General features: G+C 42.1%; 2 protein-coding genes, 1 long non-coding RNA gene and 2 pseudogenes across 3 annotated transcripts; 1 reads left to right on the top strand and 4 right to left on the bottom strand.

Moving 5' to 3' along the window:
* Positions 1 to 7,019: 7,019 nt before the first annotated feature.
* On the bottom strand, positions 7,020 to 18,839 carry LOC127633526 (interferon-induced protein with tetratricopeptide repeats 5-like). Its single transcript, XM_052112696.1, has 2 exons — positions 18,748 to 18,839; positions 7,020 to 13,437 (listed from the first exon to the last, which is right to left on the bottom strand). Exons 1-2 carry the CDS (start codon positions 18,750 to 18,752, stop codon positions 12,063 to 12,065), a joined length of 1,380 nt encoding a protein of 459 aa, XP_051968656.1. The 5' UTR covers positions 18,753 to 18,839; the 3' UTR covers positions 7,020 to 12,062.
* A 3,104-nt stretch (positions 18,840 to 21,943) lies between these two features.
* Positions 21,944 to 23,225, bottom strand: LOC127633536 (uncharacterized). Its single transcript, XR_007969220.1, has 3 exons — positions 23,057 to 23,225; positions 22,825 to 22,888; positions 21,944 to 22,514 (listed from the first exon to the last, which is right to left on the bottom strand). It is a non-coding gene; the product is annotated as an uncharacterized LOC127633536 (long non-coding RNA).
* Positions 23,226 to 24,906: 1,681 nt separating this feature from the next.
* On the bottom strand, positions 24,907 to 26,000 carry LOC127633533 (interferon-induced protein with tetratricopeptide repeats 5-like; annotated as a pseudogene).
* Positions 26,001 to 26,924: 924 nt separating this feature from the next.
* On the bottom strand, positions 26,925 to 27,885 carry LOC127633187 (interferon-induced protein with tetratricopeptide repeats 5-like; annotated as a pseudogene).
* Positions 27,886 to 47,927: 20,042 nt separating this feature from the next.
* ch25h (cholesterol 25-hydroxylase) lies at positions 47,928 to 49,041 on the top strand. Its single transcript, XM_052112706.1, has one exon. It carries the CDS (start codon positions 47,961 to 47,963, stop codon positions 48,717 to 48,719), a length of 759 nt encoding a protein of 252 aa, XP_051968666.1. The 5' UTR covers positions 47,928 to 47,960; the 3' UTR covers positions 48,720 to 49,041.
* The last annotated feature ends 11,907 nt before the right edge of the window (positions 49,042 to 60,948 follow it).

The following is a 60,948-nucleotide window of genomic DNA, read 5'->3' as shown; positions in this document are numbered from 1 at the left end:
AAAATTTGTTCAAAACTTTTTTTTTTAAATCAGTCCAAACACATTTACATTTTTATTCAGGAGTTATGTATATACAAAACTATAACTTTTTATGACAGTAGTTTAGTGATAAAAGAAATGTGCCCAAAAGAATTTTTTTTCCAGTTTTTTTTCCCTTCCATCGTAGCCTACTCGCCCTATTTACACCTAGTGCAAATAGTCACTGTCAGGGGCAGATTGGCAAGAGAAACCGGCCCAAAACTCCCGATTCTCACTATGTCCGCCCCAGTTTATTGTTGCTATTCAACTTTTTGTGGCAAAACATTCTCATAAATTGAATGGATAATATTATTATGTTGGCTGGAATAAAGAATGACATTGTGTAGCATATTATCTGATGTTTTTTGTCAAATAAATTGTTAAATTACACAGTAATTTGATTGAAAATTGTGGAGACTGTGAATCAGGATTGAGGCAAACGATAAACACAGTCCCATAAACGGAGAAAAGGACCATTTGATAACAATTACAAAATAACATTAATGTGAAAAGAAGTGCTTATAACGTCTCATAACACACTCTCTTTGATGCTGGGAACTCTTTATAAACTATCATCTTTACTAAGTCAATATGTAAATTAATTAATATTTGGTGGTTAGCTTTAATTTACCTAGGAACATATATAGATGTCCTTGCTGATATTATAGATGTTCATTTAGCAATGAGGGCAGACATAGATAAATCCAGCAAGCACTGTGTGTCTCCTCTCTGGGCACTGTACCTCATGTCACTACAATTAACCCAGCAACAATGTTTTTAAAAAATGTTTGATCATTACGATAAAATCAAACACACATTATTGCTGTAGCCTCTCATTGTAAAACAGCAAACACTTGTCAGCTAAATAACTAGTGATGGGAAGTAGACTCCAAAAGAGTCTATTCCTCGATTCTGACTCATCCTAGAATTGGAGTCGACTCTAATGCAGGAATTGACTCTTTTTTTAGACACCGTAACTTTACTTGGGACTTTGTGAATGCCTCAAATCAATGAATTGGCGTTCTGAATAACCAATCACATCTTCTACAAATACACTACCTGTTGGTTGGTGGGACGTTCATTCATCATGTGCATTTGAGTTGGAGATAATGTGCATGTTTGCAAAAGAGAGAGAGGATGTGACAGATTTTAAAACTTACGGAGGTTTGTTTAGTATTAAATCAATGCATGTGGCAGTGGTTGAAAAAGTGAATTCTTCTCATTTGTCAAGTTTCTATTTGATAATGAAATTATTTCCGACCCACCCTGCTTCTTGTTATTTTCTCTCTTAGAATTGGATATGAGCAGCAACTAATGACAATGTTACCGGTCATTTTGAAGTATAATACACGTTTTAAAATGCTTCAGAGAAAATACTTAAACTAGTCTATTGAAAGCATGGGCCTAGTTGGCTTATGCCTAGAAACGGCCCTGACCACACAAACTATATTAGTTAAACCTACTGCTATTTTATTGAGGTTGAGGTCGAGACTGTCGAGTTTAAAACGCTGATGTTTTAACATTTTCACCATACACTAAATAAATTATACGTAGCATACCATTTAAAAACAATGGTCCAAATTAATAATTTTCTTATTTTATTGCATCTCCATACTATGCCTACTGATAAATATTGAAGTGAATTGGGCAAAAATATATGCGTGATTTGTTTTTCCATCAGCATAGAAGCCATCTGGACTAAAGTAAACTTCTCCTGTCCCACCAACAGTTAGGGTTTGTATACAGTTAAGAGAAACTGACCAGTAGTTACAGAAAAACTTCAACTTTATCATGGAGCAGCAATCGGATGCAGTAAGCAGTGGACTGAGTGAGCTATATACAAGTGAATATTGACAATTCATTTTATATTTCCTTTGATTTTCCACTCATGCCTGACAAGCAATTTTGAAAATATGTCACTTGGGAAGGCACTGCCCAATGGTTTCAATGTGGGTCTCCCACTTCAGGTCCTGTGAGATTGTAGTGCCCAAGAACCTGAATGACTCCACTGCTGCCACAGTGCTGTTTAGAATGGTGTCAGAATTGGGTCAGTGTTGGGGTGTTCCTCCTAAAGTCCACAATCATCTCCACCGTTTTGAGCATGTTCAGCTCAAGGTTGTTTTGACTGCACCAGACAGTCAGCTGTTTAACCTCCCTTTTGTATACAGACTCATCGTTATCTTGGATGAGGCCGATGACAGTGGTGTAATCTGAAAACTTCAGGAGCTTAACAGAGGGGTCCTTGCTATGCAGTCATTGGTGTAGAGGGAGCTGTGTAGTGGGGAGAGCACACATACAGGTGCTGGAAGGAAATTTGCGCTGTCTCACAAGCTGCTGTCTGTCCGTCAAAAAGCTGGTAATCCACTGATAGATAGACATGGGAAAAGAGAGCTGGTGTAGTTTAGGCTGGAGTATAGCTGGGATGATGGTGTTGAAAGCCGATCTGAAGTCCACAAAAAGGATCCTTGCATACAGTATATCCCTGGTTTGTCCAGATTTTGCAGGATATGATGCTGTAAAAATAGGAACAAAGGCAAAGGTCACACTCATAAACCTATCGGTCCGGAGTGGAACCCTTTAATAGAATAGATTGCCCTTTGAATGTCTCTGCATTGTTCTGTCAGTTATTCTCTAGTTATTAATTTGCATTTTACAAATTAAATCCCTTGTTAATTTTATCTGACTCCAATTTTATATGAATCTGACTCCAATTTTAAATTGACCTCTAATTTAAATTAAGGCTCTAATTACATTCTGGACATTCTTTTAATATAACCTTTTTAGGTTATTGATTACTCTAAATCCTCTTCTATTTATAGTCCTTTTGATCTGTAATTCAGACAGAGTCTTTAAATTACTTTTCCCCTACTTGGCTCTCCTAGGTGGCTGTCCTACCTGGTTCTCCTGAGTGGTTTAATCTATTTAAAGCTCCAATATTCTAACTGAAATTCTTTAAATATCTTCATCCTATATTAAAGCTCCAGTATAGTTCTGTTCTAATGAAATTCAAACTGAAATTCTTTAAATGGCTTAATCCTATATTAAAGATCCAGTAATTATATAAATGATTGGGAGGAATACAGAATAACTCAAAAAGTTCAAATGTATTTGCCAGGTAGGATTTAAAATATAAGTTCCATAAATTTAAATCAAAGCCAATTTCACAAATGATCAGAATAAACAAACATTCCTAAAAATAAGAATCAAGAGACATACCTGACAAAAATACATGCAGTGGCATAGCATGGGAGATCTGGCTTACAGATTCCCTATATTAAAACTACACTCATCCATGTATGGGATCGTCTGACTACAAAGAACCATGAACAATGTGTCACATTGTCTCCCAATGGCAGGCTAGCACCTTACATAGCAGCTCTGCCGCCATTGGTATATGAATGTGCATGTGAATGGGTGAATGAGACGCAGTGTAAAGCGCTTTGAATACCGTTAAGGCTTAAAAAGGCGCTATATAAGTGCAGACCATTTACCATAGGGACAGACCTCCAGAATTATACAGCACTTGGCAAAGACCTTAATACTTTGTTACCATTAGTTTTATCAACATGGGAAAGAGACCATTATACCAGTAGCACTGAGACATTTTAAATAATACCAAATATGCACTCTTACATTATTTGTTTTCATGGTTTTCTTTGTTACATTTTCATATATACATTTTGTGTGTCTGTGTGTTTGCCTTGTGGGGGAGACAAGGGGGGGAGAGAGAGAGAGAGAACAGATGAGTGAGTTTTTGGAGAATAGGCCTAAATTGGCCTGAGGTGAGTACAGGTCAGATGTGAGATTAGTTTTTAGTAGGATGCATTGACTCAGTTAGAGATGCTCATCTGTGTAGGAGATTTATGACGTTGGTTCTCGAAGAGTTCTTTGTCTTTCCCGGAAGTGATGCAGACAGTTTGGAGCCAGTTTTACAATGCAATCCCATGTTGACTGCATCCTCCACAGACCTGTTTGCTTGATTAGCAAATTGAAGGGGATCTAGAAAGGGTCCAGTGATGTCCTTCAGGTGAGCCAACTCAATGAATATGAATAATTGTATGCACAGGAAAAGATTATTTTAAATTACTTTGATAAACAGTAATCCTGACCGATTCAAGCACTCAAATAAATATTTCACATCATACATTAATTTCATCTCTACAACTGCCACTATCAGTCTTGGGATTTTTGTTATTCAGTAGATGAACACCTAGATAAGCACTTTAATTAAGAACATGACTGACTGGTCTGGTGGTGACTTTTTGCATCTAGATTTTAGAGGTTCCAGGATCTAATTCGCCCTAGAGGTTGCAATAGACTAGTTTACTACAACTGACCTAGTCGATGCTGTCAGCCTGTAGTTGACTAGTCACTCACAAATTATTTATAAAAGGTGTAGAAAATACAGCAGGTGTAAAGACCGGTGGCTCTGTACTGAAAAGGTGCAGTGGCTCAAATTTAAGATGTGATGTTCTGATGACTCACATTAAAAGACCCACACACAGAATGCACTTCAGAACCGATGTTTGTTTAATGTGTCACTCTGCTCAACTACGTAACATATCAACAACAATCTTAATGTCACGAACCCCGCTCCCTCGCTCCGCCCCCTTGAGCTCGTACGCTCTTTTTCCTCCCTCGGGCTTCCACGCCCATTTTGCTCGTTCGAGCTTGCACGCTCGTTTTTGCTCCTACGAGCTCACATGCTCGTAGACCATCTCCCCGCCCTCGGGCACACATGCACTCCGCGAGCGCACTCGCTTGCTTCCCGCTCTCATCCAGAACATTATGACCACCTGCACTCGCGTCATCTGCACTCCTGTTCATTGTATTCACCTGTACTCATCTTATCACCACGTCATTGTTAACACCTGCACTCACCACTATATATAGCACACGCATTCGTTTCTCTAGGGTTGGTTATTGTGTTTAGTTTACCGTATCTTTGCCCCCCGCTAGTCTCGTCTAGTTCTGCCCTCCTCTTGTTTACCCCTTAGCTTGCCAGCTCCCCTTGTTCCCCTGTCATTGATCCCGCTAGTCCCGTCTTGTTCTACGCCATAGTTGTTAACTGTTTTCCCGGCTTCGACCTCCCGCTCTCGTTGACCACTCTCTCCCGGATTTGCCCCTTCCTTCCTCTTGATTCCCCGGCTCCGACATCACGCTCCCCTTTGACGCCTCTTCACTGGATTTGCCCCTGTTTGTACTTTTGCCTGCACCGCTTTTATTTAATAAAGCAGTTTTTCCCCGACATTGTGACTGTCTCAACTTGTGTTCGCCACAGAATAACCAACCCCACCGAAGACAGTCACAATGTATCCCGCGGATGTACGCAGCTCACTAGAGCGGATTTTTTCTGCACGCTCTGCTGAAGGATCTACTGTTGGGAGACATCACCGAGCACTCACGGCGCAGGGGCCACAGGTACGTGCGATTTCTGACTTATTTTACCCTGTTTCACCTGTGTCTGCCCCTGAGCCCGTTGATGCTCCCAACGCATCCCTGAGCGCCGTAAGCCTTCAATCCCCAGAGAGGTTTGACGGCTCTTCGGGCGCTTGCCAAGGGTTGTTTATGCAGGGCAGCGGTTGTGGAACTCATAACCTTGCCCTTAACATTGTGGAGCCAGCGGCCCGACTCTTGGCTTTGCGCCAGGGAAGCCAAACCTTATGTTGTGGATTTTTGTGCCCTGGCTAACCAGGTGAATTTTGATGAGGTGGCTCTAAAAGACATTTTTCAACATGGACTGAATGAGCCAGCCTCATCATTCATGCCTGGTGGTCGCTGCTCCCTTAACCTGGCTCAGTTTATTGACCTCGCCCTACTGTACGCTGGTTCCTCGTTTACTGTGGGGGAGGCAGAAACTGAACCAGCGTTCCATACCACGGCCCCCGTCTTGAAGCCTACCACGGCCCCCGTCTTGAAGCCTACCACGGTCCCCGTCTGGAAGCCTACCACGGCCCCCGTCTTGAAGCGTACCACGGCCCCCGTCTTGAAGCCTACCATGGCCCCCGTCTTGAAGCCTGTCACGGCCCCCGCCTTGAAGCCTGTCATGGCCCCCGTCTTGAAGCCTGTCACGGCCCCCGTCTCGAAGCCTGTCACGGCCAGCGAGTCAACGCCCATGCCCGCCACGGCCAGAGAGCCAGCGCCCATGCCCGCCCTGGCCAGAGAGCCAGTGCCCATGCCCGCCACGGCCAGAGAGCCAGCGCCCATGCCCACCACGGCCCGATGCGAAGACCCCCAGAGAAGCGCAGTTGGCTCAGTGCTTTCATTTCTGCAGGAGAGTTTGGAGGGACGGCTGTCCCCCTCAACTTGAAGGTGTACATAGCTTCTAAGGCGGCACACCACAACACAGTGGACGGTAAGTCCTTAGGGAAGCACAACCTGATCATCAGGTTCCTGAGAGGTGCCAAGAGGTTAAATCCCTCCAGACCTCGTTCCCTCATGGGACCTCTCTGTAGTCCTGCAAGGCCTATGAGTCAGCAGAGTTTAATTCACTCTCTTTGAAGACTGCCCTCCTGACGGCACTCACTTCCATCAAGAGGCTAGGGGACTTGCAAGCATTCTCTGTCAGCGAAACGTGCCTGGAGTTTGGTCCAGACTACTCTCACATGATCCTGAGACCCCGACCAGGCTATGTGCTCAAGGTTCCCACAACCCCGTTTAGGGATCAGGTGGTGAACCTGCAAGCGCTGCCCCAGGAGGAGGCAGACCCAGCATTAGCGTTGCTGTGTCCGGTGCGCACTTTACGCATCTATTTGGATCACATGCAGAGCTTTAGGGTCTCTGAGCAGCTCTTTGTCTGTTTTGGCAGACAGTGGAAGGGAAGTGCTGCCTCCAAACAAAGGATCGCCCACTGGATCATTGAGGCTCCTCTGCCCCAGTCACCATGCTCGTAGATCTTCCTCCCCCATTGGTTAGGACCTACCATGGGACTTCTCCACATGACATTCTTCCGATTAGACTCTGCAAGACCATGTGATATATCTCCACTTGAAATACCCCCGCTCTGGCCGGGGTGTAGTCTCCGCAGTGTCTTCCCCTTGGGAGGGACACCCCTCGGCGTAGACGCTGGTGTCCTGGTCATTTAACGATTTCTCTCTTTTCTGGGGAGAAAAAGAAAAAAGAAAGAAGAGGCATGACTAGGATAGCCTGCCCCTATCCTTTGGGTAGTCGACTCGTCCCCAAAGGGCTGTTCTGTTCACTCATACTAGCATCAGGAGAGGCTACGTGCTGGCTATGTGCATAGCGCTGGCTATGCGGCACACAGTAGTCTGACCATCTCGCACCGCTGTAGCGAATCAGCTCTATATTCTTCCACCATTAGGTAGCGAATCAGCTCTATGAAATATTAATAATCAATCATAACTTGTTATAATCAATTATGAATATTTGGATCAGTTAATCGGGTTAACTTGATGTAGCTACATTAACATTACAACCAAATACTCGGTTCATCCCGTGAACACTCAATTTTGGTTATTAATTAATTAATTAATAGAAATGTACATTTCCGGGCAAGGGAAATGTCTTTCTTACTAAGTATTAAGAGCAAGTAGTCAAAATCTATGATTAGTGACTTTAGATATGAGCTTGAGACACAGACAACTTTACATGTGACATGAACAAGACTTTATTAACTAGACTAAACATTTAAACTACTCTAACATACATATACATACATTCATACAGTTTACCAAGGGAAAGAGGGCTGAAGCAGAATACAGGAAGGCAAGAAGTTATAGCATTGTTTGAAGTTCAGCAGATCAACAGCCTGAGCAAACCATCATATTAGTTCTGACACGCCCTTTTTAGAAAGGGGTTAAGGATACTTAATGTATCAAATAATGAGACTAAGTTTGATACTTGCATGTCCCATTTGAATTAAACTGTCCTGATGCAAATTGTTGAGGCTCCAGTTGATCTTTGATGTTGTCTTGATGAGAGAGAGAACCAGTGAGAATCAGAGACAAGGCCGTACGTAGCCTGGCACACGCTTGGGAGTCCTTGGGGCCTTCTAGTTTGGCATGATTCAGCGAGAGAGTGAGAGAGCACAAGGCTCAGAGGACCAGAAAGGCAGGAAGCAAGAGAGGCTAAGAGTGAGCGAGGAAGAGCTAAGAAGAGAAAGTAAGGAAGTGGGCGCAGCAATTTTATACCCTCAGGGAACAGGTCCCACCTCTCATTGGCTCGACCAATAAGAAGGGTTTGAGTTCTAGGCGGGAATTTGGTTTATTGCTCTTTGTTGTAAAATTGCCCATTGCATGTGCAAGAAAGAAAATAGGAAATCTACTTGTAATACTAATATGTTGTTGTTATCGACATATCATGTACACAGTCATTTCAATCTTCAAAATACCAAGTTATAGAGACCAAATATGCCACACATATGATTTTGGTTAACCATAGTATGCAAAGTCTGAAACATTAACCCATTAGTTTGCAAGAAAACATAGATCAAGCACATTTAAGGGAAAATGTGAGATGGCACATTAGATACATGTCAATATTTATCACATGGATATATAGAATATATATATATAGGATTAACAGGGTTCATTTCTCTTTCTCAGTAAGAGAATGAAGTGAGGGTCAGCACTTCTCTGAACATTCCTTTGGAGGTCGTAAAATTCTCCTTCCTTTGGGCAGGAGAATGATTCCTTTGTTCCGTCACGGCTCATTTGCATGTTTCTGGCTGGGTTTATGACGGTAAGAGATTTTGGGCTGAATGACTCAAAAGATGGCAAAACATAACGTAATATCATTCTACGAAGATCTTATATTCGAATTCAGCTCGGACAAATCGTAAGGTTTAATTTGATACCAAGAAACATGTGTTTAGTGCACTTAAAAAGGGAATATACACTGAGGCTATTAAATATGAGGCCTCAGAGTTTAAAACACACAACGAAACAGTTCTAACTGAGTTTGATATACCTCAGAAATACACAACATACAGGGATTACACGTATTTCATTAGCAATATGCAGTTCTGTGTTTAACTGAAAACACACACACACACACACACACATTTTTACGTTCAAAGTTTCCCCCTTCCTGTCCACACGATAAGCATGTGGTGAGCATGCGGATGTCACATGCGGTTCTCTGTCAATAGTTCATTGTCTCTTTGTCAATACATTTATTGTGCTTGTGGAGGCTGGTTGGCGCTATTTCAGTAATTAGGGGGGTTTTTAACAGTAAGTTCTTGTTTGTTCGGGAATCTGTTAAGGCACTGATCCTCCGCCATACCTTACACCGCCGATCCACGTAACACAGTTCAGCTAGTTGTGCCGTTTTTGTAGGGGACCCCTCACTACATCGACACAATTTTGAGTGAGTGACAGATAGGGAACTTCCTGGTTACTTCCGTAACCTCTGTTCCCTGATGGAGGGAACGAGACATTGTGTCCCTCCTGCCACATTGCTGAACTACCCGCTGAAATGGCCAGGACATTTTTCTCGGCTCATTAGCACAAAACCTGAATGAGCGGTATGCATGTCCCCTCCTTTATAACTGTATGTTTGGGGCCAATTCCCTTTGGCATTTTATCAAAGATCAGAGGTGTCTCGGGCTCTCAAGAGCTACCACTAGTGTCACTACATCTACACAACATCTCGTTCCCTCCATCAGGAAACGGATGTTATGGAAGTAACCTGGACATTCACTGTAATTATCCTCGCATGGGGACAAGAATCTCAGGTAATGTCAAAACATACACTGTAACATGCTCAGTGAAATATCTATTGAAATATATTTGTTTTAATCACAAGAGGGCAGTGCTGATTCATAGAATTCTAAGCCCAAGATGGCATATGATGGAACAATTACATTACATGATGGAACTACTAGAGTAAGCTCAATTTGTCCTTGGCCTAAACCACAAAATCAAACCACAGCCACAAAAACAATTGCAGCATATGTCTAATAGCCTCATATTCGTTTAGTACCTCTTAAAAAATACACATATTGTAATAATTATGTGAAGATTCCAGAACATGCTCACAGCCCTCTGCTGTGGAATGTTTTCCACCTGTTATCTGCTCAATCATTTTTACTATACTTAAAGCTTCTGGATTGTTTGTGTTACTCTATAAATGCCTGTTAGAAATCTTCCTCTGCCTCTCAATGCTTTTTTTCCCGTATCAGGTGCCAAACTCAAACATTTCTTTCAATATTTGATGGCCACTGGCCAACATCTTTTCCCGTACACCTGGAATTCCCCATAATACAGTAAAGTGCTTATAGTTCCTTAGTTGTCTCCTTAGCAGTGGACAAGGCTGTTTGAAACACTTTAAAAGCCTGATCGATTTGTCCATTCTCGGCATATGTCCCAGTTGTGCCATTGCAATAATGAAGCCACTCTTCAGAGTGATAGACTCCTTGAGATAGGAGATGCTTAAATGAAGAAATTATGTGTGTAGTGTGGTTTGTTCTATAAGATGCATGTTGCCATACAGCTGGAGTTTTGCTTACTGCCCCGTGGAGATTACACATTATTGTTTAAATAATGAATCACACTGAATTAATGCTTTAAATCAACAGCCTTAACTTTTACCTGTCTGAATGTCCTGGAATAAAAGAAGGAGGTATATAAAGAATTGTGCTTCACCACTTTCATCAGCCATGTTTAATTTATGTTGTCAAACATAAAAAACATTAATGACATATAAGGAGGACAGTCATATAGAATTTTGAGAAAGGTCAAAGGTGATCAGCCATGGTGGATCAGATGTAGCTAATATCAAACCCTGAATGGTTAAAGGATCCACAGATGTGAATATCTTGCACCAGAGGGTTAAATGTAAAGCTTAATGTACACAATGTACAATAAAATCAGAGGCGTCATGCCCATTTAGTGTCTCCTCAAATTTATGAGCCAAGAGGATTTTGAATGGATTATTTGAACGTCCAAAAATCATATTTGTATATTTGATAATTTGAACTAAATGATTATTGCATGTACACCAAATGCCTGCGGTCTAAATCATTATTTACGTGTCTAAATTTTGTAAATCCAATTCTAATTGTGTCACAAATGTTCCACTATACACAACGTCCCGTGACAGCTTCAGAAGTCACGTTCATGGGGAAGGTCGAGCTCCAAGGGAAAGTGTGGTGTGATAATAAAAACAAATTAATTGCATCAACTTCAGTGCAGTTACATTTGGCAACTATGTCTGATCTCTGTGGAACAGTCAATCAGTGTTTTTTATATCATCTACAGTCATATAGATTAGGTTAAGCCTGATCAGTCGCTGTTCATTTACTTTGGTGCTGAAATGCATTTGACAGGTTTTGCGGCTTCTTTACATTCTCTTAATGTTTAAAGAAAGCAGCTGTTTGTTATTTCAGTGTGAATCCTCTCTTTTTCAACAATTATTAAAACTTTAAGTAACAAAAGGCTTCTTTTTTTTGTTTTGTAGTTCTACATATTTGCTGTGTTCGAATTTTCAATGGTAGAAAGGCATCACGGGTGAACATTACAGAGTGCTAACTTTGAGACCTGGAATTCATTGTAAGAAAACCCAATGTAATTTAGCTGTATTTTGATGGGGGAGAAAATCTGAGGAAATTTACATTTACATTTACATTTATTCATTTGGCAGACGCTTTTATCCAAAGCAACTTACAAAAGAGGAAAACATAAGCGAATCATCTTAAGGAGACAGTGGTATGAAAAGTGCCATAGTACAAAGTTTCACTATCATCAGAATAGTATACAAAACAGATTTAAGTGCAACAAGAAATGTAAGTTTTTTTATTTATTTATTTTATTTTATTATTTTTTTAATTCCACAGTACATAGCCTTATAATTTAAGGCTATGTACTGTGGAATTCATTCAATAAAATCTCAAGTCCAAAGAGGGTAGTGCTGATTCATTGTGCTCAATTCTACAGAGGCCTTAAGGAAAGATTAATGTAGTGAGCTCCATTTGCCATCTACCGACACTTAGACAATCAACCCACAAACATAATAACAACTGCAATACAGTATATGTTCAATAAAATAATTATGTAAATTATGTAAAAAAAAATACAGATTTTGTACTATTCCTCATTACATGTAGATTCCAGAACATACTCACTGCCCTCTGCAGTGGAGTGTTTCTCACCCTTCACCAGCTCAATAAAGTCTAGTATTCCTAAAGCTTCTGCATTGCTTGTGTTCTTCAATAAGCATCTGTCAGCAATCTTTCTTAAATTCTTAGCACTTTTATTTCCATCTCGTGTATCAGGTGCCATCTTCAAACATTTCTTGTAGTAGTCAATGGCCAATGGCAGACATCTTGCTCTGTACTGCTGGAACTCCCCATAATATAAATAAAGTGTTTGTAGTCCCTCATTTTTCTCTTCAGCAATGGGAAAGGCTGTTTGAAACACATCATCAGCCCGTTTGATTTGTCCATCCTCACCATAAAGAAGTGCCAGTTGTGCCATTGCAAAAATGAAGCCACTCTTCAGTGTGATAGCCTTCTCAAAATGTGAGATGCTCAACTGACGAAATCTCTGACTCTCATGCAGCTCCTTGAATTGTACATTTTTCATTTTGTAGCAGAGACCTAACTGATGGTGTATGAAAGCTGAATTCGGTGCAACCTCCAATGCTCTTTTCAACAGGGCAGTGGACCTATCTAAAGACCCATATACCCGCATATATTTCCCCACATATCTAATCACATGTGGACTCTCTGGGGACATCTCGACAGCTCTCTCCACCAAGTCCTCAGCCTCATCAAATAGCTCAAATGCAGCAAGTTTCAGAGCTAAAAGAAGCTTGAGCTCGTCATTATCTGGGTTTGTGTCTATTGCCCGTCTGAGTTGTTGAATTGCTGATGAATCCTTTGGACTCTTACAATTACTTTCTGTTCGGTAAAGTACAATGGCATAACCAGCATTCCACTCACACTCCTCAGGCTCCAGCTCTAATGCTTTCCTGAAACACTCCTTTGCTCTGCCATAATACTTGCGTGAAAACTTGAACAGGGCCCAGGCCTTCTCACCAAGCACTTCATGATGAGGGAAAGAATTGGAGTCAGGTGGATTTTTTTCTTTGATATCCCTCAATTTTTCCAGGTAACTTTTGCAGTCAGCATTCTGTTTCATGTGATAGTGTAACCAGGCAAAATTTCCATAAGTGACAATGAGCTTCTTGTCGCAGTCATTCCTATAACATTCTTTAATGAGCTCCACAGATCTCTGCAAGTTTGTAAATGCTTCTTCATAAGAACCCAAAAGATACCTGACGTATGCCAAAGAGTTGTGTGTGCATGCAGTCCCTGCTTTGCCCCCGAGATTTATGTCACGGTTGTACTCCAGTCTAGTCAAAAGATCAGTGACGTTTATGTCTGCTTTTCTCAAATCCCATGTGAAATGGCATTCTAGTGTGTCCAGTTCAGTCTTCAGAGGTTTCTCCTCTGTACAGCTGCATTGAATGAGAAAATATAATTAAATTGTATCTTAAATCATTTAATAGAGTCAGACGTTTCACTTTGGGCACATATTAAGTGATCTAGAAAATGATATTTAACAGTGCAGGGGGTTGGAACACGTATAATCAGATAAATTTTCCCTGTAATGAAGTAACATATAAGGACTTTGAGCCTTGCGCCATGTCTCCCTGTTTTTCGAGCAGAAGTGCCATATTTTTTAGACACTGTGTCCAGTTATACATTCATTTTTATACATTCATAGGAGTTCACACCATCTGTCTCCAGGCAGTAAAGCCCGGTACACACATGCAGTGACTTTCAGCGACAAAGCATCTAGTTCTCATTCATTTTCAATAAGAGCTTCGACTTCCAGTGACACAAGCGACAGCAACTTCTGGTGACTAGAGGTGGCCGTGGCGAGCGACAGGACAAACTTGAGAAAAATTTAACTTTATGCAAATACGTTTACGTTTATGATTACGTTTTCTGCGATCACATTTTCAAAATACATGGCCAGACGTGCAGTCCACCAATACCGTTAGTGCAACAGCAGTAGAAATTCCCACTAGTGACTTCACAGTACAGAGACTGGTGACATCAAAAGATAAAGTGTATGTGTGTATGGTGATTGAGATACTGGAGTTGAGTAAAGGCATGTGAAGGCAAGATAGAGAAGGTAAAAGTTTCTGTGAGTGATTTCACTGTTTTATATAATTGTTTGTAACCACATTAATATGGGCTAATAAAATGATGTATGGAAACCCATGTTGGCATTCTGAGTGAGTTTGATTAATATTGATAAATTGTTTGTCGTGTTCAATGATATGTTGCATTGAGCACAGCTGCAGTTTATGTAAAACAAACTCTTCTGCAAAATATTTATTTTTAGAAGCAATATAACTGATTCCTTGTCAAATTAGACTGACATCTAGCATAGTCTGTAATCCGAATTTCCAAAACTGCTGCTGACACCAGTTCTGACAATCTGTGCTACCTGCTCAGGATGTGCTACCAGCAGTAAAAACACTGATATGAAAAGTTAAAACATTGGTAGCACATGTCGGGAGGCACGGGAGAAACTGACAGTATGTACTACAACAGCATGAAATGTGTTCAAATCTAGGTAGCATATCTTGTCAGGCAGATAATACCTATCAGGATGTGCAACCAGCATAACTATCAGATAGTATGATATTGTGTGAGGCTGTACTAAGCCCTATCCCAAACCCTAACTCCAACCCTAAAACTAGGCGAATATAGCCCTGGTAGCACATTCTGATAGCTAGCATAAAGCAGTGTTTCTCAACTGGTGGGTCGTGACCCAAAAGTTGGTCACAGGTTTATTGGGACTGGGTTATCGATGGCAGGAAGAGAACAATGCCAATAATCGCCCATTGAAAACTTCTTGGCAGCCAGCCAATTTAAATTTAGGGCTACCAATGTAAATTTGATGATATCCCCTTGATATTGCGGCACGCAAACCTCAAAACTGATGTGATCCATTAGAATTCTATGGAGAATTAGTTCAAATCGCTATGAAGTAAAACCTCTCAAACAGTAGGGCTGTTCGATTCCAGAAATTTGGGAATTGACTCAGATTTTATGAAATCAAAAACAAAAATGTTAAATACACATTTAATATATATATATATATATATATATATATATATATATATATATATATATATATATATATATATATTCATGATTAATCCTATTCATGATTAAAGCTAGCCAGAAAGCTACAGAACAACAACTTTAATGCCTTTTGGCAAGAGGTAAAAGTAATGAATTCCAATAAAACATCTTTACCAGCGGATATTGAAGGTATCAGTGGCCCCGAAAAAATAGCTGAGCTTTGGCGGAGCACTACCGGACCTGTTTAATTGTGTTAAAAGTAACCCAGGTAGAATTGATAATGAACATATTGATTTTTCAACAGATATGATAATTAGAGCAGTAGATATTCATGGTGCCATTAATATGTTGGAGAACAACAAAGCCTGTGGTATGGATGGTATTACTGCAGAACATCTAAAATATGCCAGCCATAGGCTCTGTCCTTTACTTTCCATGTGTTTTAATGGTTGTCTGGTCCATGGTGTCCTGCCAAATGCTATTATGTCTGTAATGTTATTGCCGGTGCTTAAAGATAAGGCTGGTAAGCTCAACAGTATTGACAATTATCGACCTATTGCAATAGCAAGTATCTTGTCTAAAGTACTGGAGAGGATACTGTTAACCAAGCTAGAAATTTATGTCCTTACTTCCGACAATCAGTTTGGGTTCAAAAGAAAACATGGAACTGACCTGTGTATCTATGCTCTTAAAGAGATTGTGTCCAGGTACAAAAGCTTGAATACATCTATGTTCCTATGTTTTATTGATGCGTCACAGGCATTTGATAGGATTAATCATGAACGATTGTTTGTAAAATTGTTAGACAGAGGTGCCCCTAAATTTTTAGTGAGAATTTTAGTGTTTTGGTATGCCCACCAAACGTTTCTGGTTAAATGGGACAATGTTGTATCCACTCCTTTTCATGTTAGTAATGGTGTGCGCCAAGGAGGTATTATGTCTCCTTTTTTATTTAACTTTTATATGGATGAATTATCAAACCAGTTAAATAGGTTGAAAACTGGCTGTCTTGTGGGCAACACTATTGTTAATCATCTTATGTATGCTGACGATCTGGTCCTGCTTTGTCCATTTAGTGTTGGGCTGCAGGATATGTTGAATGTGTGCTCTCAGTATGGCCTTGATCATGACATAAAATATAATGCTAAGAAAAGCCACATAATGATAGTTAGAAGCGATGAGGACAGGAAATCAATTTTCCCAACATTTTATTTGGCAGATAGTCCTCTTCCTGTGTGTGAGGAAACTAAATATTTAGGTCATGTCATATCCAGTGACTGGACAGATGACAAAGACCTATATCGTCAGCGATGTAAAATCTACTCTCAAGCTAACATGCTTATAAGGAGGTTTTCTTTGTGTTCTGACTTTGTGAAGTGCTCTCTGTTTAGAACCTACATCACACCGCTATACACTGCTCAATTGTGGTCTAACTATAAAAAAAAGAGTATGCAGAGACTCAAGGTTGCATACAATGATGCAATGAGGTTGTTGCTTCGTGTCCCTAGGTGGCATAGTGCCAGTCATTTGTTTGTGTCTACTAGAGTGCCATCTTGTGAGGCACTTTTAAGACAACTTATGTTTAGTTTTATGTGTCGCCTGGACAGGTCAGTGAACCATATAATTGAAGCCCTAGTCAGTCCGCTGAAAAGCTGTTATAGATACACCTCTAGGTTAAGACGACACTGGTGTAATAGCCTGTATATCCTATAGGCTAATATGGAAATTTGTATGTGTTTATGTATGTATGTATGTGTTATATGGACCTGTGTCTGCAATAAAGCTTTAATAATATATATATATATTTGTACACACACAGCTCTGGAAAAAATTAAGAGACTACTGCAAAATTATCAGTTTCTCTGGATTTACTATTTATAAGTATGAGTTTGAGTACAGTGAAAATTTTTGTTTTATTCTATGAAGTACTGACAACATTTCTACCAAATTCCAAATAAAATATTGCCATTTAGAGCATTTATTTGCAGAAATGGAAACTGGTAAAATAACAAAATAACAACAAAGATGCAGTGTTTGAATAATGCAAAGAAAACCTCTCCAGGTCTCGGTGAAGATGTCATGCTCTGCCCTGTCATGGCCAGCCCAGTCTCCAGACCTGAACCCATCAAGAGGAAGATGGTCACAAGCCATCAAACAAAGCTGAGCTGCTTGAATTCTTGTGCCAGGAGTGGAATAAAGTCACCCAACAGCAATGTGAAAGACTGGTAGAGAGCATGCCAAGACGCATGAAAGCTGTGATTGAAAATCAGGAATATTCCACCAAATATTGATTTCTGGACTCTTCCTAAGTTAAAACATTGATATTGTGTTGTTTAAAAATGAATATGAACTTGTTTTCTTTGCATTATTCAAGGTCTGAAAACACTTTTCTGCAAATAAATACCCTAAATGACAATATTTTTATTTTGCATTTGGGAGAAATGTTGTCAGTACTTTATAGAATAAAACAATAATGTTTTAAAAATAACATATTACTCAAACACATACATATAAACAGTAAATCCAGAGAAACTGATCATTTTGCTGTGGCCTCTTATTTTTTTCCTGAACTGTATACAGTATATTAATTGTGTATTTAAAATGTTTGTTTTTGGATTTGATTTCATAAAAAAATATGTAAAATTGTGTTAAACGTAGGCTAATTAATATATAGGCCTATTAAAAAGCTTTTAAAACACTGTAAAAATGTCGAGAACGAGTAGAGAAGCATTAGATTCTCGCTTTTATAAGTGCAGAACATTGATCATTTAAGTCAGATTCATTGTGGGAAGCTGACTCAACTCTGCCATCTCCTTGTTGCAGACTTGTGTTGTAACATATCTGCTTGCCTTTTAAATTACTATTGTATGCCAATTTACTGTCACATATTTGGCATGTTACTTGAAATACTGGAAGACTATACAGGTCTGGAAAGGCAAGCAGATATGTTGAAGGGCTTGTGTGATTGCTTCACACATGAACAAACAGGGCGGTACAGGCGATGGACTACAAAAGAGCAACAGCAAAACCAGTTGAGAACCACTGGCATAAATCATTTATTTTCAGGACACATGCAGCGACACCAAGTGTCGACATGTCATTTGCGGCGTGAACATGGTTTAAATCATAGGCCTGGTTTTAAAAACGCGAATGAAACACAAGCGTTCTGCTTTTTATTACGAGATGGGAAAAAGGTGCCATCCATTGTTCCTGGCAGACAACTATGCCTTGCAGGCTACATTTGGTTTGGATTAGGGTGGGGCATCTTCTTCCTGCCAGGAACAACCCGTGACACTTTTGTACAATATGCTTTTTATTAGCGCAAGTAAGAGTTGGTCTCAAAAGCCCCTAAATGTAATAATGCGCATCATCGGGCATAATATTGATTTCACCCCAGCGGCTAAACTTTTATTAGTTTAACTGGTGGTGTTTCAACTCACCCCATTTTACTGTCAAATATCCATGGTCTCCCCTTAATTCATAAAGAATAAAAATGTATAAAGTATGTTATCCAACAATGCTGTTTGTGCTCGTCTTATATGCATTTGCTTATATGCTCAACAGACAGGATGGTTCCTGCTTGCCTTGTCTAAAACGCATGCATTGAAAATTTTACTTTTTCAGATGATAATAAAGATACGGCAACAATAAAGACGAAAACTTACCTCATTTTCAGCGTGGCACAGTGACACTTTTTAGCGATAAGGAGCGTAACAGTAGCCTACTATCGTTCTCCTGCGCAACAGAATCTAAACCGAAAGCACTTGGCTTCAAGTAGGACCTATCATAAACAAATCATCCGCCTTCTCAACAGACGTCATCTTGGAAAAGGTGATAAAAGCTCGAGTACCAATTATTATTATTATTATTATTATTATTATTATTAGTGGTGCTATCAGGAACACATTAACGGGGAAATTGTATGGTTATGCCATCGTGGTGACAAATTTTGCCACAGGTGGCACACCACTCACATTTTCTTCAGGAACATTTTTTTTTTCTTCTTATTATTCTTCCGTACAAAATTCGGCACCTAACTCGTCCCGCACCGTTTGGTGTAGACCCACGAATGAGGTGTCAAATCGACCGGCCTATTGAGGACACCTGTGCTATGACTTTTCTAAGGGGTGGTTGGTACGTTGCACCCCTGGGAGCGGGGACGGACTGGGACACAATTTCAGGCCGGTAAATCCTACACCCATCCAGGCCATCCTATGCACCCAAATAAAATTTAGAAACACGGACAACCTTGTTCCCCCCTAAATTACATTTATTTCACAGTATGACCATAACATAAAAACAAGTAAAGCAGTCCTAATATCAAATGGGTCTGCACGTAACGTACATACAAGCATTTACTCTAGAAGTCCAAAGCTGTGTGCCTTATTAAATGTATGCATCATCTTTCATGTCAAATTCTTACATTTGATCAATAAATTCAGTTATAATAATAAGACACTATAGGGCTATTACTCATCAAATAAAAAAATGTGCACTGCAATTATAACTGCAATAAATAATGTTATGAGATTGATGTTTTCAATAAATGTTTGAATATAAAAACAAATGCAATATTAAACATTAAACTAAACCGCCAATAGGTTGCGGCAAGTGACCGTCTTAATTAGTGAGTCATTCATACAAAAGATTCGTTCAAAACGCTGAATCATTCAGTAACAAATCACCGCGCTGCTGTAGCTTTCCTTTGGAACTATTTTAGTCTGTGAAATAGAACAAAAACTGTTAATATGGTTTGTGTCTAAAATGTAAGTAACTTCATAATAAATATTAACTACGCTACTTGTTTATTGAACAATAAATTCAATTTATTTGAAAACACATTTTCAATCGTGATAATATTCAGCAAAACAGCTCCCTTAGTTGTGTTATGTTAAACTAAATCATATGTTATAAATAAAAAAAACATCAATTCGAATTTTTACCTCAGTACATTTCTTCTGTGAGTTTTCTGTGTGCACTCATTTGTTTTGATTTCTCCACGAATGTAACGTTAGACGGGCGCTGCCGCTTACATTTGCTAGCAGTTCAATACTAAGTTAAGGAAGAAAAAAGTATTTACAGATGAAACTGACCTGCACTTGAAGCCCTGAACAGGTCAGTAATTTTGCAACATTTTGCTGCTTCTTCTTCTTGGAGTGCTTTCTTTTTTTTTTTTGTCCTTTCCCTCTCTGCTCCACCGGGCCGTTTTCTCTCCATCATCAGTGCTGCTCGCATTTTCTGTTTAATCGTTTGTCTGAGGCGTAAAGTCGAATTGTAGCGTTGCCAGTCAAGTCTTCATGATTTAATTTTTTTTATTGTTATTAATATTAATAATAATTTTATTGAATGACGAATTCAAAAATGATCACAGGTAGTAATATAAAATAATAATAATAAAAAAAAATAAAATAAATAAAAAAAAACCGCTGGCTGGCAGCAGGCCAACTTCGTCGCCAGGCCAGCGGGAATTGTCCCGGTGCTCCCGATGGCCAGTCCGGGCCTGCCTGGGAGGCAAAAACACCCCAAAATGTCCCATTGACATTGCATTGCGACGAACTTTGAAGGATCATATCTCCGGAACAGAATTTCGTAGAGACATGTGGGTGGACCACTGATCTATATATATAACTGGACTGCTCATAGAATTCTAAACTGCCAGCAGTAGGTGAAGCTACCGGAAGTGCTCTGGCGGCCATCTTACTATTCCTTACCGACAGAGGGCATCGCGGCATGTGCAGCGTTTAACCGCGAAACAACACTCACTTAAGGATGCGGCTAAAGTGCCCACAGGTTGTAATTTATGACTATGTACATATTAAGCACACATTAGTCGTTATCCCCATGTAGAGTGTTCATAACGATCATAATCTTTAATAATCAACAGTAAAAATACAACACCAAAGTGTATTAATACCCCTTTTTAAAGCAAAGTTATCCATCTGCAGATTGTTACAGGATGCAATGTTTCTCTGCCTTCATAGTTTAAATCTGTTGATGCTCATTGTTCATAATGTTGACAAATTATACATCTGCATAATTTGCCAACATTATTAACCATTTTTGACTAGATTATATAGTAAATGTGAACTAATTTGGGGGGTGCATGCACGTCAACAAATTTTAAAGTTAATAAAAACGACTAGCTTTGTGTTGATATTGTAACTAGACAGTACCTCTTAGAATAAATCCAGAACCAAAAATGTAGCATAGTATACACACACAAGTTCATATGTAGTATGTGTGTGTGTGTATATATATATATATATATATTCACACACACACACACACACACATTAATTTACCTTTACTTAATGGAATTATCCATTTGCATTCATTTCTGGAACATGTACATACCAGCTTGTGAGCATTTAATTATTTCAACAATCCCCTGATATTTTAAATCATAATCAGAAATAGGTTTATTGACATATGCACACTCAAGGAAATCATACATATTTATTTGTTCAATAACAAAAGCTTCCAAGTACATAAAAAAATTGACTTAAACAACAGGTGGAGCAACCAAATTAAGCACCAACTTAGTTGCAAACTAACTAGTAGTTACGAAGCCTTGAACTTTATACCCCAACTTAAGACCTTACGCACAGCTATTTACTCAACCTCATGTCCTTCCAAACCTGTATGACTTTTTCTGTGGAACACAAAAGATGACATTTAAAAAAATGTTTTTGTCCATATAATGAAAGCCACTGGTGACCAAAGCAAGCTATTTTGCTCACCATTTACTTTCATTATATGGAATACAAAATACATTTTTGGGGGTTCTGCAAAAGAGTCACATGGATTTGGAAGGACATGAGGTTGAGTATATGATGACAGAATTTACATATTTAGGTCAACTTTTCTATTAATATTAAATGTTATAACTATCTGAAACACAGTAATTTTATGAGACTTATACTGCATGTTGCAAAAGTATCTTCATTGCAAATAAAAACAGACAGTATAATATTTTTTACTCTGTTAAAACAGCTCTTCAGTGAAGCCAGGCTGACTCCTCATACAGCTTTTCCTCCTGTTGCAAACCAATTCCAGCTTTATCTAACATTCAGTGCGATGTTTATTGAAATCCAAACGGCAAATTTACCTTGTTTAACTTCAACAATATCCATGTGCACCTTTTCAGGGCTGGACTGGAAAGAGAAATCGGCCCGGGATTTGACATAACTGTCAAAAAGTTGTTGGGGGGTAGTGTTCGCTAACGCGGCGGCTCGTTTTAGATTATCGCGGCCGACACAGCGACCCGCTCGGTTCTCCCGATGGCCAGTCCACCCTGATCGGCCCCAAAGTTTGTCGGTCCACCGGAAAAATGTCCGGTAGTCCAGATTACCAGTCCTGCCCTGCTCCTCGTCTATTCCAATTGATCACTTTATAAATGATGCCCGTGAGCTGGACCGTATTCAGGCCTGCACTGCAAAAAGTACAAATCACACAGAGAATTAATGAAAACCCACATTATATTTATCATATGTAACCGGTGTTGATCTGCAATTAGATATTCAACTTGACCAAAAAAGCTGACTTAGGAAAATAACCACAAAGAATAACAGTATAACTCACTAAGTTAACGTTAGCTGCATAGCTAATATTCATTTATCCTAAGAAAATAACCACAATGCACGCTCAACGTAAACAAAAGCTACAAAACATAATTATGTATTCAGAATAAAAACTTTAAAGCCTGCAAAAAATATGTTTGAAAATGTCTACTGATATCTTACCTCAGTTTCTTAAACTTGTTTCTATTGAAACACGTGCGCACGTGCGCCGCTGAACGTAATGCTGCTGCAATAAAGAGTAACATAACACGCTCACATTTAGAATAAGCAGGGGGGGGAAATTAAAGTCAAAATAAATAATGAATTACATATTTAGGAAGATTGCATTGTGATACAGTGTATGCAGACATAAGAAATGTGTTTTAATGTGACTGGATGGGTACAAATTACTCACCAAAACAGACGATTTCCCATTGAGACACATAGGAGTACAGAATGTTAGGGAATACCAAGATGGCGGCGCAGTAGCTTCACTGTTGTGACGTCATGAGCTATCCAGTTATATATATAGATCAGTGGGGTGGACTCATTTGATGCGGCCTAGCAAGCAGTTTTGGAGCATGACATGAGTTTAGGGGTAAGATTTACCCCTGGGGGGTAAAACGGGCCCAAATATGCCCTATAGACATACTATGGCAAGGGTCTCGCCCTTGAAAGCAGTTGTTTTTCCCTACTATGACAAGACACTTTATTTGTGGGATCATATCTCTCAATCAAAATGTCATAGAGACATGGGGGTGGGCTCATTTCACTCAGGCTTCCAATCAGTCTTTAACTATAACCTTGGAGATGAAGTAGCCACGCCCTAGCAACCATTTACAGCACCCTAGCAACAGCCCTCATACAATTCCATTAAAAATGGCTAAGATGTATATCTTCAGAACAAAATATCTTAGACACTTTAGGATTGGCTCTTTTCATTCAGGCTAGTAAGCAACCAATAAGAATCACTCTGTTCGCTGGCTAGCCACGCCCTAGCAACCATTTAGGGCACCCTAGCAACCAGCTTTATTGATTTAAATTACAGTAAGATATCTTCGGGTCAGAATGTCCAAGAGACATGAGAGTTTGTTTGTTTTAATTGGGTGAGTAATCAGTCTTCAAGTATCATCATGGGAACTACTTAGCCATGCCCTAGCAACCTTTTAAAGCACCCTAGCAACCAAACACCATTGACATCAATTCAAAATCACTAAGAAGTGTATCTCTGGATCAGAATGTCATAGAGCCATTTGTTTTGACTTATTCACTCAGGATGGAAAGTAGCCATGATAAGTATCACCCTGGTAACTGGCTAGCAACCAGATGGGGTTACCCTAGCAACCAAGTATCAAATCACATCTCTGCACCAGAAAATCATAGAGACTTCTGGATTGACTTAGTTCACTCAGGATGGCAAGGATCCTTGATATGTATCACCTTGGTAACTGCCCAGCAACCAGGTGAGGTTACCCTAGCAACTAAGCAACAAATCACATATCTCTGCACCAGTACATTGTACAATCTTCCTATCTGGCTCATTTGAATAAGTGTCATGCTAGCATCACCTTGTGAAGTGCTAAAAACGTGCTAGCCTCACCTAGCATAGTTTTAAAACATGCTAAAAACATGCTAGCATCATGTTAACTCATGTTGGTATTGCTTAGCGAAGTGGTAAAACATGCTAGCATCATGCTAAAACATGTTAAAAAACGTGCTAGCATCATGCTAACACATGATAGCATCGCCTAGCGAAGTTTTAAAACATGCTAAAAATTTCTTAGCATCATGCCAACACATGCTAGCATCACCTAGCGAGGTGCTAAAACATGCTATAAATATGCTATCATCATGCTAACACATGCTAGCATCACCTAGCAAAGTGTTAAAACATGTTAAAAATGTGTTAGCATCATGCTAACACATGCTAGCATCGCCTAGCGAATTTTTAAAACATGCTAAAAATTGTGCTAGCATCATGCTAACATATGCTAGCATCGCTAGTGAAGTGTTAAACATGCTATAAACATGCTAGCATCATGCTAACACATTTTAGCATCGCCTGGCGAAGTGTTAAAACATGTTAGAAGCATGCTAACATCATGCTAACACATGTTATTTTAGCTTTTAAAACTCTTAGATCAAAGTGCAATGGATAATGTGTAACATTTAGGAAATATTGAGAAATATTTTTTAACTTTATATAACACTTAATGTGCATTTTACAGTCATGTAGAATAAACAAGATGCAATTGTGCAGGTAGATGCAAGTAGATGAAGCACAAAGAGTAACTTTTATTCAGTAAATTAAAATACTGCTACATCAGTGAACAGTGATTGTGAAAATATATATAGGCCTAATAATGTTATGATTTTAATACAAAGACAGCCTGAGTGCACAAAGGTTACTGAGGTATTCGTCATTGTCCACATAACTCAAAGCTCTCATAGCACTCAGTGGCTTGACGTATCTCTCCTTTTATTTTATGAAGGAACCCTAGTATCCCATGAGCCTCTCCATCTTCTGTGTTTCTATGGATACATTTCTCAGCTATCTTTTTCAAATTGTAGGCACTTCTCTTCCCTTCAACTGATTCTGGGCTCATCTTTAAATATTCCATGTAGTGCTTGATAGCCAAAGACTCACACCTTTGGCAATGCTTCTGGAATTCAGCATTGTAAAAATTGACCATTTGTAGATTGTCATTTTTATCTTTGGCTGTTTTAAATGTGATCTCAAATAGCTCCTGTTCCCGTGACATGTCATGTTGTTCTCCGTACTGCAGTGCCAGATCACTCATTGTGGAGATGAAAGAGGTTGTTAGGGTGGTAGCCATTTCTAAATGGTAGATGCATTTATTCAGAATCTGTTGAACCACAGAACCCTTGGCATGGTAGCTTCTCTCCTGCAGCAGTTGGATTTTCTTCAGCTTGTAGCAGAGAGACAATTGATGATGTATGAAATTTGAATTTGGTGATTGTATAAGTGCCCTATTCAAAAGAGCAATAGACCTATCTGCACATCCTTGATTCCTGAAAAATGTCCCCACATATTGTATGACATGCGGGTGTTCTGGAGATCTTTCAAAAGCCATTGCTACAAAGCTTTCAGCCTCATTGTACCTCTTGTGAACAACCAGCCGTATACCTAGGAGAACCTTAAGAACATCATCATCTGGGTTTGTGTCAATGGCCCATCTCAGTTGCTTGACTGTGTGTGTATCCTCCAAAGTAGAGCTTTCATATTCAGTGCGATACAGAGCGATGGCATAACTAGCATTCTACTCGCCTTCTTCTGGTTCCAGTTCTAAGGCCTTTCTGAAACATTCTTGGCTCTGTCGTAATACTTGAGAAAACATTTATGAAAGGTCCATCCCTTCTCACCTTCTCTGTAATAAGTGCACTGTAAGTCGCTTTGGATAAAAGTGTCTGCCAAATGCATAAATGAAATGTAAAATGTAACAAAGTTATAAGATCTTTACAAAATGATATATAATTCTGGAGGTCTGTCCCCCTCCCTGCCTGTATGTTAATGAGATATGACCCCAGGACAGTCAGACGATCCCACACATTTATGTGTGTAATTTAATAATGGGAATCTGTTAGCCAGATCTCCTACACAGTTTACTGTGTAGTCTACCAGGTCATTTTCTTATGTTTGGTAACTGTTTGAATGGAATGTAACTTTAATTATATCATTCATTTATAGTTTTTAGTTTTATTTATTATTTTAATTGGATTGTTTGAATGTATTACAATTACCTGGTAAAAGAAATGTTTACTTTTTGATTCATTCTGAAAGACTGCTTTCTAGTATATTTCTTATTAACTACAAATCTATGGTTAGAGTTGACTTAATTAAACTACTTCAGAAGAACCCCATTAGTTCTGTCATGATTCACTGTTGTTTGCCTTGTGACTACCTTCCATAAGTTACAGACACTATGAGTCATGCATGAGGAAACAAACAATTTGAGTCATGCAGGAACGAACGCTTCAGAATGGAAGCTGTTAAAGCTGGAAAGGGGCGGTCATTAGACAGTGACCTGGGTGCATCCTGATTGGCTTCTAGGCTCACCTAATTCTAAAGGGGAGTGGTATAATGAAACTTATCACTCTGAGAGAAGCATGCAAAGATAGACAATGGTCTTTTCCTCTACATAAGCCACCATGATTATAAGTAGAAAACAAAAATTAATTTCAAAACAATGAAGATAAAGAGCCTGCCTCTACTTCAGGCACACCAAAACAAACCATAGCATTTGTGGCAGTGCTGCTTATTATCAGATTAAGAGATGTGTCATTATCAGACCGGTGAAGATCTTCTCTGCCTCTCCAAGTTGCCTGTTCTCCCTGTATGTCTCTTCTAAGTACACTTTGGCTTAAATGTTGGTAGGCTTTAGCTCTACAGCCTATGAGAAGTGCTGGATACATTCAGCTGCCTTTGCAGCTTTTTAAGCAGCAGGAAAGTGTCTCCCAGGCCTCCTTTCCTTAAACATTTGAACAAGCAGCCGTTTATGGCACAGACCATTTTGATGATGCAGAAAAGAGAAGTTTGGAGCCATCTGTACTGCCCTCCCTAGGATAGACAGTGATTCTTTAAGGGTGCCCTCTGTTCTGAAGTATTTTGCCCTATATCTGTTGACTTGCGGCACATCAGGAGTCTGAGAGCCTCCTTTATAAGGCTTTGGGCTACCTGTCACCTTGAATTCTGGAGTTTCAGAGACAAAAGCACCATTAACTCAATTTGGAACTGTTTTTGGGTTCCAAATTGAGAGCCTTTATAAGCTGTGTGACTGTTCCACTGTCGTCTGCTCTGACTGGCCTGTCTTTATCCATGCCCTCTAGCCTGTACAGCACAATGCGTAGCCCACATTAAATTACATGTGTTCCGGTTCTGCCTCAAGAGCCTTGTAGAAATTCTCCTTTGCTTGCTCATAAGATGATCCTCCAAGTCTCAGAAAGATCCATGCTTTCTCATCAAGTACTATGGGCTGTAGCAGTACTTGGATGAACCTGGTATATCCTTGCATATCCTTTTCACTTTGTCCTTGTAATTTTCCACATCATCATGCATCCTGAAATAATGTAGCCTACCCATGCAAAGCTGTTTAAAGTTTACAGGAAGTCTGTTTTCTTTTGCTTATCTTCCTTTAATGCTGACTCAGCTATTTTAAGGTAGTCCAGTGCAGTCTCTGTTTTGCCTTTAAGATGACTGATTAAAGCCAAAAAGTTTAAATACATGGTGTGATATTTTTGTGTGCAAAATATGATCCTAAAAGAGTTTGTCTGGTAAGCTGTTCAAATACTGTGTTTAACTTCTCTAAAACATTACTGGATCTTTTGAAGTTTCTTCATGTAACTTTCACACTCTGAACTATGGTAGTTCATCCAGGCAGGTTTCCATATGTGACAATGAGAGTCTTGTGAAATTCTTCTTCATGGAATTCCATGCTGAGCTTCACAGATGTCATTAGATGTGCCTCTTCATGAAACTCCAAAAGGAATTTTACAAATGCCAAAGCACACAAAGTTTGTGCGAGTCCCTCAAAAGTACTTATTGAACTAGATATTGTTAAGACTAACTATAATGTTGGTCTGACTAAAACTTGAAAAAAACTCTTGACTTGAAGTTAGACATTTTTACAGAAAGAGAGAAAAAAGAAGAGAGCATCTTAAAGCAGATTAAAGGGCTTGTGTTTAAGTTTGTAAATCACAAACATTCCAAAACAGACTCGTAGCTCATTTTAACATTCTGTTAATGTAATGTAGTCTAGGGAATTTTTGGATACTTTGAAAAGGCTTAAATGATGCCTTAGCAGGGCTTTTCAATGGAAGAATTTCCCAACAAAAAAACAAATGACCACTGTTTTTGAGCCCCACATCTTTCAGCCATTTGAAGCTCTCTCAAAGGTGGGTAAAGTCTTTAAAGAAAAAAGTGTGTAGGGATGATCACTTCTGAATTGAACGCACCCCATTTATTCAGATGAGTTGAAAAGATAGCTGTTTCTCACACACACCTATTATATCGCTTATCACTTTTTAGATGGTTTCTGAAGATACGAATTTAACCACTGTTATATAGTTTTATGGATTAGTTTCCTTTATGTGATTTTTGGAGCGTCAAAGTGCTGGTCACCATTCACTTGCACTGTATGGACCTACAGATCTGAAATATTTTTCTACAAATCTTTGTGTTCTGCTAAAAAAATAACATCATTGACATCTTGGATGGCATGAGGGTGTGTAAATAAGATCATTTTCCAGACGTTTTTGGGTGAAGGGGTGGGGGGGCCTTGCTAGTCATAATCATAATATAATATATAATTAAATCATTATTGTTGTTGTTATTATTATTATTATGTATAAGTTGCCTATTATTAACATTCATAATGATGAACATCACCATCACTTATTCTTACTTTATTCAAATTTAAAACATAAAAACAATTAAATATATTCATGCAATATGTAATTAATTATTCCAATCCTTAATTGTATTTTTTTATTATTATTATTATTATTATTTTTATTATTAATACTAGATTTCATAGTATTCAATAGGGCTAAATGCCCCCTTTGATTTTATGTTCTCCTCAAACTCTAAATTGCAACAAAAACTTCCACAGCACTTTCCTAAACACCTGTTTGTCACTATTGTTATGAACTGCCCCAGTCTGGGGTTGGGGAAGAGTAACAAAAAGTTTTGGTTTCCCTTCTCAGATACCAGCACTCAAAAATAAGTAAATTATAAAAAAAATCAAATAACACTTTTAAAGAAACTGAAATAGGAAGTATCAAAGGCTTCAGGAGGGGGCAAGGCCAAAATAACAAAAAGAAACTATCTTATCTGAAGGGGAAAGTAAATTACCTATAAAAGAAAATACAAACAACAACAGAAAACTTTGCTGTCTCCCTTTTTAAATATAAACAGGAGAAAACACAAAAGGTTAAACAAAAAATGGCACCCACCCACCTCCCTACTACTTTATATCAATTACTATTTACAATATTTACAAAAGTAACAGGTTATTTATAAAAGTGACCTTTAACAACTATAACCTTCAGCAGCAGCAGCCGTAGTCGTCCCTGTCGCCATCATCTGGAACGAGGGAAGACAAGCTACATTGCAGTGGAGATCTAACTAGGCTTTATACTGCTTCCCTGGTTTTGGTCAGACTAAGAGATCCACACACACACACACACACACACACCCATAAACTCTCACTCACACACACACAGCAAAATGAAAAAATAAAAATTATAATAATAATAATAATAACAATAATTCACTAATGTAATTGTTTGCCATGCATGTGTTTACATATGCAATATATTGTAAAAAAAATTCTCTCTGTCTTACCAAATACGTTTATCTTTAGTAATATCAATGTGTTCATTACTAATAAGTTGCTGGAATATTCAGGGTCTTCATTCTTCCACATTTGGCTTTAAAAGCACAGACCCAGAATTAAAAAAAATATATATCAAAGATGTTGACATTATTGTTCTCACTGAAACCTGGTGTCGACAGGATGTGCTTACACACTGTCCCTCAGGCTACTATGAAATAATTGTGCCCTCAGTTAAATTAAGCACAGACCATCACAGTCGAGACTCGGGAGGGATTTTAGTGTGGTATAGTGAGGACCTGGCCAAACACATCTCTACTCTTACACTAGGAAAATTCCACTGTTGGTTAAAATTAAACAATGAAATTGGCATTTGTACCACTGACACATATCTCTGTGCCATCTACAATCCTCCAGCAGAATCCCCTTACCATGATGAGGAATAATAAAGCATTTGATTCTATTTGGCATGACGGACTATATTAGGGCAGCTGTGGCTCAGTTGGTAGAGCGGGTCGGCCACTAATCGCAGGGTTGGTTGTTTGAATCCCAGCCCACATGCCAAAGTGTCCTTGGGCAAGACACTGAACCCCAAGTTGCTCCCAATGGCAGGCTAGCACCTTACATAGCAGCTCTGCTGCCATTGGTATGAATGTGTGTGTGTTAAGGCTTAAAAAGGCGCTATATAAGTGCAGACCATTTACCATTTATTACAAATTGTTACAAAGTGGTGGAGGGGGTAAGATTTATGACATCATTAAATCAATGTATTCGGACAACAAATGTGCAATAAAAATTTGCAACAAACAAACAGAGTTCTTCACCCAGAAGAGAGGAGTGCGGCAGGGCTGTAGTCTGAGTCCAACACTCTTCAACATTTACATGAATTAATTAGTGGTGCAGTTGGAACAGTCTACAGCCCCTGGACTCACTCTGCAAGACAAAGACATCAAGTTTTTGCTCTATGCAGATGACCTGGTGCTGCTGTCACCCACCCCACAGGGACTACAGCAACATCTGGACCTAATGAAGAACTACTGCTAGAACTGGGCCCTGGCAGTAAACCTGAAGAAGACAAACATTATGATCTTTCAGAAAAAGCCCAGATGTCAGGAACACAGATACCAGTTCTCTCTAGGCAGTACCGTCCTATAGCACACTATGCAGTATACTTACCTTGGGCTGATTATCACTGCATCAGGGAGTTTCAGTAAGGTGGTGAATGCACTTAAAAGTTAAAGCTGGAAGAGCCCTATACGCTATTAAGAAAAAGTTCTATAATATTGAATTACCAATTCCAATCTGGTGTAAGATCTTTGATAGTGTCATACAGCCCATAGCGCTGTATGGAAGTGAGGTATGGGGTCCACTCAGTGATCAAAACTACACTAGATGGGACAAACATCCAACAGAAGCCCTACACACAGAATTCTGCTACTTAATTCTGAAATTACAAAGGAAAACACCCAATAATGCATGCCGATTCCCATTGAATATTAATGTATAAAAAAGATCTCTAAATTTTTGGTTGCATTTAAAATCAAGTCCCACAGAATCGCTACATTATAAAGCGTTACAAACCCAAGAACTGAATCCTGAAAAAAGTCCCATCAGTCAGCTGGTTCGGAGACTCACTAACCCGGTTAACACTATGTCAAGGGGTTCAATGGAAAGGAGGAGGCGAGAACCGGCTTGATAATATAAATACTATTTTAATGAATACACTTAAAAGACAAACACACACATGATGGACATGTCCGTAAACTATCTCTCTCTCTCGTCGCACCACCGTCTGTCATCGGCCTTTATCCCTTTCGGAGGCATCATTTGCCAGACAGCGGCGATTCACCATGATGTGCATGCGCCCGCAGCTCCAGGCGCAATATGGAACATCGCTTGAGTCAGTAATTCAGAGGTCTTGTGTGTAACAGACCTAATGGTATGACGGCGGATGCTGCTGCCATAAAACCCAGCATTTTCTGAAATTACTTCAGTGACAATGTTTTTCCAGATTGAACTGAGACAGACACAGAAGAATGGTCTGTACGCACTCTTTTGTGAGGTGCACACGCATGCTCACATAGTCGAGACAAACTCCTAAAAATGAGATTTACTGGCTGGGGAAAAGTGTGCTTTTTGCCCAGATGAAATTAGACCAGATTTTCCATATGGCAAAACAGCAAGTCTCTGTGTTCACTCAATAGTGCCTCTGACTGGCTATTAATAACCAATCACTGAGGTAATTCAAATACTACACTGTTACAGGAAGCCCCCCCCCCCCATATTTTAATTATTTTTGTTTCCCTCCCCCTGTCCCCTCTCAGCTTCAGGAAGGCGGGGATGACCTGCCGGCAGACGGGGCTTAGGGCACACCCTCCCCCAGGGAAAGGGGGTGTACGTCATGCCGGGGCCTCCCCGGCCTGAGAGAAAGAGGGAGGTATGTGACAGGGCAGAGGGTGGGGCCGGGTCGTGATTTTACACACCCAGTCCCTTATCAGGCTAATTAATCCTCCGAGAGGGATAAAGGCCAACTGTGGAGGGTGGTGCGATAGAGAGATCGTTTACTGGCAGCTGTCCGTCATGTATGTGTTTGTGTTTCATTGTTCATGCCCAAAAGGGTTTTCAAACGGGGGGAGATCACCAAACTAGAACGCGCAGCCTTAATGCCAGTCAATTGGCCGCAAGTGTATATTCCTGTGTAAGTACATTTAGAACAATGAAAAAAAAACTGATTCAAATTCCTTGTATGCAGTGGTGGACGAAGTACACATACCATGTACTTGAGTTAAAGTAAAGATACTCAAGGTAAAATATTACTCAAGTTAAAGTAGAAGTGCTGCCTTTAAACATTCACTTGAGTAAAAGTACAAAAGTATTTGCCTTCAAATGTGCTTAAGTATCCAAGTACTATGATTTTTTATGGCCATAATGTCCTATTATAATTTGTCACAAGACTCTTGCTTAACTCAGTCTACATGAAGACTAATGTCACTCTTGGCACACCAATCTATTAATAAAATTACATTAATTAGTCAGATGTATATATATATATATTATTATAAAATTTTTTGTGTGTTTAATTTTGGAGGGAAGGGGACTGTTCCCATAAGGTATAATACATTTACAGTATTTACTGTATATATTTTTCTCGAGTGTCTATGGTCATAATTATAAACATCCTAATGTTATGATAGGCTACATTCACATAAACCTGCACAACACCATTAAATATATATATATATATATTTATATATATTCTATGTGTGTGTGTATATTTATATATATATGTGTGCATGTGTCTGTATATATATAGACACAGGTGAAACTCGAAAAATTTGAATATCGTGCAAAAGTTCATTAATTTCAGTAATTCAACTTAAAAGGTGAAACTAATTTATTATATAGACTCATTACAAGCAAAGTAAGATATTTCAAGCCTTTATTTGATATAATTTTGATGATTATGGCTTACAGCTTATGAAAACCCCAAATTCAGAATCTCAGAAAATTAGAATATTGTGAAAAGGTTCAGTATTGTAGGCTCAAAGTGTCACACTCTAATCAGCTAAACACCTGCAAAGGGTTCCTGAGCCTTTAAATGGTCTCTCAGTCTGGTTCAGTTGAATTCACAATCATGGGGAAGACTGCTGACCTGACAGTTGTGCAGAAAACCATCATTGACACCCTCCACAAGGAGGGAAAGCCTCAAATGGTAATTGCAAAAGAAGTTGGATGTTCTCAAAGTGCTGTATCAAAGCACATTAATAGAAAGTTAAGTGGAAGGGAAAAGTGTGGAAGAAAAAGGTGCACAAGCAGCAGGGATGGCCGTAGCCTGGAGAGGATTGTCAGGAAAAGGCCATTCAAATGTGTGGGGAGCTTCACAAGGAGTGGACTGAGGCTGGAGTTACTGCATCAAGAGCCACCACACACAGACGGGTCCTGGACATGGGCTTCAAATGTCAAACATCTTACCTGGGCTAAAGAAAAAAAGAACTGGTCTGTTGCTCAGTGGTCCAAAGTCCTCTTTTCTGATGAGAGCAAATTTTGCATCTCATTTGGAAACCAAGTTCCCAGAGTCTGGAGGAAGAATGGAGAGGCACACAATCCAAGATGCTTGAAGTCCAGTGTGAAGTTTCCACAGTCTGTGTTGGTTTGGGGAGCCATGTCATCGGCTGGTGTTGGTCCACTGTGCTTTATTAAGTCCAGAGTCAACGCAGCTTTATGGAGATGCTTACTTCATTTTCCAGCAGGACTTGGCACCTGCCCACACTGCCAAAAGTACCAAAACCTGGTTCAATGACCACGGTATTACTGTGCTTGATTGGCCAGCAAACTCGCCTGACCTGAACCCCATAGAGAATCTATGGGGCATTGCCAAGAGAAAGATGAGACATGAGACCAAACAATGCAGAAGAGCTGAAGGCCGCTATTGAAGCATCTTGGTCTTCCATAACACCTCAGCAGTGCCACAGGCTGATAGCATCCATGCCACGCCGCGTTGAGGCAGTAATTAATGCAAAAGGGGCCCAAACCAAGTACTGAGTACATATGCATGATTGTACTTTTCAGAGGGCCGACATTTCTGTATTTAAAATCCTTTTTTTTTTTTATTGATTTCATGTAATATTCTAATTTTCTGAGATTCTGAATTTGGGGTTTTCATAAGCTGTAAGCCATAATCATAAAAATTATATCAAATAAAGGCTTGAAATATCTTACTTTGCTTGTAATGAGTCTATATAATATATTAGTTTCACCTTTTAAGCTGAATTACTGAAATTAATGAACTTTTGCAAGATATTCTAATTTTTCGAGTTTCACCTGTGTCTATATATATACAGACACATGCACACATATATATATAAATATACACACACACATAGAATATATATAAATATATATATATATATATTTATATATATATATATATATATATATATATTCTATGTTATGGGAGCAGCCAATTTCCCTCCAAAATTAAACACAAAAACGTATTAATGCAGTGTTTCTGCAGAAAAAAAATGCTATTATATGCAAGTCATTTTAGTGTCAACATAATAAGCAATGTACATTATGCGTCAATATTTACCGATAATTGCTGCAATAATAGCTGCTGCTCTCTGCCCCGCTTAAAATCATTGGCAACACAATTTGTTTGGAACTATTGAGAGCTACACGAATCACGTGATCGCTACGCGAGATCACTGTCGCAACCGTCTATGTTCGCGAACTGTCATTTTTAACAGCTCTGGGGTGCGCTTCCGCATAACGACGTAACTTGCTGCTCCACTACCATAGTACGATGTACTGTTGAAGAAATCAACTTGCTAGTCACGACTGTTTCCCGAAACCGTATTGTCGCAAATTGGTTGTTCAACCACATTGGTTAATGATGTCACACATGTGGTGGAGTAAAAACTGCTTTTAATGAATCTGTTTGCGATCGAATTAATGCTAGATGTTTTGCTATAAATTACGGACATGTCATCTGAGGACTATCTCATATTTTTCTCAGTTATTTATTTCCAGATTCAATCATAGGCTCGTTCTTACGCACTAGAGCACGTTCACACATGCACACTCTTCAAAAACGGTGCTTTAAATCTATTGACAAACTAAAAGACATAAAGGACATTTGTATGTCTACTATATGAAAGATACTGATTGTACTGAATGTCATCTTGCTTATTTGGCTCAAGATAATAATTTATTAAGCCCACATGTTATAATAACAAGAAACTCTGCTTCTAACCACAGGTCGAGAGCTGTCGTTTCAACCACACAACTCTGCGATGCTGTTTGCGAATGTTCGTTGGAACGATGGTTTCGGGAAACACCGACTCGTTGAACTATGATGATAACGACGGAACTTGCGACCATAGTTGTCTAACGATGCTTTTGGGAAATGTACCCCTGGTTCGCGCTTAGTAGATGCTGCCAAGGCAAGTTCAAAACAAAGCGCGCGCACGCTGTACCGTGATTGGTGGCTCGTTTGACCAGTTACCAATTTTATCCACTCATAAATAAAAAGGAACGGCTGATTTTGAAAATGTAGTAGAGTAAAAAGTAAGATATTTCACTTTGAAATGTAGTGGAGTTAAAGTAAAAGTCTCCCCAAATTAAAATACTTCAGTAAAGTACAGATACGCAAAAAAGCTACTTAAGTACAGTAACAAATTACATTTACTTCGTTACTGTCCACCACTGCTTGTATGTGTACTGATTCGCATTCTGATATTAACCTACAATGTAGTAGATGAGGGATGTGAGGTGTATCAGTGGGAAAATACACTGTGGTTTTGTTGTAATAGCCAACTTGTCTAGGCTGAAAAAGGGCTACTCTGTGGTAAGCATCGTTGCCTCAAAGAACGTCCTGGGTATGCATCTCCTGGCCAACTAGGACCTCTCGGTGAGTTTCCACCCGTTGCCGAATCAGATTCCGAATCGATTTTAAGATTTTATTATTTGTATATAAATCTCTGAGCAACTAGGCACCTCAATATCTCTGATTTGCTGCACCCGCATAATTCAATTAGATCCCTTAGATCTGGGGAATGTGACCTTCTGTTTGTTCCTAGAACCAGGTTGAAGCACAGAGGTGATCGAGCATTTTCTATTACTGGCCCCAAGCTTGTTGTGAGGTAAGTGAGGACCCAAAAGCGATATAACAGAAAGCAGTCTTTAATGAAGTTCAAAATTAGATCACTACAAAACACAAAGTCTTCTCCTTGAGAGGCGAAAAGGTTAACATAAACAATCCAAGCAGCTGATCGAAGAATGAAGGGAGCAGTCCTCAGCGCTCCTTAGCGGGCCTCCCTTAGGCGGGTGCCGGGCTTGCAGTGTGACGCCGACAGGCTGTGGATTCCCCTGGGGTTGGCAGGGATAGAGAGGAGAGCGTAGGCACCAGACCTCTAGCAGCGAGGGCTGAACTGAATAGAACACAAATCCAGGTGGTTAACGGAGAGAGGGGTGCAGAGGAGCGGGAACAAATACAGGACAGGACTGGACAGCGACAATTCTGACGGTAGACAGAAACAGCGTGTAGCGTTCTCTAGTGAGACTCAGACAATGAAGGCAGAGAAAGCAGGGAAAGAAGTAGAGCTTAATCAGCGGGAAAACGGAATCAGGTGGGGAAGAATTAGACGAAGAATTAGGGGAGACGAGAGACAGCTGGGGAGCGAGGGAAAAGGAGAGAAGTAACAAAAGAGGGCCAATAGATGGCATGAGAGTAGAAGGAAAGAACAAGAGCAAAACATACGATATGACAGGATAAGACATGACAGTACCCCCTCAGCGAGCGCCTCCTGGCGCCTCGAGGAGGAAACCTGGCGGTTCCGGAGGAAATCATCAATCAGCTGAACGGTCCAGAACGCCCCGAGAGGGAACCCAACTTTCTCCTCGGGACCGTATCCCTCCCAATCGACCAGAAACTGATGACCACGGCCCCGGGACGCATGTCTAGAATCTTGCGGACCCTGTAGATCGGAGCCCTCAACGTGAACGGGGGAAGAGGGACGAGTGGGACGCTGGGCAGCGGGCTTGACACAGGAGACGTGGAAAACCGGGTGAACACGGCGAAGATAGCGGGGAGAAGAAGTCGTATCGCAACGGGATTAATGACCTGAGAAATACGGAACGGACCGATGAAGCGTGGGGTCAGTTTACGAGGGGCGGACCTAAGGGGAAGGTTGAGGGTGGAGAGCCACACCCTTTGACCGCCGCAGTATCTGGGACTCTTGGATCTACGCTTATTAGCAGCTTTAACTGTCTGGGTTCTAAAACGGCGCAGGGTCGAACTAACACTCCGCCAAGTGCGTCGCAACGCTGGATCTAAAGCTTGAGCAGAGGGAACGCTGGAGTCGGCGAAGTTGCGACGTGAACAGCGGAGGTTGATAACCAAGGCAACACTGAAAGGGGGACAGACCGGTAGCGGACGACGGAAGGGAGTTATGGGCGTATTCGCCCAGGGAGGTGCTCAGCCCAGGACGCTGGGTTGCGGAAGGAGAGGCTGCGCAGAATGCGACCAACAGTCTGATTGGCCCGCTCGGCTTGACCGTTAGACTGAGGGTGGAAGCCGGACGAGAGACTGATGGACGCTCCAATCAGCTGACAAAACTCTCTCCAAAATAGAGACGTGAACTGCGGACCCCTGTCTGAGACGATGTCGGACGGGAGACCGTGAATGCGAAAGACATTCTCGACAACAATTTGTGCCGTCTCCTTGGCGGAGGGAGTTTAGCGAGGGAATGAAATGGGCCGCCTTGGAGAAACGATCAATAACTGTGAGAATAACAGTCTTACCAGCCGACGAAGGAAGGCCAGTGATGAAGTCTAGGGCGTATATGGGACCATGGTCACGAGGGGATGGGAAGTGGTCTAAGGAGACCGCCGGGGAGTTACCGGACTTAGTCTGAGCGCAGATGGGGCAAGCTGCTATGAAACGCCGCGTATCACGTTCTCGAAAGTGGGCCACCAAAAGCGCTGGCGAATGGACGCGAGCGTGCCCCGGACGCCGGGTGGCCTGCCAACTTGGCCGAAGTGGGCCCACTGAAGAACGGCTAGGCGAAGTGGAGGTAGGAACAAAAAGGAGATGCTTAGGACAGTTACGCGGAGAAGATGTGTTACCAAGCCCGCTTAACCCGTCTTTCGATTCCCCATACCGCCGCTCGATGACGCTAACCCTTAGGGAGGATCTCCTTAGAGTCCGTGAGGGACCGAGGAAGGAAAGAGGCACGACAGGGCATCAGGCTTGATGTTTTTGAGCCCGGATGGTAGGAGATAACAAACTCGAATCGAGTGAAAAATAGAGCCCAGCGAGCCTGGCTGCGTTAAGACGCTTAGCGGAAAGAATGTACTCTAAATTTCTATGGTCCGTCCAAACGATAAAGGAACAGTCGCCCCTCCAACCATTGTCGCCATTCGCCTAAAGCGAGGCGGATGGCGAGCAACTCACGGTTCCCCACATCGTAATTACGCTCGGACGGGACAGGCGATGGGAAAAGAACGCGCAAGGGTGGACCTTGTTGTCAGCAGCGAACGCTGGGAGAGAATGGCTCCCACGCCTACTTCGGACGCCGTCTACCTCGACGATGAACTGTCTAGACAAATCCGGGTAAGAAGGATGGGCGCGGACGTAAACGGCTCTTAAGGAGGTCAAAAGCCCTCTGGGCCGAGACGGACCAATTAAAGCCGCCTTGACGGACGTGAGGGCGGTCAGGGGAAGCCACCTGACTGAAATTACGGATAAAGCGCCGGTAAAAATTGGCAAAACCGAGAAAACGCTGCAGCTCGACGCGTGATTCAGGAGTGGGCCAGTGGAGCACGGCCTGGACCTTGGCGGAATCCATCTCAATACCCGCGGCGGAAATAACAGAGCCAAGAAAAACTACTGAAGGGGCATGGAAGGTGCACTTCTCAGCCTTAACGTAGAGGCGATTCTCCAATAAACGCTGAAGTACGCGCTAACATGCAGGACATGAATCTGGAGCGACGGTGAAAAAATCAAAATATCGTCGAGATAAACGAAAACAAAAATTTTCAGCATGTCTCTTAGGACGCCGTTGATGAGCGTCTGAAAGACAGCTGGGGCGTTGACAAGGCCGAACGGAAGGACCCGATATTCAAAATGCCCTAACGGGTGTTAAATGCGGTCTTCCACTCGCCCCCTCCCTAACGCGCACGAGATGGTAAGCGTTACGCAGATCCAATTTAGTAAAATATCTGGCTCCCTGCAAGATCTCGAAGGCTGAAGACATCAGAGGGAGCGGTAACGATTCTTAACAGTAATGTCATTCAGCCCTCGATAATCAATGCATGGTCGAAGAGAGCCGTCCTTCTTCTTAACAAAAAACCCGCCCGGGCGGAGACGAAGAGGGAACTATGGTACCGGCGTCGAGCGAGGCGGATAAATAATCCTCAAGGGCTTGGCTCGGGAACCGATAGAGAGTAAAGTCTACCGCTGGGGGAGTGGCTCCTGGGAGGAGCTCGATCTTACAATCATATGCGCTGTGCGGAGGGAGGGAAGCGGCTCGGGAACGACAGAACACCGCCGCAAATCGTGGATAGTCCTCCGGCACACCAGTCAGATCACCAGGCTCCTCCCAGAGAGAGAGACAGAGGAGATGGGGGAATAGCAGACGCTAAACACTTCACATAACACAAGACATTCCAAGAGAGGATGGTGTTCTTAGACCAATTAATGGAGGGGTTATGTTGAACTAGCCAAGGGTGGCCTAAGACAATAGGAGCAAATGGTGACTGAAAAATAAAAAAGGAAATGGTCTCGCTGTGGTTACCAGAGACAGTGAGGGTTAAGGGTAGCGTCTCACGCTGAATCCCGGGGAGGGGACTTCCGTCCAGAGCGAACAGGGCCGAGGGCTCCCTTAAATCAGAAAGGGGAATGCTGTGCTCTCGAGCCCAAGTCTCGGCCCATAAAACAGCCCTCTGCCCCAGAGTCAATCAGAGCCTTGCAGGAAGCGGAAGAGCCGGTCCAACGGAGATGGACAGGGAATGTGGAACAGGACCTTGAAGGAGAGGCCAGGGTAGTTGCGCCACCAGTCGCTCTCCGATCACTGGTGAACTCTGGCTTTTCCCGAACAGGAAGTGACGAGGTGCGTAGCAGCGCAGCAGTAAAGACAGAGGCGATGGTTAATTCTTCGCTCCTTCTCTGTAGCCGAGATGCGGATACCCCTAACTGCATGGGCTCAGACGGCGCGGCCAAGGAGGAGGATGGTAGCGCAGTGAAGAAAGGGGCTGAGAGAGAAGCAGCATCAGCCTTACGGGTCCGGGCGGTGAAGGTCGATTCTCTTCTCGATGCGGATGGCGAAGTTCAATCGCGGAATCCACTCGTGTGGGAAGCTCATGGGAGAGGATCTCGCCCTTGACCTCCGCGCAGAGACCCTCCAGAAAGCGGGCGAGCAAGGCAGGCTCGCTCCAGTCGCAAGAGGCGGCGAGAGTCCGAACTCGATGGAATAATCCGTGATGGACTGCTTACCCTGACGTAGTGACGACAGGACTCGGAGGCCTCCTCGCCAACACGGAACGATCAAAAACCCGGATCATCTCCCTCCTGAAGTCCTGATAGTGGTTAATGCAGTCAGCCTCCGCCTCCCAGATGGTCGTGCCCCACTCACGAGCCCGTCCGGAGAGGAGAGAAAGCACATATGCGACGCGGGCCCTGCTCAGGGAGTAGGTGGTGGGCTGGAGAGAGAAGACAACATCGCATTGGGTTAGAAAAGCGCGGCACTCCGTGGGCTTACCAGTGTAGCAGGGCGGGTTGTTGATCCTGGGCTCAGGGGGTCCGGAAGACTTGGAAGCGGCCGAAGAGTCGAGGCGAAGAGTCTGGAGTTGACCGGTGAGGTCAGCGACCTGAGCAGCCAGGGCCTCAATAGCATGTCGGGCAGCAGATAACTCCCCTCATGTCTGCCTAACATCGCCCCTTGGAGCCTCGACAGCCGGCAGAAGAGGATTCGGGATCGCTGGGTCCATTTCTGGTCTGAGTCTTCTGTTGTGAGGTAAGTGAGGACCCAAAAGCTTATATAACAGAAAGCAGTCTTTAATGAAGTTCAAAATTAGATCACTACAAAACACAAAGTCTTCTCCTTGAGAGGCTAAAAGGTTAACATAAACAATCCAAGCAGCTGGATCTAAGAATGAAGGGAGCAGTCCTCAGCCTCCTTAGCTGGCCTCCCTTAGGGCGGGTGCCGGGCTTGCAGTGTAACGCCGACAGGCTGTGGATTCCCCTGGGGTTGGCAGGGATAGAGAGGAGAGCGTAGGCACCAGACCTCTAGCAGCGAGGGCTAACTGAATAGAACACAAATCCAGGTGGTTAACGGAGAGAGGGGTGCAGAGGAGCGGAACAAATACAGGACAGGACTGGACAGCGACAATTCTGACGGTAGACAGAAACAGCGTGTAGCGCTCTCTAGTGAGACTCAGACAATGAAGGCAGAGAAAGCAGGGAAAGAAGTAGAGCTTAATCAGCGGGAAAACGGAATCAGTTGGGGAAGAATTAGACGAAGAATTAGGGGGAGACGAGAGACAGCTGGGGAGCGAGGGAAAAGGAGAGAAGTAACAAAAGAGGGCCAATAGATGGCATGAGAGTAGAAGGAAAGAACAAGAGCAAAACACGATATGACAGGATAAGACATGACAAAGCTTAGGAAAAGCCGGCACCTATCAGAACTGCTCCTTCCCTGTCAGCTTTTAAATCTATGCTTAAAACATATTTATTTCCTTGGCCTATAATTAACCGTAATTCTATGCAATGATGTGACTATGTCTCCCTTTTTTTTTTTTTTTTTGCTTTTATGCTTGATTATTATCTTTTTAAGATGCCATTGTACAGCACTTTGTTCAAACCTGGTTGTTTTTAAATGTGCTTTAGAAATAAACAAGACTTGACTTGACTCTCGCCCCGCATAGAAAGGTATAGATTAATTAGTTTAAATGGCACAACCTGGTGAAAAATGTAAAAGCTGGCATCTTGTCCAAATAAGGGTTGCAGCATTAGGTCATCCAAAATACATTTTGTTGAAATGGATGGAGCTTCAGTGATTTGAATGTGATCGATTATCAATTAATTAAAAAAAAGTGTGGTTTAGGGTGCTGTACTGCTATTGGATTGTTTTACAGGAAGAACTTTTTATTTTATTATTTAATTTTAAGTAAATTAAGCTACACGACTGATTGAAAATCAGTATTAATACTGAAATTGAAAAACAGTACTAATAATGTTATGTATACCCTGTCTTGTTCCACTGTTGCCCTTTTGTTTACCATTTTTGTCACATTTGTACTCCTTAGTTTTCACTTTTGTCCCTTTTGTAGCTCCACAGTCTTGTTTTCCCTCGTGTTCACTGTTCATTGTTTTCACCTGCCCTTGTTAATTTGCCTTTGGTTTCTGTTAATCACCTTGTCATCTAGTTTGTGTTCTGTTTGTTCATTGGCCCCTTTGTCCCAGATTCTTGTATTTAAACCCTGTCTGTTTGTTCAGTCTCTGTCAGTAGTTGTTTGATCGTTTGAATGTGGTTGGATGTTCCTCCTAAGCCTGTGTTCCCGTGTTTCTAGTTTCTGTGTTTTCTAGTTTTATGTTTGTTTCCCCATCGTGGGTTTTCCTTTGTGTTAGTTTAATAAATAAAGATAACTGCATTTGGATCCTCAACCTTCGTCTGCCTTCTCCTACTTCCACAACCGTTACAGAACGACTGACCTAACAATGGATCCAGCGGTTCAGCGAGCTAACTACCACCTGCTCTGCTTAAAGCAAGAAGACCGCCCTATAGAAGACCACATCCGCGACTTCCTGAACCTGGCAAAGATCTCAGACTTCCCGGACTCAGCCTTGGTGGTCTTCTTCAGGGGCAATTTAAACGCTTCACTGAAGGAGCGGTTGCCACAGGCAACGCGCGGCTAGACTCTACGCGACTTCCTGGAGGCAACGTTGCTGGTCTGCGGCTCACTGTTCACCGTGGGCATCGTTGAGGAGGACCCTACCTCTCCACCCATGGCGGTGACTCTCCAGTCGTCCCTAGCGCTTCCTGTCACGCCTGCCCCTCCGGTCAGAGAGCAAACCCCCACGCCTGTTGCTGTCAACGAGCCTGCACGGCCAACTTCGTCTGCTCAAAGGAGGAGGAGAAGACAGGCGTCCGCCTTCCGGTCCACGCCTGCCCCGGTCTGCGAGCCTGAGCCCACGCCTGCCCCGGTCTGCGAGCCTGAGCCCACACCTGCCCCGGTCTGCGAGCCTGAGCCCACGCCTGCCCCGGTCTGCGAGCCTGAGCCCACGCCTGCCCCGGTCTGCGAGCCTGAGCCCGTTGCCTGCCCCGGTCTGCGAGCCTGAGCCCGTCGCCTTCCCCGGTCTGCGAGCCTGAGCCCGTCGCCTGCCCCGGTCTGCGAACCAGCGCCTGTCGCCTCGACCGTCCCAGAGCCAGCGCCTGTCGCCTCGACCGTCCCAGAGCCAGCGCCTGTCGCCTCGACCGTCCCAGCGCCTGTCGCCTCGACCGTCCCAGAGCCAGCGCCTGTCACCTCGACCGTCCCAGAGCCATTGCCTGTCGCCTCGACCGTCCCAGAGCCATTGCCTGTCGCCTCGACCGTCCCAGAGCCAGTGCCTGTCGCCTCGAGCCTGAGCCCACGCCTGCCCGGTCTGCGAGCCTGAGCCCGTCGCCTGCCCCGGTCTGCGAGCCTGAGCCCGTCGCCTGCCCCGGTCTGTGAACCAGCGCCTGTCGCCTCGACCGTCCCAGAGCCAGCGCCTGTCGCCTCGACCGTCCCAGAGCCAGCGCCTGTCGCCTCGACCGTCCCAGCGCCTGTCGCCTCGACCGTCCCAGAGCCAGCGCCTGTCGCCTCGACCGTCCCAGAGCCAGCGCCTGTCGCCTCGACCGTCCCAGAGCCAGCGCCTGTCGCCTCGACCGTCCCAGAGCCAGCGCCTGTCGCCTCGACCGTCCCAGAGCCAGCGCCTGTAGCCTCGACCGTCCAAGAGCCAGCACCCCTCGAGCCTCCCAGGGCTCCTCCTTCCGAGCTTTCCAGAGCTCTGCCTTCCGAGCTTCCTGAGCTTTCCAGAGCTCTGCCTTCCGAGCTTCCTGAGCGTTCCAGAGCTCTGCCTTCCGAGCTTCCTGAGCTTTCCAGAGCTCTGCCTTCCGAGCTTCCTGAGCTTTCCAGAGCTCTGCCTTCCGAGCTTCCTGAGCTTTCCAGAGCTCTGCCTTCCGAGCCTTCCAGGGCTCCTCCTCCCGAGCCTCCTAGGGCTCCGCCTCTCAAGACTCTCAAGTCTTCCAGGGCTCCGTCTCTCAAGTCTCCCGGGCTTTCCGGAGCTCCTCCTCTCGAGCCTTCCAGGGCTCCGCCTCTCGAGCTTCCCAGAGCTCCACCTCTCAAGCCTCTCGAGCCTTCTAGGGCTCCGCCTCTCAAGTCTCTCGAGCCTGCCGAGGCTCGGCCTCTCGGGCCTTCCAGGGCTCTGCCTTTCAAGCCTCTCGGGCCTTCTAGGGCTCCGCCTCTCAAGCCTCTCGAGCCTTCCAGGGCTCCGCCTCTCGAGCCTCCCAGGGCTCCGCCACTCAAGCCTCCCAGGGCTCCACCCCTCAAGTCTCTCGAGCCTTCCAGGGCTCCGCTCCTCGAGCCTCTCGAGCCTTCTAGGGCTCCGCCTCTCAAGTCTCTCGAGCCTGCCGAGGCTCGGCCTCTCGGGCCTTCCAGGGCTCCGCCTCTCAAGCCTCTCGAGCCTTCCAGGGCTCCGCCTCTCGAGCCTCCCAGTGCTCCGCCACTCAAGCCTCCCAGGGCTCCACCCCTCAAGTCTCTCGAGCTTCCCAGAGCTCCACCTCTCAAGCCTCTCGAGCCTTCTAGGGCTCCGCCTCTCAAGTCTCTCGAGCCTGCCGAGGCTCGGCCTCTCGGGCCTTCCAGGGCTCCGCCTTTCAAGCCTCTCGGGCCTTCTAGGGCCCCGCCTCTCAAGCCTCTCGAGCCTTCCAGGGCTCCGCTCCTCGAGCCTCCCGAGCCTCCGACGGCTCCGCCCTCAGAGCCTCCCGGGCCTCCTACGGCTCCGCCTCCCGAGCCTCCTACGACTCTGCCCCCAGAGACTCCAGAACCTTCCAGGTCCTCGCCCCTAAAGCCTCCTACGGCACCACCGCCCTCAGCTCCACCTCCTGAGCCTTCCTCAGATCCGTCTCCTGAGCCTCCTTCGGCTCCGCCTCCGGAGCCTTACAGGCCTCCGCCTCTAAAGCCCCCCACGGTCCTGCCTACGCCTCCTTCGGTGCTGCCTCCCAAGTCTTCTACGGCTCCGCCTCCGAAGTCCTCCTTGGCTCCGCCTCACGTGGCTCCGCCGGTCCCTATCCTGCGGCCACCACCCAGGTCCCCCAAGCCTACCCACATCCCGTGGTCAACTCCCAGGCCCCCTGAACCTGTCCCTGCCCTGTGGCCAGCACCCAGGCCTCCTGAACCTATCCTTGCCCTGTGGCCAGCTCCCAGGCCACCTGAGCCCGTCCTTGCCCTGAGGTCAGCTCCCAGACATCCTGAACCTGTCCCTGCCCTGTGGCCAGCTCCCAGGCCTCCTGAACCTATCCTTGCCTTATGGCCAGCCCCCGGGCCATCTAAACCTGTCCCTTTGTGCCCCCGTGGACTGCCTAATTGCCCGTTGTGCCCCCATGGACTGTCTCATCTCCCTTTTGTGCCCCCATGGACTGTCTCATTTCACCTCGTGGTGCCCCCTTGGACTTCCTGCCTGCCCTCTGTGCCCCTTGGACTGCCTCCTTGCTCTTGTGCCCCCCTGGTCTGCCTGTCTGCCCCCGGTGCCATCATTTTGTTCTTTGTGGGTTTTTTGTCTTTTGTCTTTGTTTTTTAGAATCGTCTGGAAGCCGATCCTTTGAGGGGGGGGGGGGGGGCTCTGTTATGTATACCCTGTCTTGTTCCACTGTTGCCCTTTGTTTACCATTTTTGTCACTTTTGTACTCCTTAGTTTTCACTTTTGTCCCTTTTGTAGCTCCAGTCTTGTTTTCCCTCGTGTTCACTGTTCATTGTTTTCACCTGCCCTTGTTAATTTGCCTTTGGTTTCTGTTAATCACCTTGTCATCTAGTTTGTGTTCTGTTTGTTCATTGGCCCCTTTGTCCCAGATTCTTGTATTTAAACCCTGTCTGTTTGTTCAGTCTCTGTCAGTCGTTGTTTGATCGTTTGAATGTGGTTGGATGTTCCTCCTAAGCCTGTGTTCCCGTGTTTCTAGTTTCTGTGTTCTAGTTTTATGTTTGTTTCCCCATCGTGGGTTTTCCTTTGTGTTAGTTTAATAAATAAAGATAACTGCATTTGGATCCTCAACCTTCGTCTGCCTTCTCCTACTTCCACAACCGTGACAAATAATGTAAATTAAGATACAGTAGTAATACTTTTACTAAAGTAGTATAAATGGAAAAACAGTACTAGTACTGTAAATTAAAATACAGTAATAATACTATAAGAGGAAATAAAGTAATAATACTGCAAATGGAAATACAGTAATTGTACTATAAATTAAAATACAGTAATAATACACATTTTACAGTAACATGCTAGCATCCAGCTGTCAGTAAGTTTTTTTACAGTGTAACTACACTACTATAATTCCAAGTTAAAGGCCCCCTCGACACCTTTAAAATAATAATAATAAATCTTGCTCAAAATAGCCATCTGTGATTTTATTTTATTTTATTACATTTTTAAAGCTTGATATATATTCACACTAGAATATATATTCAGAGATAGGACAAGTAAATATGAATAGGCTAAAACGGGGATAAAGGCACCCTTTAATGAAAATGTGTTGCATGTGTTGTTTTTATTATTATTATTATTATTATTTCGCACATTTTCATTAAAGGGTGCCTTTATCTCCGTTTTAGCCTATTCATATTTATTTGTCCTATCTCTGTGTCCCAAGCGCTCATGCCTATTATTACCAGAAGGTGGAAGTATTTACTTCAGAAAAATCAGAAGAACTTTCTGAACCGATCAGCAAATTCTCTTTTCTTTTCCTCGAGGCACTGAGGATTTATGAATATTTTGCCAGGTTTTCCTTTTCGTAGTGTAGAAAATACATTTCAGATCTCAATGGAATATGTACAGCACCGACCTTGAGTTAAGAAAGTTAATGACTAATGCTAAACACATTAGCAGTTTCTGAAAATAAGTAGGCTACTTTACTGCTTTTTTTATTGTTATTCTTTTTACACTATGATTGATTACAGGTCGTTTTTCTATGGTAGTGTGTAAAGGTTAATATTATTACATCTTTGTCTCAAAACAAGTTTCAGTGTAGCATTGCTGGATTTTTGTATCCATAGATTAAAGTTAATCATTAACTATGAGCAGATGTGAAATAACATTCAATCTTCACTCTGGAAATCCCGAGGAAGAACCATATAAGGGCCAGAGCTCAGAAAGGGGGCAGGGATTGGTAAAGTAGCCTATAAAAAGAACCATATTTTACTACTCTGAAAACTGTAAAGAACTGCTAAGGAATTGAGAAGATGTCTGGACTAGTACAGTACATCTGGGATTGCGTTCTACAGTATGAGACCCTGCTACGGTCTCCCTTTTTCCCAGTGCTCTTTTCTCTCACAGTCTACTTAAGTTTCTGCCTGCCTTTTGTAGTTCTGGACTCCCTGTCTCCAAAAGTTGCGCTCATAAGGAGATACAAGATTCAACATAAAACCAGCGTGTCTAGGACTATGATGTGGAGCTGCCTTGCCCTCTCACTCTACAACCATGTGGTGTACATCTTCCCTCTGAGTGTCGCTCATTGGTACTGGAGACCTGTTAGCTACACGGTGATGGCACCTGGAATCCTGCAAGTCATCTGGGACCTTTCTGCCTGCCTGCTTCTCTTTGACTTCCAGTACTTTGTATGGCATCTTCTGCATCACAAAGTACCCTGGCTCTACCGCACTTTCCATAAGGTGCACCACAAACACACGTCCACCTTTGCTCTGACTACGGAGTACTCTGGGGCTTGGGAGACTCTGTCACTGGGTTTCTTTGCTGCAGTTAATCCCATGTTACTCGGGGTTCATCCTATGACAGAGATGCTTTTCCATATGCTGAACATGTGGTTGTCAGTGGAGGACCATTGTGGCTATGATCTGCCGTTGGCAACACACAGACTTGTGCCCTTTGGACTGTATGGAGGAGCACCGCACCATGATCTTCACCATCAGAAGTTCAAGTCCAACTATGCACCATACTTCACCCATTGGGACAAGCTCTTTGGCACACTCCATACTGAATGAACTAAATAACTGGAACAAGCTAAACAAACTCTCTTTTTTGTAAAAAGTATATCTGAGCTTTTTCATTCTATGAATGAATACTTTTAAATTAACAACTCTAAAACTAAGTTTTTATGTACTTCAAAGTTGTTTTACTAATGTTCTCCAATATTTATTGGATGTCTGTATTTAATGATTGGATGAAAATTAACAAACAAATATATATACTATGTATAGGGACTACATGAAGCACATTGTGTCTCTAACCAACTATTTATAACCTTGTTTTATACTGAATGTTTTAAAGTGGATCATGAAGAACAATTATGGAAAAACTAAACAATAAAACCTTTAAGTAAATACTAAAATGAACTGTGTTTGTGTTTACTTTCATTTAGCACAAAAGGAATACTTATAAATATGGTTTATGGTCTGCACTTATATAGCGCCTTTTTAACCTTAACGGTATTAAAAGCGATGGCAGAGCTGCCAGGCAAGGCGCTAGCCTGCCATTGGGAGCAACTTGGGGTTCAGTGTCTTGCCTAAAGGACACTTCGGCATGTGGAGTCGTGTGGGCCGGGATTTGAACCACCAACCCTGCAATTAGTGGCCGACCCGCTCTACCAACTGAGCCACAGGATGAAGTTTTCTCCATATGTTTTATGATTATTTTATTAATTCACATATTTTAATAAATTATTGGTAATGCAAGTGTGACGCTCTGTTCTACCCGCTCCATACTGAACTCCAACCGGCGTCACTGGCATGGGAGGTGGATGCGCTAACAAGGAGGCTTAAAGGCTACAGCCTCTAGCGTCAGTCGCAAGTGCTCCTCTTGAGGTCAAGAGAGTGAGGATTATACACATTGCACAGCTATCTATCAGCTGGCCACCATTACATTCACCCCCCTAAACCTCACTCCCATCTGGGTCATGGCACCGTTGTGACGCTCCTGTTCTACATATGGGACTCGGACCGGCATCTCCAGTGTGAGAGGTGGTGCGCTAACAAGGAGGCTAAATGCTACAGCCTCTAGCGTTTATCAGTTGGCCACCGTTACACAAGCAAAATTAAATCACATATAGGTATATTATTTAGAATGTCTATGAAGTATAGACCCTCTGCTTCCAAATTTGATAAAGCTAGTATCTTCCAATTCAGGGCCATTGCTAAATTTAAATCAATTCTGTCTTTTGAAGATCTGGAAACATTTGTATGTCCACATCTCCTCTAGACTTGACTCTTGTAATTCATTGTACATGGAAGTTTCCGTATCATGCCTTCAGTCAGTCCGAAATGCTGCTGCCAGGCTCTATACTGGAACCAAGAAAATAGAAAGGAAATCACATGCAATGGCTTCTCTTCACTTGTTTCCTGTTACAGAATCCACTTCAAGATTGTATTATTTGTTTTCAAGGGGCTCCATGGACCATCTCCTCATATTTCTGATCTCTTATCTGTCCATCAACCCTCCAAGTCTCTCAGGTCATAAAATTATATGCATCTGGTCATTCCTCTGACCCATTCTCAGTCAATGGTCCAAGTCTGTGGAATTAACTACTATTCCAATTTAGTACATCTCCCATTAACATTTTCCATTTGTTTATTCAAATCTAAGCTCAAAACACACATTTTCTCCCTTGCATATGTCACACTGTAAGTACAGAAATATTGAAGTTACTGTTACTCTGTCCATCTCTTACTCTCACCACATTTCTGCATGCATGTGTATTGTTTTAATCCTGTGTATTTATTATCATTATTGTTATTGTAGAGTTCTTTGGTTACCTTGTGTTGTTTTTAAATTTTCTATAGAAATAAATGTGTCAATGTCAATACAATGTATAGATAGATTATGAAAAAACATGGCAAATTACAGTCAAAATGAAATGCAGTACAATCTTTTGCTATCTCCCCATGAAATATTACATAAGTGGAGTAGCTTGAACTTCATTTGTGGCCTCGGCCTGTAATAATAGATCAGTTAGCTGTGTTCTTCTGCTAAGACTGTTTACTTATCCTGTTTATGTTAACAGAAATAACAAAATAAAGACAGAAATTACCAATAAGGTTTATTATATCTGTATTAAAAAGATTCCAAAACAGGAATGTGACATTAAAAAACTAAAGAAAAAAAACTAAACACAATTCGCATAAAGAGGGAAAATATTTGTTGAGTTTGCTATTGCATTTGCTATTATTAGCTTACAATTCCAGTAACTAACACATCTGCAGAGAGAGAGAGAGAGAGAGAGAGAGAGAGAGAGAGTGTGCTTGCATGTGTGTGTGTTTTTATTTTATGCACATCCTGAAAAGGTTTCCTTAGTCACGGAAGACTTCCCAGAATTCCCAGGGATGTGGAGATAACAGTAATTGTCTTATATAAATATTTTTCTGGGATACAATATTCATTTGAACACCCTATTCATCTTTAAGGTAATTGTTCATGCTTTTGTAAGTATATTGGCACTGTGTTGTCACACCTTTGGTTTTTGGCTAATGTATAAGCAGTCACATTTTTACTATAGGGAAACTTAGCAAAAATACAGCAACCTGGTGTAACCTGTTCATCTTCACGATTGCTTTTTGCACTTTTTCCAGTTTAGCAGTCTGTAAAATGATGTACAAGTTGGTCGAAACATACTCCATAGTTTCTGCTTCATGTGTGGGAAGTGGAATTTGACATGCCTTGATGTCAGTTTGTCACATAGTAACTAAGAATCTCAAAGAGGAACTAACAGATTTACATTACAACCTACTGTATGCATATTCATTATTTCATCTGACTTCAACATCCTTAAAATATAAAACTCCATAGTTTATGGCTATATTTCAATGGCAACTTTAAAAATATTGCGTGTTTGTGTATTACAATGTGAATACCCATAAAATATGTTCATACCATTTAAATGAAAACGAGATAAAACTAGTGCCTATCTTTTCCATCTTGACTGTTATGTCTGCATATCAGACAGTGTGGTCTATTTCTGTTCATTCTAGGTATTTCTTCTAGACACATATAAAAATAGCCAGAACTGTGGTTTCTAGACATAGAAAGGGGAATCTGACGTGCGGTCACACATCCTCTTTTTCAAAGGAAAAAACAAAGTGTATCAAATAATAAAGGCAATTCTAGTGAAAATTGTGTCTAGAGAGAATATATAACTGGAAATATGTGATTGAATATCAAAATGTTGCCATATGTCAGTGATTTAAAGTGTGAATTTGTATTTTTAGCACCTATGATTTACCACGTGGTTTCATGATAATTTTCTCAATCACAAATATCTGAGACAGAGTCAGACAGATGGCCATATAGACAGTTATTCTTATCCAAAGCGTTGAAGGATGATAAAAGTGAAAGAGGAAAGGCAAGAGGAAGAAACCGCAAAAGTGAGAGTATGATGAAAAGCCTGTTTCCTCTGAACATAGAAATATAGTGAAGCTTGCATAATACTCAGTGAGCATGCCCTTCAGAAAGGGGAAACAAAAGGACACATTGTACAAATTCCTATACAAGTAGAGACAGGCAGTTTTATAAGAGGAAATAACTCTGGTTGATACAAGATTGTCCGAGTTCTACTCATTTGAGGACAAACGTTTAGAGTTTAACATGTAGACATTTTAAGACCGCATTGTATTTCAAAGTGCATGTGGAATCAACATTGATGTTATCTTTCTAATTCACAGAGAGATGTTGAAAAGGGGCAGAACCTTTTGTCAAATGTCAAATGTTTGAGGACATTTTCCACTGCATGCAAGATGGTGATCAATGGGTATGGGGCACGTGAGTCCTGTATTGTATGTGTATAATATATATATATATTGGGGTTACATTGTAGGTGGGAAACATAACTAAAAGACCTCAGGGGGAAAATACTGTCACAGAAATACTTTCACCAAATTTAAATTTTTTAGTTACCCTACTTCCACAGAAGGAAGAAAGTCATACAGGTTTCGGAAAACATGAGCAAGTAAATGGTGAAAGAATTTAGTTTTTTGGGCAAATTATCTCTTTAAGGGTGCCTTCAGCTCTTCATTAGAGAACGATGTACTTCTACAGACGTTAGCAAAGTAATACCAATCATCGCTTCAGTATTGAAATCGTTAATGGCAACAATTCTTTCAGACAAAAAAAAAAATCTAGTAACATCAGCATATAAAGAGCAAAATCAATTGTCTACATGTGCTTCACTGTGAGATTTTTAACAGAGTAAACATTTGTGTAGTGATTGACATAGCCTCCAGAAGAAAGAAAAAAAAGAAGAAAAAATGATGTTTAAACATGTATGGTCATTTAAGAATTCAAATCCAAAAGTGCTTTTCATTAAAAGCATTTCTTGAGAAAGGATTGCATGACCCAACAGAGCCTTTGAATGGCAAGAACATGTACATGCAGATACACGTTGAAAAATAACATTCAAAGTACACCACCAGTTAAAACTGAATAATGGCAGCCTGATTCTTAAGGATCTTGCCCAAATATTCAATCCCTTTGTCTGCTTTGTTCATGCGTAAGGACCACTTCATCATATTGCATGCCCTGTTTCACTATAGTTGCTAGACTTGTAGAGTGCTGAAACCAAAGTGTTTCTTCTCTGTCAGTGTCCTGATTCTTTGAATAACTAAATAAAATATATAATTAGAAACTTAAAATGTGGAAAGAGCAGTTTAAAAACAAAGTATGTTGATGTGTCCATTGTGTTAAAGGGACAGTTCACCCAAAAATAAAAATTCTGTTACCATTTACTCATGTTTTTCAAACTTATATAAATAAATAAAAAAACACTTTTATGCAGAATGTTTGCCTAATGTGACTGAGGATATGTTAGGGTGAGTAAATAATGACAATTTTCTTTTTTGGGTGAACTGCCCCTTTAATGCGCTTCTGGAGTTTTTTTTTTTTGACAAAGAAATGTCTATGATCACGAACCTTTGAGAGAAATTAACCATAAAACATGTTACTACTAGACAGGTTATGAGCCTTGCCAAGTCTTCATAATGACCTCGGCTAGGTTATATATGCTTCTTTACACAATGAAAATTGAGTCATTTGATAGTAATACTGTGACTATTTGCTTTAGATTTGAAATGTCTGAGAAATGGTATGAATGTCGCATCACAGCTTTGAAGTGTGGCCTATTGCCCTCAAGAGTTAAATATTTGCTGCAATCAGTACACAATGTCAGCTTTGCAGTTGTTAGTGATTAAGGCAATTGCAAAATAGCACTTTTCTTAGATATGTGAATTATTGTTACAAAACAAACACATTCAGTCACTTAAAGGAAATTACAAGTTGAGTAAACTTAGAAATGGAGACAGCTGATGACTCAAGTAATTGACAAATGGAAATGCAAAATGATGAGAACATTTGAACACACAAAAAGGTAAATTCAGTCACACTGAAATGTACAGATTACACCCAGTTTAACTACAGGACATAATTGTACAATAAAAAAGGAAAGCAGAAAAAAAGTTATAACACACAATACTTAAAAGGAATATTCTTGATTCAGTACAAGTTAAGCTCAACCGACAGCATTTAGGGCATTATTTTGATTACAAAAAAAAAACCTGTTACAGTGAGGCACATACAAAGGAAGGGGGTCAATAGGCAGAAATGTGAAGCTTTTGATGTTCATTAAAATCCCTTAATTCTGTTAAAACTGGTGTATTGTTTGAGCTGTAAAGTAGCTTAAATTGTCATTTTTACAGTCATTTTAGGGTTTGTGTTTACGGCGTTACATCGTCATGGCAACGAAGTTGAAAAATTGGAAGTAAATGGGGGCCAATTCGTAAATGTTAAAATCCTCATTGTCGGTGTCTCACTGGTAATGAACGTTTTGCCACAAATGCTGTCAATTGAGCTTCACTTGTATTGAATCCGGAATATTCCTTTAACATGTAGAATAATAAAACAAAATTCAAACAAACTAAATAACTGAACCACTTCCTAACTGACATACAGTAAGTGTTACATTATAGCCAATGCAAAAAATATCATGCAATTCTTTGTTTTTTGACAACTACATGACAAATCATTTAGAACATCGAAAAACAAGTGTAAACTTTTAAGAAACATTAAAAAACTTAGTGGCGGAATGATGCAAGACTTGTTGAAATCCCTGTGAAAAGGTACAGAATGGGGCATCTTTTCAACAAGACTGTTCTGTGTTTAATGAGTCATAAAAACTAATGATAATCCCCTATAACTGGTTATGTGACCTGTCAAAAATATCAGAGCAGATGCCTTTTACTTAGTGGGGTTTTGTTAGGACACAAAACTAATGACCTCAGGGGGAAAACACTGGCAAGCAGCCAAACTTTCATTAAACTGTGAAATGATTTATCAAAAACACAAAATGAACTTTAAAGGTTAAGCTCACCCAAAAAAAAAACAACCCCCACATGTAATTCCAAAGCAAAATGACTTAATTTCTACTGTAGAACAAAATGGAGATATTTTGAAGAATATTTCACACCGCTCTTTATCATACAATTAAATCAAATTGGGACTGAGAAAGTCTTACATAATTCATATGGGTTTCAGATTACATCAGAATTGCCATTTGAGCGGTCACTTCAAGAGGAACTACTGTAGTGGGGGTGAACGACACAAGACAGCAACAGTTGAGTCAAAGAGGCTTTTATTTTATGGTAAGAGTGATTTTTTTTCTACCAAAACACTAAATAGCATCAAAAACTACCACAGGACTTTCATAAACATCCGTTTGTCACTATACAATACAAAATATTCCTGTTCCATGTGTGTAACATCTAAAGTTTTATTTTGAGGTCATTTGATCTAATATTTTTTTAATGTTGCAAATTTATTTAGCTAATAAATATCCTGGAAATTATCACATTTATTTTGAGAAAGAAATTTAATAACCGTCCAATAAGTGAATGGATAGTATTTGGGGGGGGAAGGTCCCCTGATGCAGGGGCTAAAGGCCCCCCATAATACACATTGTTTCATTCAAGTGGGGAGAAAATATGTTATGAAGAATGTTCAAAGTGGGCTCACCTTGACTGATCCAATATTCAGTCATCAGACACATGTAATGAAATGTCAAATGTGACTCAAATGGACAAGAAATGATGCACCCTATTCTGAAGTGGGTATTTTGAATAAGCAATATATATTTGCATAAGTTGACAAATTGTGCCCTATAACTATTGTCCCAGTACACTATATCAAATATTCCCCTGGTGGCCTTTTACCACAAGTGAGAGAGACTTTTACCTCAGGTGTGGGGTAGAAGGCCTCCCACACCACCTTTAAAATACACACACACACACACACACACACACACACACACACACACACACACACACACACACACACACACACACACACACACACACACACACACACACACACACACACACACACATACACACACACACACAATGTTGCTTCATCAAAAATATGCATTTCTTGAATATTGATACTCTTTGTGAACAGAAAAAAAAAACTATTTTCCTTAAGGTGTTTTTCTTTTCAACGATCAAACTTCTTGAACTTTTGATGTGAATAATTGTAAGCTCAATCAAACCCTGAGACAACCCTGAACTGTGAAAAAAAGTTGCGACTTTATGGATTTCATTCATCCATGGATTCACCTAATTGTCATTACTATATTACAGTATACATATTACAGTATACTGATGTGTCAATGAAGGTCATTCTTCAATTTTACTTTGCAATCTTTACTAGACTTTTACTTGGTATGAGGAACTGTCACGGTCACTGATCTGCAGCCCATCACTAATTCATCGCTTAACACCCATTCGGATATCCCTGGAATATCTTCCCACGCTTTGAAGCGTAATGTTAGAGGGTGAATGGCCAAATCGCTCTGATTGCCGCACACAGCGCGCTGAACAGAATGTGTGAGCGCGCTTACTGTGCTTATGCTGGACTGCTCGCAGACAGCAGGGACAGGCTGTTCTGTGAGTGACTTCCCGATTGAGGTGAATGGGGAAAGAGTCACGTCTGTTAAGTGATGCGCAAGCATAGCCACGGGCACGGGACTTACATACAGAGAAGTGTTTGCTGGCCGTGTGACAGAGCGGGCAGAGAATGGGCGCGCGCACGTATTCGTGAGCACATTTATAGACTCTAACACTCGAGTGGTTCGTAACCGCTTTTGAGTGTGCTCTGATGGGGACACGGAACGTGTAATGCTTGTGTGTAGAGGTGACCACAAGATTGTGGGCACATTTTCTACACATAAGGCTGGTCGTGTGACAGAGCGGCCAGAGAATGGGCGCGCGCACGGATTCGTGGGTGCGTTTATTAACCCTAACACTCGAGCGGGTCGTAACCGCTTTATGTGAGTGTGCTCTGATAGGGACACGGGACGTGTAATGCTTGTGTGTAGGGGTGAACACTGAATTGTGGGCACATTTTCTACACATAAGGCTTTATTTTGGGTCGCCGTGGAAACGGCGTTTGAGTGCAGGCAAGCGGGTAATATCACCGGCTTGTTGGCTGCTGAATCCACCCAGTAGCCTGAGAGAAGGGGACTGACAGGGGGCGTACGGGACTTACATACAGCTGGCCGTGTGACAGAGCGGGCAGAGGAGGGGCGCGCGCACGGGCTCGTGGGCGCGTTTATTAACTCTAACACTCGAGCGGGTCGTAACCGCTTATGTGAGTGTGCTCTGATAGGGACACGGGATGTGTAATGCTTGTGTGTAGGGGTGAGCACTGGATTGTGGGCACATTTTCTACACATAAGGCATGTTTACTCTTTACAAGATTTCTTTGGGTCGCCGTGAAAACGGCGTTTGAGTGCAGGCAAACGGGTAGTATCACCGGCTTGTTGGCTGCTGAATCCACCACTGCAGTAGCCTGAGAGAAGGGGACTGACAGGGGCGAAGCTTTGACGGTGGTCCGGCCGTGGCGGGACTGAGCCGTCGTTTTCTCAACAACGCTAGGAGGACTTCGGTTGCTCAGGTTTCAGTACAATCTTAGGCCGAGGCCCGCAGGGGGGGGCGGTCTGCGGCGGCTGTCTTAACGCGATCGAGGGCGGCCGCCCTGTCGACGCTGAGAAGTCTGGCTTGTTGAGCTGGGCGCTGTGAAGAGGCTCGTGCAGGAGGCTGGTCACGTGGGCGGCCTGCAGAGGAGCTAGCGCGACGAGGCAGAAAGAGATTCATGGCTTGGGCTTCGAGAAACGGTCAACAATGCCACTCACCGCGGGACCGAAGAGACCGGACAGAGAGAGCGGCGCGTAGTGCGTTCAGCTTCTCCCAAGTCGGCTAGTCAGATCTGAAACAGCCTCTGTCTGTAAGACGGCCATGGAATGCAGAGCAGATGCGGCTTGGCCGGCGGCGGTATAGGCGCGGCCAACACAGGCGGAAGTAGTTCTGCAGGCCTTAGACGGGAGCACCAGCTTAGACCGCCATCTCGCGGAGGGCGGGCAAAGGTGCGGCGTGGAGTCCGTTGGGAGCCTGCTCAGGGGGCGGTGACCACTCGAGCCCGAGGCGGTCGACGGCCTGTGTGAGGAGGCGCGTTAGTTCCCCTTCGACTCCGGCGCGGGTCCTGCTGAATTCCTGGGCCGAGGAGGAGGCGTGTGAGCCTGACCACTCCTCGCTGTCCGAAGCCATGATGGAACAGCCCTTATCCTCCGCTTCTTCGTCCGAGATGGCAGCAGAGCAGCCGCTCGGCGGCAACTGCGCGTCCCGGGTGGGCGGGGATGGTGAAGGCGATGCTCGAGGGAGGGGCTCCGGCGAGGCAATCGCTTCTACCACTGGTTCCGGCAGCCTTTGAGAGCGGCGCTTTTTACTGCGCGGCTGAATGGAAGGCGAGCAAAAAAACGCCTTCAGCGAGGGCGAGCTCTGCATGCCCCAGTCCCAGGCAGAGAGCGCAGATGACGTGGCGGTCTCCGTTGCTGAGAGGGGCGCGGCATGAGGCGCAAGTGGAGCGAGGCATCTTTAAAAAGATGCTCGTACTCTTTTGTGAAGTTCATAAGAACTAGCTTGCTTTAAAAAGGATACGTCGCCGGATGGCGTAGCTCGCAGGAAGGCTGAAGGTGGCGAAGACGGCCGGCTTCTTCGAGCGCTGTCCACGCTTGCTTGATGCCCCTCGAACGGCGACGCGGCTTCCAGTTCAGAGATGCGAAGCGCTTCGCTGAAGAGATGAAAATCAGGGTTCCAGCCTACGAACTACGCTTATATGCACTCTAGTCACGCCCTCTCATTGGATGCGAGTTCGCCCAAGCTCGTCTATAGGCTGCAGCAGTTGCCGCAGAGCAACCTATGAGCTCGCTAGCTAGCCCGCTCAAGGTCTGCAGCTGCCGCACTGCGTTGACAATGGATACAAAAATTAAGGATAATTTTTTGGCTTCAATATCTCAGAAAAGATGAATCTTTCCTGTAGCGTAAGCTAGCTTACGCAATACGAGAGAACCTCTCGTAAGAGAACCAGACTAAACAAATGGTCACTGTTTGCTTTATCTCAGTTTTTGTACTTTGAAAAAAACTGGGCACCGGCAAAAGTAGTCCATAAACCTTAAACCAGTAGTTTTCAAACATGCTCTTGGGGACACACAACGCACATTTCTAATGTAACCTTATTTAACACACCTGATTGAAATCATTAGATCGTTATAAAGGCTCCATGACCTGATCTGGGTGTGTCAGATAAGCGGGACTTACAAAATATGCAAAGCTGTGGGTCCCCATGGTGCTTGAACCCGGTTTAAAGTGGTTGTTAAAGACTAGAAATTGAAAACTAGAAAATTAAAAGACACGCTTCACAACCTCTGATGAAGCTTTATGGAATAGCGCCACCAACTGGCAACAATAAGAGTGGCCCTTACAACAGTCTTTGAAAAAATAAATTTACATTTACACAAATTGCTTCAAAATGTTTGATGCATTGTTTTACTAAAGCCGCCAGGAGAAAATGGGCCCACGGTGCTTTGGCCCATTGATTGATGCTTGCAGCTATATTTTTATCTTGTATCTGGATTATAAATGGGCTCAGATCTCTCTCGCTCTCTCTCTCTCTCTCTCTCTCTCTCTCTCTCTCTCTCTCTCTCTCTCTCTCTCTGTCTCTGTCTCTGTCTCTCTCTCTCCAGGCCCGGACTGGCCATCGGGAGCACCGGGACAATTCCCGCTGGCCTGGCGACTAAGTTGGCCTGCTGCCAGCCAGCGTTTTTTTTATTTATTTATTTTATTATTATTATTTTATATTACTACCTTTACCAGTGATCATTTTTGAATTTGTCATTCAATAAAATTATTAATAATATTAATAACAATAAAAAAAAAAAAAATCATGAATCTGTTAGTCTTGACTGGCAACGCTACGATTCGACTATAGGCCTCAGACAAACGATTAAACAGAAAATGCGAGCAGCACCCGATGATGGAGAGAAAACTGCCAGGTGGAGCAGAGAGGGAAAGGACAAAACAAAAGAAAGCACTCCAAGAAGAAGCAACAAAATGTTGCAAAATTACTGACCTGTTCAGGGCTTCAAGTGCAGGTCAGTTTCATCTGTAAATACTTTTTTCTTCGCTAACTTAGTATTGAACTGCTAGCAAATGTAAGCGGCAGCGCCCATCTAACGTTACATTCGTGGAGAAATCAAAACAAATGAGTGCACACAGAAAACTCACCGACACAATTTTAATTGTTGTTTTTTTTATTTACATATGATTTAGTTTAACATAACACAACTAAGGGAGCTGTTTTGCTGAATATTATCACGATTGAAAATGTTACATTGAATTTATTGTTCAATAAACAAGTAGCGTAGTTAATATTTATTATTAAGTTACTTACATTTTAGACACAAACCATATTAACAGTTTTTGTTCTATTTCACCGACTAAAATAGTTCCAAAGGAAAGCTACAGCAGCGCGGTGATTTGTTACTGAATGATTCAGCGTTTTGAACGAATCTTTTGTATGAATGACTCACTAATTAAGACGGTCACTTGCCGCTACCTATTGGCGGTTTAGTTTAATGTTTAAGTATTGCATTTTTTTTATATTCAAACATTTATTTAAAACATCAAACTCTTAACATTATTTATTGCAGTTGTAATTGCAGTGCACATTTTTTTATTTGATGAGTAATAGCCCTATAGTGTCTTATTATTATAACTGAATTTATTGATCAAATGTAAGAATTTGACATGAAAGATGATGCATACATTTAATAAGGCACACAGCTTTGGACTTCTAGAGTAAATGCTTGTATGTACGTTATGTGCAGACCCATTTGATATTAGG

Source organism: Xyrauchen texanus, chromosome 40, assembly GCF_025860055.1.
Source record: "Xyrauchen texanus isolate HMW12.3.18 chromosome 40, RBS_HiC_50CHRs, whole genome shotgun sequence".
In the NCBI taxonomy this organism is placed as follows: Eukaryota; Metazoa; Chordata; class Actinopteri; order Cypriniformes; family Catostomidae; genus Xyrauchen; species Xyrauchen texanus.
This window is presented reverse-complemented; position numbering and strand designations above follow the sequence as displayed.

Coding starts and splice junctions, on each gene's coding strand:
- ch25h (XM_052112706.1), top strand. CDS start 47,961: ATGTCTGGACTAGTACAGTACATCTGGGATTGCGTTCTACAGTATGAG.